Here is a 72,089-nt window from a genome sequence, read left to right on the forward strand (position 1 = left end):
TGGTCTCTGACCTATAGATGAATGTTTTGTATCACATTTTCCAATTTTACAGTGATATTTGTCAAACATGATCCGATACCAAATGTTTTTCAAAGTTTCCATCAGAAATGTTCAGATTTTAAGAAAGATATGGACAGTTTACTGAGGTCACCCCTGTCGATTTATATGCCCAGATTCAGTCCCTGTCGTCGTTGATTGCAATTTTTTCGTGAAGATTTAAGTTATCTGCACTTGATTTGACTTGGAAGCTGAAATATGATTCATTCCGTAAAAAATAGAAATAAAGTCTATTAATTTTGATCATTCTCTGACATTACAGAGATAAAAATGATTCTTTTTGGCCCTACAGCTCAGATAAAAATGAGCACATTTGTCCAAAAAAGAGGCCAAAATTAAAAAATATTCAAATTTCACGCTTATTTTAGCACGAAAACGTCTTTCTACATCATTTACAACAGATTTGTGGCCATTAACATTACCTGTGATGTCTTCCGACGAAAGTCATGTTTTAGCTCTATATAGGGTAGAGACCACCAATTGTTTTCCCATAGACTTACATTATAACATTATGGCGTGTACGGCTTCCATACATCGAAACATGTATATCTAACTACATATTTTTCAAGAACTATCTTAGTTCTACCAAAATATCGGACGAAAAACATATGAATAGTGATACTTTATTTAAGTAATTTTCGTGTGAATGAGATGACCCCCTGTTTACATCGTTGGCATGGCGGGAGAATTCGTTTGATAAAACTTTTTTTCAATACACTAAAATGTAGCAAATTTTGTCAAATTGTATAATAAAATACTGTAAATGCAGTGAAAAAATATCAATTTTGAAAAAATAATCACTTCCTGGGTTTGTTTACATGACTGACCAATCAGAACGCACAGACGTTACCTTATTCCCAGGTATACACTTACCTCATTCCCAGTAAGTTCCCTGTACTTTTTTGAATTGGTGGTCTCTGACCTTCAAGCATTTATTCATTTATTTTACACAATAATTACTCTTACCTAGGAATCCTTAGTTTTATAAACACCATAAATTACCAGTTGAATATAAAGGCCTTTAAAGTACATGTATCTGTTTTATTTAGAAAACGTACCCCGTGCCAAATGCGAAACTGTCCCCTGCCACTTAACAAACCAATTACAAGCGTACAGATTTCTTAGACTTCTTAAATCAAGTTTGTAAGACAAGGGAAGTAACATAGACTAACAGATTTCTGTATCGTATCAATACCATGATCCACCGCACGAATGCTTATCTAAAAATAGCCAGACTTTCCCTAAGAGAAATGTAGCGCAATATAAATCTCGGTATTAAATGCTCATAGAAAATTGTCTTAATCCTCAAAAGCAAAGAACTTGACTTGCGTATCGTCAATTTCCAGCGGAAGCGTCTACTTCCATTTGATTAATCGATTTAGCATTGTCCCATACAGTTCACGCGTAATTCGCTGAAGGTCACTTTTGCGTAGAAAGGCATTTTTTTTTAATTCTGTAATTACAATATTTTAACAGCGAACTTCTCTTGGGTGATTTCTATTGTATAAGTAATATCACTTCAAATCCATGTTCCAGCTGATATCGCAAATCTTACCACTGCTTTCTTTTTGTTAACAAAGGACTACTTTCTTCATGCGAATTTGGCGGTTCAAATCTAAACGCTTTCATCGAGTGTCTCCGGATTTAGCCTAACTAAAACAAGTGTCTCTGACGAGACCCTTGCTTAAAACAATAACGGTTGTGCGTCCCACCTGATATCAAGGTTTCATCAAAAAAGTGTGTTTGTTTCAGTAAATATAGCTCTAGTCAGTAGAATTTCATTGGAAATCCTAAGGGTACATTAAAACCGAATGTGTGCCTGGATCCGGAAATTATATCCTAAAGAATATGAAATTCGGTTTATGTCTGTAACAAACAGATAATGCATGTGATAACTTTTATTCTGGTAATATCCGTCATCCTAAATCGTTCTAATTTCAATGTAAAGGGCGGTAATTTACCGACTTATTACCTTTCAGGAGGGATTGCAGATACTATGATGTGTTATGATTTTATCAAGATTTTATTCTTTTAAGTAGTTTCTTATCATTTATTTGACTAGAAAAAAAATAATGTATATATTTGACAAAAAGCTGTTTGATATAAATATGCAAGTGGTGTGACATTTAACGGTACCGCAGTGTTGTCAAATAGTATGTCGACGTGACGCCAATGTAAAATAATCTTAGATTAAAATCTTAACCTCCGTTATATATCATGTAAATTTTTGTATGCTTATATCTTTCAATGTCATAACTTATCTAATGTACTCATACAACTTTGTAGTTTAATATTCGACCTACCTAGGATACGATAAGAACATTTTATTTGACATTTTACACAGGCAAGTCATCAATTGAATGCTATTCAAATGCAGAGTCAAGCACTTTCATACTCATTCAGTGAGAAACTTTTAGGGGTACATGTTGATAACCATCTAAACTGGAAGTATCAGGTTGAACAAACCATGAAAAAATGCAATACATATTTATATCTTCTCTTACGAATAAAATCTTTCCCAAACTTACACTCCCGGAAGCTATTTTTCAATGCCTAAATATTTTGCCACATCTTGATTATTGCTGCACAATATGGGGAAACTGCAATGACGAGCTTTTAGAGACTGTTTTGAAATTCCAAAAACGTGCTGCAAGAAATATTCTTGACAAAAACTTTGATGCCCCATCTGCTGAATTATTTACACAATTGAAATGGATGACTTTTTCTGACCGAATTAAATACAAAAAAAGCAATCCTAGTTTATAAATCGATTCATGATCAATGTCCAAATTACCTTACTTCAAAATTTACTCAGAAGCAAACATCTGATGGTGAACTTAGATCTAGAGAAAATGATGAACTAGTAGTACCTATGCCAAAAAAGGAATTTTTTCGCAAAACTTTGCATTATCTGGAATAATATACCTAAACACATACGTTCTTCAGACACCCTGGGGAAATTTAAAAGATCATACCTTCAGTGGCAATACTCTGACAGTACAAGTCATATTTGCAAATAAATGTCAGGAAATACTGTCTCCACCAGAACAGAACAGAACAGAACAGAACATGACTTTATTAACTCAAGTTACCTATGCAACACGTGAGTATACAGACAAAAGTAAATTATTACAAATTTTCACATGACATGGTGTTTCTATAAAAGTAAGCATGCTAACATTATTTCTGTTTCATTAAAACATTATAAAGAGTGACTATAAGAACAGAGAGAAGAGTTGATGATTGTACTTCAATAGATAGTGGGACAGGAGGTGCCCATCTCTCTCCATTTTCATTGTTAATAGTTACTCCAATTATTAAATATAGTGTCCTTTATTGTATATAATCTTGCCTTCTCATATTATTTTTCTGATAACATATAACTTCATGTGTTTTATTTTGTCATAATTTTATTTATGTTTGTATATAGCCATGTATATGTGGACCATATTGTAAATTGGCTTAGCAAATATGTTATCCACTATAAATAAAGTCGTTATTATTATTATTTTATTTATTTTACCGAGCTTAACAGCCTAGTTAATATAAATCAGTTAACATCAATAGATAATCATATTTGTCTACTAATGGTGAAGCAAGTTTTTTGTTTACAGAAGAAAATATTAGAAGTTTCAGAAATTTATTTATTATAAATTATTATTATAATGAATTTCGGCAAAACATGTTGTTGTTGTTTGTTTATTTGCTTTTTTGTTGTTGTTTTTTTAATTTGTTAACTAATGCAGTTCGATATAAATATATGAAGCAAAACAAAACTGGTATATTCATAGCTTCATGACATCTCTTATCAGTTATAATCAATAATTCAGCCTTGTCAAATTTCCTTTTCATTTATTTTGAATATAAGGTTTCTGACTTTGAACACAACAAATGAACAATATACATGACTAATCGACGATATTTTTACACACAATTGTGCATGTAAAAAGGCTATAAATAAATTATTATGATTGATAAATATATGCATACTTCAACTGCGAAATTAAGATTTTCAGTATCACTAAAACGAAAGAGGATTAAAACGAAAGAGGAAGAAAATTAAACCCTCCGCACAGATAAAGTAGACTTACATTTACCAACCTCGAAACAAATTTGGACAAACGGAATGTAAACACAATGGTTAGTAGTGTTTCCATTTTATTATGAAATTATTTTGCTTTGCAAAGGGTTCTACTTAGATTCTATAATTCTGACCTGAAACAAGTTAGAGAATAAATAACTATTTTAAAACCGAAAGCGAAAGTAGACTTTTGTATTATGAAGTCGGAGATAATTACAAAAACTTAATAAATCTTTCATTATAGCAAATTTACTGCATAATATGTAAGTAACATTGGTAAGATGTATTACAGATATACGTGTGTAATTTCAGAAAAAAAGCGTCATATCTTAAGTGTGTAAGGCCATTAATACATGTATACGTTTGTATTTCATCATTAATACCTTAATCGGATTGTTAAAATTGTGAATTAATATACACTAAATGTGGTGGGGTGTTAGCGTTGTCGTTGTAATATTTATATATATATATATTGATACACTGCTGTTCTTAATTTTATCATTTTGCAACATGAAACTTGAGTTTTCAAATGATTAATAGGATCATTGACTGATAAGATATTTTGTTGGGGTTAACGTCACACTGACAACATTTAGGTCATATATATGACAACTTTCCAGCTACTGATGGTTAGGAAGATCCCCAAGTGTCCCTCTGGGCATTTTTTCAGACATGGTAGACACCTTGAAAGAACAACTGACCTTCCGCAGCAAACTAGTGTTAAAAATCTACACTTGAAGGCAAGTGATTTAAGTCAACTACCTTAACTACTCGGTCACGGAGGCATCCAAGTGCCCCCGAAGATAATAAGACAGGTTAAAATTCCGTCAATAAATGTATGTCAGAGACACATGTTGTGATCATTGTAATATCAGGTCATATCTGCGAGAAAATGTTTACCTCCCGTCCAACTAAAGTGAAAGCGGATACTATGTTTGGCTTCTTATTAAGCAAAACCTTCTTTCTTGGAAGATCCTGTATGGGTAGGAGACACTTTAGAGCATAATTACCATAAATCTTCAGTGCCTGGCCATGGACCGGGATTCAAGCCCGGAACCGCAGGATTGACAATTAAGCTTGTTACCGCTAGACTGCCAGTCACTGATGTTCATGTTTCTATTACAAAGCTTCGGATTTTCCCTTTCATGGCAGGGCTTTTACAGTCAACTGTTATTGTTTGACTGTTGACTATGTCTTTTCAATATCAACGGCGAAATTAGATCGGGATAGAATGAGTGATTGTCGTAAGTATAAAATTAGATTTGAACTTGCAGCTTGTTGGATGGTGGGTGAAAAAAAGTGTTTTAAGTGCCTTGCAAATTTGGCATAATCAATGTATGACATAAATAACTTATATTTTCTGATCAACAATATTTCAAATAATGACATCAATAGTGTGTGAAAAAAAAAAAGTCTTCTCATTTCTTTTATTGAATCTACCGTTGGTTCCGAACGTTGAGAGCAACCAGTTTGATTGTTCACGTCTACAACAGAGATATTTGACAGTTTCTGCTTCACTTTTCCAGATTTTATTATGAAATTTTACGTCGGTTTAATAAAAATTAAATACCTTTATAGCAGCACTCTGTTTTTAAAGTATATTTCTCGCTTAAAGATATTTTTAAAAGTTACACTACAGATGATGAAACTAAACCGGAATTCGCCATTGTTTATCATACAAACCACTCGACGGCTTTGATTATAAGCACGGTTCAGAGTTCATATGCGCAGGAATAATACCACGGTGTTAGCCTCAGTGGTTCTAAATATCTGAATGATGAACCGTGGTAAGTTAGACGTCAAACCACAAGAAAGCCTTTTCTGTATTAATTCTGAAATGCTCATTGAAATTTTTTGATAAAATTATGCTGGACTTCATTTATCCGAGTAGTAATGAACCGGACACCATTTGGCATCATAATGCTCCTCTTGCGGTCAGCGTGTCAACCGTACCTTATCGCAGAATATACATAGCTTGACCTTTTTCTTTTTTAACTAGAAATCAAATCAAGCCATGCTAAAATATTTGACTTTAAATGTCCAGACGTAATTTCTGTTTATTCCCTCCGCCATGATTTAAGATTTAAAAATGGCTGAAAAGACGTATTTAACACCTGAAGTGCACATTAGCTGTCAATATTAGGTCCGTAGGCTCGTGCTGACAAATAAAAATAAGAAACTGAAGGCTCTTTAAAGCTTGCCTTTCAATTTTTGTCTTACATTCGCCTTTAAGATAACTTCGTCATCTAATATAATTCTTATATATAGCTATAGTATAACGTCAAATCTATAAAAAATAACAAATAAGTGGAATCATTTTCGTAAACGTGATGTTTGTTGATTAGTTCAAAAACAAAAAAGTTCCTATTATCACCCTTTTAGATTTTTATTATTATATACAATATCAAAATTTTCATCAAGTATCGAAGAAAATTGAGGAAAACCTTTTTTTACAGAAAGGAGGTTCAAACAGTAGGTCATTTCATTAAACCAGCAGGCTTCACAAATATGCTCAGCATTGTTTTCACTATACCGCCATTAACGTGAAATTGATTAAATTAAGACACCTGAAATGACGGACAAATTTACCTTTTTACGCTTTAATATGGCTTAAATTTAATTGATATACCATAGATATAGCAAGATATGAAACTTTTATACTTACAGGCAGCGTCTTTCGCATTACTGGTTGCGGCGATTGATTTTGGGACTACATATTCTGGTTGGGGATTTTCGTTCAGACATGAGTTTGAAAGTGAACCTACAAAGGTGTTTACGAAGAACTGGATTGGTAGTCAGCTGTCCCAAAAAGGTTATCCATTCAAAATTCTTCTCGTTGTTATTTTAACTTTTATCTCCCTTTTGTACAGACATTTATATCCTGGTGCAGTTACTAGTATCTGGATAAGTTCATTGCAGTCGAAAATGGACAACATTCCCTAACAAACAACAATGGATATACAACAGGCACGTTTATGTATGAGTTTATGTCTAACGCGGTCCGTAAGTAAGACTGGAATTGCATGTTAAGCTGGTACAATGTAATTAAGTTTCTATCGCAATCCGCGAGCAACCAGACATTGCATATGTATGCAAGGTCATTTATATTTCAGTTTCTAACGCGGTTCGCAGGTATGCCGGATTCTGTATGTTAAGCTGGTGCGTTTGTTTGCTATATTTCTAACGCGATCTGCAAGAAAATAGGATACTTTTCTAACATGAACATTATATTTCATGTCTGACGCTGTTGCCAGTAAGCCATACATTTTATGTTAAGCTGGTCCATTTTAATTGAATTTGAAACGGGGTCCACAGGTAGGCTTGGCTACATATCAAGCGGGTTTCTTTGTAATCATGTTTGTGATGCGATCCGCAACTTAGCCAGACCTGCTTGTGAAGCTGGTCTATTCGTAATAAAGTTTGAAAACGCGGTGCGCACGTAGGCTGGAAACTTCAAGTCAAGCCGGTCCATTCGTAATAAATTTCTAACGCGGTCCGCACGTAAGCCAGACACTGGATATCGATCTGGTCCATCGTAATCAGTTTGTAACGCGGTCCACAAGTAAGCCGGATACCGCACGTTAATCTAGTCAATTCGTAATTAAGTTTCTTATGCGGTCCGCATGTAAGCTGGATACTAAATATTAAGATGTTCCATTCGTTATTAAGTTTCTAATATGGTCCGCAAGTAAGCTGGACCCTGCATTAGTAGTAAAGTAATTGTTTGTGCGAAGTCAATCTAACCCCATTTGACCTTTTAAACCCTTGGTCCAACCGACCAATGCCGGCCAATTTAAAATCCACAGGTTTAAACCCAATTAAAGTTTTTAAAGTTAAATTTAAATACATATGGATATAGATGAGTTTACAGAATAAAATATATTGTTTGAAAGAAAGAAGATTACTGATAATATAAACCCCCTTTATGTTATAACAAAAAATGGGAGAAAAATGATAAAAGTTTACCTGTTCATCTTGTGGAAAGGATAAAATCAAAGTTTGTTAAAAGAAACAGGGGGTAATTTAGATATTCCAAAGCATGTTACCTTTTTTAAACCTAAGAAAGGTTTAACACTTCCAGGATATAATATTGTGGGCCAGGAAATCCCCTAGATAATGGACCCCCTGTCATGAACTGGATGCAGTATGTATGGACCATGATTTATGCTATGACAGTGATGTAAAAAAGGGTACATGTGATAAGCAATGCTTTCCAATTTAAATAAAACTAAATCAAAAACATTTGGAAAAAAGATTGAAAAACTTTAGTTGTGAAACCTATAATTAAAACGAAATACACACTTGGTCTCGGACAAAAACAAAGTCAAAAAACGGGAAAAGGGGTAAGTATACCCCCGGAATCACTGGAGCGATGAATTAGCAGAAGAATTACCCCAAACCAATTAAAAGAAATTTAGGAACGAAGAGTGATAGTTAATGATATTGATGATACTTGGTCAAACTGATTTAGTCGACATGCAAGCTTTTCAAAATATAATAAAGGAGTAAAGTACTTGTTAACCGTTATTGATATATTTTGTAAATATGCTTGGTTATTCCATTAAGAATAAAACTGGAGAATCTGTTACTGAAGCTTTGAAAAATAATTTTAGAAGGGCGATTTCCAGTAAATTTTTGGGTAGATGAAGGAAAGAATTTTATAATAAAAAGTTTGAATCATTTTTGAATAAAAATAAAATTAATATGTTATCATACATTTAATGAAGGAAAGGCGTAGTAATAGAAAAATTTAATAGAAGTTTAAAAAGAATAATGTGGAAATATTTTACAGCAAAATACTTATACTTTTTTAGATAATTTGCAGGATATGGTCGATAAATATAACAAAACAAAATATTCTAGTATAAAAATGACACCAACCGAAAACCATAAAAAACTAAAATAAAGGTACTGTTTACTTAATTTATATGGTGAAATTTTAAAAATATCAAAGAGCAAGCAACAATTTAAAATTGGGGATCGAGTTCGTTTAAGCAAACTTAAAAGACATTTTGAAAAAGGATATACACCAATTGGACAGAGGAAATATTTATAATTTATAAATTAATAATACAAATCCCAGAACATACACTATTAAAGATTTAAAAGATGAAATAATTCAAGGTTCATTTTATGAACAAGAAATTTTCCTACTACACAAGAAGTTTTAGAATAGAAAAAGTTATTAGACGAGACTTAAGAAAAAACAAGCTTTAGTAAAATGGAAAGGGATATAGTGAAAAATTTAATAGTTGGGTACCATTTAGCGATCTTGAAAAAATTTAATTTAGAAATAAAAAGTTTAATTATATAAAAGAGCAATAAAAATCTAATTTCTAATAATAAGGAAAAAAACAATAGATCAATTAATTATTCACTTAACTAAACTAGCTGCTGCTTACAGAAAAAGTTTATAAATTTGTGGGAGAGTAAGTACTGGGTTATTATTACAGCAGTGTCTTTGGTTGCTCAGCTGCATTAGCACTTGTTCCAGCTATTCCTGTATTTTTAGTAGTTGCTGTGTGTTCCATCAGTAATTTCCATATTTACTAACAGACTAAAACTTGACATAAAAAATTTATTTTAAAAACACATCATCACAAAATAAAACAACTTTTAACAAAGCACGGATTGGAAAAGTAAAAAAAGAAGATCCAAATAAAGTTATTCAGGATATTTTTACAATACTATAAAAATGCAGAAAGAAAAAATTATTCAACACCCTTGAAATGCACATGAAGGAATTTAAACTTAACGGGTATAAAGTAAAAAGAAGAAGAGTTGTATTAACTTTTAATTAAAGATTTTTTCTATAAGTATTTTATATAAAAAGAAAAAATTATTTTAAAAATTTTTGCATAAAAAAAAAAGTACTTTTTTAGAAATTTTTAAAGAAAATTTCCCTTTAATTTTAAAATAATTCCAAAACCAATTCACGAATGCAAAATGTTATGGACCACGGCAACCGGGGGGTTTCCAGCTTCGCAATTTAAAATTTCAAAAACCCCTTTTTTGAATTTTGCTCCCAAAGGGAACCTTCCAAATTTTTAAATTTCCTTTTAAATTAACAACTTTAAACACCCATAAAAAATTTATCTTCTGCTAAACAGTTTGATGGTTTTTCTGTTTTTGGGAACTTTGTTTTTTAAAACAAACAAAAACTTTTTTTTTACAAAAAAAAACATCAAAAAGGGGGTTATAAATGACCCCGAGGGGGCAGTATACAATCTTTTCTTAACTGTTTCATATTAAAAAACCTAGGGGAAAAAACCCCCAAAAATTAAAGGGATTTGTTTATTTTAAAACCGACCCAGAAATTTTTTTTTTAAAAGACTTAAAAAAAGAAACAGAAGGGAAAAAAACAAATTTGGTTTTAGTTTAAATTTAAAAACCTACACAAAACATGAAAAGGGTTTAAACAAATTTTTCAAAAAGGGGTTTTAAAAATTTTTTAACAGGGGGATAAAAAATTTTAAAAAAAAAGATTTTAAAATCTTATTCAAAAATATAGAAAATATAAAAAAATTTTCCCCAAATCAAAATAATTTCTTTGGGTTTTTTTTAAAAAGTTTTTTTTTCTATAAGTATATTTATAAAATTTGGTTAATAAAAGGTTAATAAAATGATTATCCCAAAAAAAAATTACACTTTGGGAAAAATTTAATAACCAAATAAAATTAAAAAGAAAGGGTTTTAAAAGAAGAAATTTATTAATCAAAATTTGATCAAATATTACGATAATATAAAAATCAGGGTTATTATAAATTAAAAAATGTTATAGATCCCTTATCTTCGTAAAAAATTTTAAATTTAAATGGGCGTGGTTGCCCTTTAACGGAAAGAAGAAAATGAAAAGTTTTAAGGATTGCCCCAAACCAAAAAATTTATCGAAACAATCCAAAAAAAATTATTGAAACCCGACTGTGATACAATAAGAAAAAATAATAAAACACTTACAAAGCTTTCTAAAAAATTTGGAATTAATGCGGGGGGTTTAAATTTAAAAAATGTTGTGAAGGGAAAAAACCGGGGAAAATTTTGGAAACCCAAAATTAAGGGAAAAAAGTTAAAAATTTTAAATTTTTTATTTCTTTTTAAAGATAAAAAAAAATTTTTATTTTTTTTTAAAATTTTTTTTTAATTATTTTTTTAATTATTTTTTTAATCCTTTTTTGCTTGAGTTTTTTTTCTAAATAAAATATATGTTTTAAAGGGGAAAAGATCTACAAAACAATATTTTAAAAAATTTGGGAAATTTAAAATTCATATAACAAGATCCAAAAAATAAAAATTTTTTAACAAAAAAGACCCCTATGAAATTTTTAAATTCTAAATTAAAAAATTTTTTAAAAGGGTATTTTTTTTAAAGGTTTTTTTAAAAAAACTTTTAAAAAAAAATTTGGAAAAAAAACTGATAAATAAAAAATTAATTTATTTTCAATCAAAGGCTTTAAAAAATTTTTAACAAAAACGAAAAAAAATTTAAACAACTTTTGATAAATAAAAAATTAAATTTGGGTTTAATTGGTTTTCTAAGGGAAGTGGGGGAAAAAGCCCGGGTTGTTGCTCATTATAAAAAAATTAAGTAATCCATTCTGCTTCAAGTTTTTAAATTTTTAAACCAAAACCTTACAAATTAAAGGAAAGGTTTTAATAAAATAAAATGATGTTTTAAAAATTTTTTTTAGAGGGTGTCATTTAGTTTAAAAAAATTTCCCCTGTAACAAGCTTCTGAAAGATTTTAAAAATTAAAAAAACATTTTAAACGTTCTTGTTTTTCGGGAAATTTAAAAATTTCCTGTTACTTTAAAATAAAAATATAAAATAGAAATTTTTAAAATTTGAAATAAAATTTAATTTATATTTGGATAGAAGAAAAAAAAAGTTTTTACCAGGGGAAACTTTTAAAAAAAAATTTCAATACAAGAACACGGGACATTTTTCAATTCTAAGGATAAAATAAATAAAAAGGAAATGAAAAAAAAAACTTTAAAAACTGAAAGCCTCAAAAAATGTAGTCCAACTTTTAGGGTTTGGATAAAAGACTTTAAATAATTAAGGAATAAAAAACAAAAATACAAACAAAAACATTTTTGATTTTGCCTGCAAAAATTTCCCTAAAGAAAGAAATTAAATAAACATACCAAATTGTTTAGCTATTTTTGGTATCCAAGGTTTTAAAAAGCCAAAAAAAGGGAAGAAAAGGGTAAATTAAAAAACAAAAAGGGTTTAAGCTTTAATTTTTGGTTTTTATGTTGGATTTTAAAATTTTTTTTCTAAAAAAGTTTTTTTGGTTTTTTCCATCAACTAAAATCTTCATTTAAAAACCCAAAACAAAATCTATGTTTGGGGTTCCGGTTATGGTTTTTTTTGGGTTATGCGATAAATAAAAAAACCAAACCCAGTTTAAAAGGGTCCTAATGCAGTTTATAATTTATTAAAAAAAGGGCTAGGAAGGGGAAATTTTTGTAAAGAAAAAATTTAAAAAGAATTTAACAAAGATTTAGAAGTTAAAAAAATAAAAGTGAATTTAAAAAAAAAAATTTTTGTAAATTCTGTAAAAAATATTTAAAGGTAAAAGTGCCCGGACTGATCATTTGCCCAAAAACCCAGGAAAATTTAAAGGGAAGTGCTCACTCAGAATGAAATTATTTTTTTTAAAAACTAACACATAAAATTCCTTTTTATTTTTATTTTAAAAGGGGTTTAATAAGGTCATTTTTTTAGGGCAAAAAATTAAAAATTTAAAAAAGAAATTTAATTTTATTCCTAAAAATTAAAAAAGGGAAATATGGCATTCAAAATTTCTGACGGGGCCCTTTATTGATTCATTCCAGTTGATTTTCCTAAATCAGGGGATAACCTAGTACAAAATTTTCCAAAATTTTAAATATTTATCTCAAGAATTTGTTTGGGTAAAACATTAATGATTAAAAAAAAAAAAGGGTTTTACCAAGATTACGGGATTCATTTAAAAATTAAAAGAAAAAAAATTTTCCCTCTAAAAAAATTTTTTATTAAATTTTAAATAAACTAATTTTTCTGTTTTTTTAATTAAAACTTGCTAAAAATGTTTGGAAAAAATTTTAAAATAAAACAATGGGAAATATGGGGGTTTTAAAATTTTTTTTAAAAACTGAGGGATTACTTTTACGTGAAATTCGAAAATTTTAAAAAAACCATGTTAAAGACTAAAAATTAGACCCTTTTTTTTATTTTAGTATTCCGGGTTTATTTTGGGAGGCAATGTTAAAAATACTAAATTTAATTTTAGATTTTTTAAACATATGAAATTACTTTTTTTAAAAAAGGGACTGAGAAAAAGGAAAATTAAAATTCAAACAGAACGGGGAAAAGCAAACAATAAATATATAAAATTAAAAATTAAAAGAAAAAGCAAATACATTTTTAAACCCGGGACCCAAATAACCTTTAAACTTGGGGTTTAAGTGTCCCCTTTTACCCTCGGGAAACTTTAAAAATTTTATCCAAAAAACTTTTTAAAAATTATTCAAAAGGAAAAACTAATTTTAATTTTTTTTAAAATTTTAAACTGAATAAAAAAAAATTTTACATAAAACCCCAATAAATTTTTCCTTTAGCCCCTAAAAAATTTAAAAAATCCCAGAATTTTTTATTTTCCATTAAAAAAAAAATTTTAAAACAAAATTTAAAAATTAGGAAAAAAAATTTAAAGAATTTGGGGTTTCCCAAAATTTAATGAAAAAACAAAATTTATGTATTTCATTTTAAAAATCTTTGAACTAAAATACCAATTAGGTTTAAAAGAAACAAAAATACAAAAAATTTTTAAAACTTTAAACAAAGTCCTTTTTAAAAAAATTTATTAAATTTAATACCCCAAAAAAGATCTAAAGCAAAAAATTCTTTTAAAAAAATTTTTTTTAATTAAGGAACTTTCGTATTGGGTAAAAAGATGGAAATTTACGAAAGAATTAAAAAAAAATTTAAAACCATTTAAACCTTTTTTTAAAATATATAGCAAAACCTTCATTGTTAGTTCAACGATGTTTAACAAAATTTGTTTGGAAATTCAAAAAAAAAAAAGTTTTTTTATTAAACGACCTTTTTAAATTTTGGGAATGTGCTTTTTTAGATTTATAAAAAAATTTTTAAAAGTATATTTTCATTATAATTACTTTGGGAAAAGTACGGGGGAAATTTGAAAAATTATTATTCACTAAAACGTTTCATTAGGGTTTTATAAAATTAAAACCAAAGTTTCTAGGAGTGTTTATAAGGACAAAGTTTTATTTGATAATAGTGATTATAAATTTTAATTAAAAATTTTTTGGTTTCGACAATAAAAAAAAAGAAATTTGGAAAATTAAAGATAAAAGCTCCCCCTTCCCAGGGGTTGAATTTGTCGGTTTAAAAAGGGGTAAAATTATTCAATTTATTAAAAACGAAGAAAATTATTATAAAAGGGAAAGGGAATTTAAAAAAAACTTGTTTTAAGAAAAAATAGTTCTTAAAATTTTTACAAAGATCTTTTTTTTAATTAAACCCCCAAAACCTAATCACACCTTTAAATTTTATTCGTTCTGATAACATAACCCTTTCCCAGTTATGTTAAATTTAAAACATTTTTTATCATGTTAACGATAAAAAAATTTTTTCCCGGGTTAATTTATTGATACATTAGCTTACTCAAAATTTATAAAAACCAAAAATTTTGGTTAACGGAATATTCGAAAATTTTAAAAATTTAAAATTTAAAAACACACCCATTTTAAATTCATTTGCAGAATTAATAAAATGGGTTTCTTTTTTTTCTTTTATTTTTTACTTGATAACTTGAAAAATTTACCTTTCTTTTTTTTTTAAATTTGTTTTTTTTAGCTTCCCCTTTATCAATTTTAAATTGGGCACAACAAAAATTTTTTAAAGTGCTTTTTTGTTTTATTCCCACAAAAATTCCCAAACCCTAACCAAACCGGGACTGGCTTTTTACATTTTTCCCTTATTAAAATTCCACCATCAGTACGGGGTAAACTTTTTAAAAACAATGGGGTTTTTTTAGAAATTTTCCCTTTTTTCAAAAAAAATTTTTTTTTTCTTTTTTTTTATTTTTTCTTTTATTTTTTTGAATTTTCCCCATTAATTTAATTTTCCATTTTAAATTTCATTTAAAATAAATGCCCTTTTTTTTTTAAAATAATTTAATTTTTTTGTTCATTTTCTCTTTGATTAAATTTTTAGTATTTTTTTCAAAAAAACAACAACGGTATTTTTAATTTTTTAAACTTTTTAATGAAAAATAAAAAATTAATATCCCCCAAAGCATACTTGTTTTGTTTTGATATTGAACATTTTGTTTTACTTTTGGTATTACTTTTTACTTCTTTTGGTGGGGGAAAAAGCCCAAAAAGGGATAAAAGGGTAAATTATTTAAGTAAAAAACCCCAAAGGGTTTCCAGGACCAACAGATTTTTTTCCAAATTTAAAATTTCCCAACAAAAAACCCTTTTTTTTTTTAAATTTTTAAATAAATTATTTCACTAAATACACCCCAAATTTTTTTTTTTTTAAATTTGGGTTTTTACCCTTTGGGTTCAATTTCAATTTTAATATTGGTTTTTTTAAAATTTTTTTTTTTTTTACTATGGGAATTTTCGTCTGGGGGTCCCTTTGAGAATCAATCTGTACCCTTTTCCCCCAATTAAAAAAAGATTTTAATAAAAGGGAATCCTAATACCCGCCAACATACCAAAAACCCCACCGTCTTGTTTTTTTTTGTTGTTAATTTAATCACTCCAGATCCTCCCTTATTTGCTTTCTTGTTTGGGTTTTAAATATGGTGATATAAATTTTTCTCTTATCATTACTACTGAAATCAAAACCATTTCCAATTTTTTTACTAACACCAAACTCCCTAGCCCTGAAAAAGCCCAAATCCCTAAAGGCAATTTTTTGGAGCTTTTTTTGGGGAAAAGGAAAAATTTGGGGTTTTCCTAAAAACCACTAAGCCCCTAAAACCCAAACCATTTTGACCTTTGGACGGGACATTTGTTTTTTGAAATTGTAATTTCTAATCCCTTCTTATTGCAAAAATTTTTTTTAATTAAAATTAATTTGGTTTTTTTTTAAAAGTAAAGGAAGTTTCCATGAATTTTCTTTTTTTAAATTCTAAAATATGGGGAAAATTTCTTTTATTATAACTTGTGCAAAATTTTTTTCTTTTGCCCCATCGAAAGGGGTTAAATTTTTATTTTCAAAAAAATTTTAAATGTCTTAAATTTTAAATTTATTTTTAAATTTTAAATTAAAAACAAAAACAATTTCATTCCAATATATTTATTTCAACTTTTTTTCCTCTTATAAAAAATTTGCGTAAACACGAATATTACCTGCTGGTGGAATTTTTAAATTTTACTTTTAAAGGGAATTTTTTTTAGGGTAAATCTGTATTCCCTTCCTTTTTATAACCAATTTTTAAATTTGAATAAATAAAAAATTTTCAAAAAAATTTTGGGATCTTTTTAAAGAACTTCCAGTATTTTGGGTTTTTTTTTTATAAAAAATTTTAAATTTCACACATATATTCTTGTATATTTGGTGTATTCTTTTTCGGGATAAAAACCCCTTTAACCAACTTAAAGACGACAGGAGCTCAAATGAAATTTTTTCTTTTGCGGCATTAACTTTAAATGAACAAATAAATGGGGGTTATTTTGTTGTAATTTACTTTTGTCAGGTTTTTTAAAAATAAACAAATACATTTTTGTTTTTTTGGTTACACCGGGTTTTAATTCAAAAGGGTTATATTTTTTTGTTTTGTACCCCACTTGATTCCTCATCTTTTCCCAAAGGGAATGACCATCTTGTTTTTTTTAAATCTTTAAAGTATAATTAAAAAACCCCAAAATTTCCTTTGGGAAAATTAAACGGGAACCCAAAAATTTAAATTTTTTTTTAAAATTTCCCTCAACCCCCATAAAGTAGCATTACTCAAAAAATTAATTAAACACATCTGCCAGCTGCAGTTTTTTAAATTTGATTTGGGAGGTAAAATATTAGTTTCAAAACCCTAAAAAAAAAAAAGGGAATAATTATTTAATGGAACTTAGCATTTACCTCTTATTATTTTGGGGATTAATGCCCTTTCTAATAGCGAAACCACAATTAAATCCAGTTTGGGCCTTTCCCAAATTTCCCACCCCAGCAGTAGTATCAAATAAATAAACTCATTTGTTCCGTTTTTTTTTTGCATAACCCTCAGTTAGTTCAACCAAACTTTTTACATTTATTACTTTGAAAAAATTTAAATTACAATCATAAAAAATTTTTTTTCCTTTGTTTAACCACTAACGATCAAAATTTAAAGAAGCTGCATTATTAATTTAAAACATTTGATTACTCTCCAACCCACCATAATTATTTCCATTCCCAAATTTATTTTTCTTTTAAAAATTTCTTCAAAAAAAGCCCTTTAAACCCAAACAAAAAATTTTAACTTCAAACATTAATTGTAAAGTTTATATCCTTTTTTTTTGTTTTAACATTATTTCCCAGGGCAATATTAAAGCTTTTAAACAATTAATTGGATTTAAATTTATATTTTTTCCCCAATATTCCCCTTTTTTTCTAAACATGTATATTTTTTAAATTATTTTTTTTTTATTCTATTTTTAATTTTTGTTTTATTTTTAAAAAATTAATTGTTAAACGTTTTTTTTTTGAACTGAAATTCCAGCACGAGCTAAAGTCCCAATCCCGACAATATTTTATTTTTTCCAAAAAATATCCTCCCCATTTTTATTTTTATTTTTTATTCTTTTCCTTTTTTTTCCTTGGGAATTAAAATTAAACCCAAATTTCTGGGGCAGGGTTTTTTTAATTTTTCAACAATTTAACTGCAGTTAATTTCCAACTTCCCGTTCCAACCTTTTTTTTTTTCCCCTTTCCCGCTGTTTCCCCAAAACTTTTTTTTCCCCTGTGGGTAATTGGGAAAATGGGAACTTCCGCTTGAAAGCAATTTCGTTAAAGTGTCAAAGATACCTGTTCCGGGATGATTTCTTCTCCTTGAGCCTTTAACAAAAAAAAATATTCCTTTATTTTTTTTATAAACTTTTTTGTACATTATATTAAAAATAAATTTTAATAAAAATTTTAAAAAATAAAGTTTTAATTAAAATTTTTTTTAAAATTAGTGTAAAAAATTTTTCAACCCTTTAAATTTAAAAATTTAAATTTTTCTACCAAAAAACATCGTAACATATTTCTAAATTTAAATTTTTAAATATTTATTAATTTTTAGAATACCAACCTTTGTGGTTCCTTTTTTTAAAGGATAAGCTCTTGGTTTAAATTTTGCCGTACTTAAACAAAGATAAATCACGGGAAATTTCCACCAAAAATGAATTAACAATAAGATCACAAAGAATGTAAAAAATTTTAACCACAGAGTTAGTTTTAAAATTTTGGTTTTAGTTCCCCATTCAGTTTTGTCAAATTTTTTTTTTTCAAATCCAAGCAATGTATGAAAATTTGGGTAATTTTCCAAAACCAACTTAAAAAATTTTCTGTAATTGAAATCAAAAACTTAAAACTACTTAAATCAAATTCCCAAAATTTTTGGGGCAATTTTTGTTTATCAAATCCCCTAAAAACACCATTATTTATTAAATTTTCCCCCAATTAATTATTAATATCTTGTGTAACTTTTAAGAACCTTTTTTTTAAAAAATGAAAAATTTTTTCCCTTCTTTCCATTATGTAACGAATTTTTTTATTGTCATATTCAACACAAATATTATGCCAAGAGTAGGTTCCCTAGGTTAAAAAAATCCAAACCAACAACAAATTTTTTTTTTATCTAAAATTTAAAAAACGACTAAATCTATTGTAAAATCACCCCGGGTTTTTTTTTTTTTACTTTAAAATGTTTTAGAATTAATTTCTATTTTTGTTCCCCTTTAATTAAATTTTCAAAAAATCTTTTTAAATTTAAAAAATAAATTCAAGAAAAATAATTTTTAAAATAACTTTCAGTTGTTCCCCGGTAAAGAGAATTTATTTTTTTAAAAGTTTTTTCAATTATTCAAAAAACCTTCATTTTTTTTTCTTCATTTTATTTCCAGCATTAAATTTAACCACAAAATTTAAATCCAAGTCATTAACCAATTCTTTTTGGGTTACATGGACAAACGTCATAAAAAATTGTCCCCCAATTTTTTTTAATTTTTATAGATCTTTTTTTTGATAGGTTTTTTTCCGACTTTTCTGTTAATTTTTTTTAAATATTTTTATTTAAAAGAATTGAAAAGCTTTTTCTTATTGTTATATCTTTTTTTTAAAACAAATCAATTTAAAACATTTATTTTTACCCTTTGTTTAATTACTTCTTTTCCAGGGATTCTAAACCTTTTGCAAATTTAAATTTTTTTGGGGCCCAAAAAATTTTTTTTAAGTTTAAAAATTTAAAAAACCCTAATTTTCCATTTTGGGGAAAAATTTATATGGGGTTTTGAGGTTTTTTTTTCCTTTTCCCCTAAATTAGGGCAAATTAAAAGTAAATTTTTCAAACCTTTTTAGTAAATTTTAAACCCGGTTTTGTTTTGGGTTTTTGTTTTTAAATTTTTTTGGTTTTTTCCCCGTTTATATGAAACTTTTTCCCTTTAAAATTTTCTAGCTATTTAACCGTTTAGCTTCACAATATTTGTAGTAAAAATTACCTATTGTATTTTGGACTGGGGCTTCATATATTTTTTTTTAGGATTAAAATTTATCTGCAAAAAAAAAACAAACATTTTAAAACGGTTTTGGAAAATCCCCCTTTTTTTTAAAACATCAGTATCCAAAAACCCGCCCTTCAAATCTTTTTTCATGTATTTTTTTTCCCCCCATTTTTTTAAAAATTCCCCCAAAAGGTCTTCACTTCAGGGACTCTGAATTGGTAATTTTTTCTTGGGAAAAGCTGGAAAAAAAAAACCCCGGGATGTTTTTATGTCTTTCATTTCAATCACCTAATAACGCTAATTTTTGTTTTTATTCCAGGGAATGCTTTTAACTGACTTTATAATTTTTTTTTTTTTTGACCCTTTTTAATTTTTTTTTTGTAATTTTGGGGTTTTTTAAATTTCCCGATTAAAATATCCCATTTGTACTTTTCTTTTTTTTTCCTCATTTTTTCTTCTCTAAGATTTCTCACTTTTTCCCAACTAATTTTTTTTCTTATTATCCCCTTTTTTTTTTAATTTTTTTATTGCATTTTAAAATAATTTTTAAGGGAAAAAGTAAATAATTTAAAATAATGTAAGAAATGTAAGATATTGTAAAATAATGTAAAATAATATAAATGGAAAAATTTAAAAAAATGATACAAAAAATGATAAATCCAAAACTTTTTAAAAAATTTTTTTCCTTTTTAAAAGCCCAATTTTAGGTTTTTGAATGTTTAAAATTTTGGAAACGCAGGGTCTGGAAAAAAAAAAAAACCTTATTTCATAAACTTCAAAAAAACCCTTATAATTTTGAAAATTATACTTTTTTCCCAAAAACCTAAAAACAATCAAAAAAACAAGTTTTAAATTTAAAAACCCTTTTAAAACCAAATTTCAAAAAAGTTTTAAAATTTAAACCAAATGAAAAACTTGAATATTCACTGATCCCCACCAAATTGAACCTGGGGGAACCCTTTAATCAAAAAACAAAAAAGATAAAAATTTATGATTTTTGGGGGAGGGAAATAAAAAGGTTTAAAAGAAATAAGAAATACCTTTTTTCAGACGGGCCCCAAAAAACTGTTGTGTTATTTATTTAAAATCAGTCTTAATAAAACCCAAAGGATATTCCGGGTTAACTGTTCACATTATAATTTTTTTTTTTAAAATCCGGGTTTAAAAGGGAAAAAAATAGGGTTTGGGTGAAAAAAAATATAGATCGTGATACTTTTGGGTAAAAGCAAAAAAATCAAAAATGGAAATTTTTATATAGGGGCAAACCAAGGAATTTTTTTTAAAAAAAAAAATTTAAAATGGAAATTTTTAATAATATATTGGGGTTTTTAAAACGTAAAAACAAAATTTTTGAACCCCCGACCAAATATAAATTAAAAAGGGTTAAAATTTTATATTTGATTTAAGGGGATTTTGCCCACAAAAAAACAATTCAAAAAAAAAACTTTTTTAAAAAAAAAAGGAAAAATCGTATCTTCACAGAAAAAAGGGGGAAATTTATAACACAATGAATAGAGCATTAGAAAATGGGGGGTAATGAAATAATCCCCCCTAGGGGAAAACCAAAAAACCCCCCATGCAGTTCCAAGACGGTTTTTGTAAAAAAAATTTAAAGGGAATAGATGAATATAAACTTGAAGAATCAAAAAAAATAAAACAAACACTAAAAAGAAAAAGTAAAGAAAATTTTTAAAATTAACAAAAGATTTTAAAAAGAAATTTATTATTAATAATCCCAAATTTCAAGGTAAAAATTTAAAAAAGAAAGAAAACTAAGGTTTTATTCTATTAAAAACTTGAAGAAAATCTGTTTTTTAAAAGATGACAACCAAAAAAAAAGTTTTTTGAGTTAAATTTTAAAAATTTTCACCCCAATTTAAAAATTAAAAAATAGTAGTTAAACTTTAAAAAAAATAAAAGCCAGATTGGTAAGAAAAAAGTTACAAAAAAGGGAAACTTTTGAAATCAGAAAAGAAAAAAATAAACTAAATACGGAAAAATGAAAAAAGCAAAAATTTTATTGAAAATTTAATTTTAAATAAAAAATTTTCCCGAATATTTAAAAAAGTTTTTGGGAAAAACAGCTTCAAAAAGAGGGGATGAAACAGACCGCTTAAGAAAACCCAAAAAGAAATTAATTTTAAAAAATAGGACTTTTTAAAAAACTTTTTGTTGGTTAGGAGGGGTTTAAAACCGTTTAATTTTTTAAAAATGCAACTTAAATTTATACAAAATTTTCAAATTTATATTTAAAAATTTAAATTTTAAAGTTGAAAAACAAAAAATGAACGACTTTTTTTGGGGAAAATTTTTGTTTCCCGGGTTTAATTAAGGGTTTTTTAGAAACAAATTTTTCAAATTTTTTTAATTTACTTGAAAATTTAGAAACAAATTTTTTAAAAGTTTTAAAAATTGATCAAAATCCAAAATTTAAAAAACAAGATTTTGTAAACTTTTAAAGGGGGTTTTTAAAAAAAGATTTTTTAAAAAAATTTAAAATAAATTTTTAATTTAAAGTTAAAATTTAAAAAAATTTTTTTTTTTGGATCCGGTTGGGAAAAATCATAAACAAGGGAAAATCACTGCTAAAAACAATAATTTTTGTAAAAAAAAGAAAAGCTAATGCGGGAAAATTTTTCCCCAATCCCCAAAAATTAAAAGTTAAAAAATTTTTCTTAAAAAAAGAAACAAAAATTAAAACAAAAAATTTTTCGGGGTTCTTTCTTTGGGGGAAGGTTGGGGCCCCCAAAAAAGACTTGGTGTTCTGAAATTTAATTTTTCCCAATTTTTTTAAAAAAAAAATGGGAAATTTTTTTTTGAAACTTTGAAGGAATTGGGCGAAGGGTTTCACTTTTAAAAATTTTTTAAAACTTATGTTAGGGAAAAAGGTTTTAAGTTGTGGTTGGGGGATATATTAACAAGAAAAAAAAACCCTCGGTTTTTTAAAAGGGTTTAAAATTAAACCGAATTTTGGGGAGATAAATTAAAATTTTATTAAAACAAACCCGTTTTTTAAAAATTTTTTCACAATTTTGATTTTTGGGGTGGGGGGTTTTTTTAAAATTTAAAAAATGGTGTTTTGTTTAAGAATTTTTTTAGGGGCCAGGCCCCTAGGGAAAATATAAAAGGATTAAAAAGTATAATTTTTTTTAAAAATTGGGTTTGGTTTTTTAAATTTTGGTTATTGGGGGGTTTTGGGAAAAAGAAAATTTTAAAGTAGGTTTGAGAATGTTTTATAATTTATTTTTAAGAAAAAATTAAAAATTTTTTAAAACAAAGGGGGCAGGATTTGTTTTTTCCCCAAGGGGGATTGGATTGATTAAAGTTTGTTTTAAAATTTAGGGGTTTTTTATTAATGGTGAAAAAAGGAATTTTTTTTTTTTTTTTATTGGGGGGGGTTGGGGGTTAAAAATTTTTGGGAAAAAAAATTGGGGGTTTTAAAGGGGTTTTTTTTATTTTGTTTTTAAAAAGGGTTAAAATTTATTTTTATTGATTTAAAAGAAGTAAAAAGGGGTTTTAATTAAAGTTGTATTTTTTAAATTGGGGGGAAATTTCGGTTTGATTAAAATTTTTTGGGGGTTTTAGGGTTTTAAAAAAAAAAAAGCCGGGGTTTTTACCTTTTTTTAAAAAACCCGACGGCCCCGGTTTAAATTTTTTACGGGGCCCCCGACGCCGGGGGGAACCCTTTGTCTTTTCCCAAAAGCCTCATCTTTTAAACGGGGGGGGGGGGGGGGGGCCATACAGCCGTTTTTTTCCCAAATCATCAAACCCGCCCCGGTTTTCAGCCCGTTTTTCCCTTTAAAACCCCCTTGTTTTTGCTCCCAAACCTTCAAACTAAGACAAAAAAAATAAGGGAATTTAGTGCATTAAAAACATTTAAAAGAAAAATCTTTAGTGCACACCTTTAATGTCAAAAAACAGCAGGCCCGAACCCCTTAACAGACAAGGGGGATCCATTCACAAACCCCTACTCAAACACCTTTAAAAAACAAAAACGTTTTGACTTTTCCCGGAAATAAGCATAAAAAAACTCGGCCCAATGAATAAAAGTTGAAACCGGGGTTTTATAAGTGTTTATTTTTTATTATAAAGTGGTTTGGGTTTTTAAATTTTTCTTTAATTTTTTTTTTATGGTTTTTTAATTTTTTTCAATACCCCTTTTTTTTTTTAAAAATAACAAATCCCAAAGAATTTTATTTTTCCAAAATTTAAATTTAAAAAAATTTGATGAATTCAATTTCAAAGGGGGAAAATTACTTGTTTTTTTAATAAAAAGGGGATAATTTGTAAATAACCAAACCCTTTTTATTTTTTTATATTTTCATTTGGGGTTTTCCCGGGCCCGTTTATTTTTTGTTTTTTAAATTTTCCCTTTTTTCAAAATAATTTTTAATTTTAAATTTATTTATTTAATTTTGTGTCATTTTTTAATTCTTTAAAATTTTTTTTTATCTATGTAAAGGAAATTAAAAAAAACAAGGGAATTAAAAAAAATTATTTTAAACATAAAATAATTTTGGGCTAAATTCACCACATTAAAAAATTTTAAATTCCTTATGTTATATTTGGGGCCCAAAATTATTCCCCAAAATTTTTTATTTTGGTAGTTTTTTAAAATTTTTAAAAGGAAACTATTTTTTTAAATTTTAAAAACCTATGTTTTTCCCTTTTAAATCATTTTTTAATTTTAAAACATCTTTTTTAAATCAAGGTTTTTTTTGGGTTAAAACCCTTGGGTTTTTAAAATTTTCCGGGATTGGTCGTTGGACCAAGGGGTTAAAAAGGGCAAAAAGGGGTTTTTTTTACTTTTGCACAAACAAATTTCTTTTCTACGCATTTTACAGCGGGTCCCTTTTTTATTTCATTTCAATTGGGCCCCATTCCGAACCCCGCTGTTTAAGCTTGGGCCCTTTTTTTTTAAAAAAACTTTTATCAAAAAAAGCTAGACACTACATGTCTCAAACGAGATCAGAACGTACTCAACAAGATTTCGATGTTTACAATGTCCGTTATCTTTTCACCTTAGATTTATTATTTAAATGTAATTAAATACCTAATAAAACTATTTATATATCTGCACTTTTCATCTAATTTCCTTTTAGGGCCAACGAGCATTTTGATAGAACCTGATGGTCGGACACTTAATAGTTTCGGATTTGAAGCGGAAAATAAATACGCTGACTAGCGGCAAACCAGGAACACGAGGACTGGTATTTCTTCGAACGGTTTAAAATGAAGCTGTACGAAAACCAGGTACATACATGTAGATGAATGTTTATTTTCTTTGAACTTTTGACTGTTGTCAGTTAAATAAACACATCATATTTTCACCCTTAAAGGCACTGATCTCCAGATTTTCAATAGAAATGATCTGTCTTTAAAATTGAAGTTTGTCATATTGTGAAAATAAGAACTTGGGCTTTTGTTTCTAAACTACCTTAAAAATGCTGAATCAAGAAATAAAAACATGCACGAGTCCGGAATCTAACCCGGGCCGCCGCGGCAATAAAATTTTTCCTGCGTTCTTGACCGATACTCCAAGTACGTTGTTAACGGTCGTTAAATATTTTTTTTTAAAAAAGCTTTATAATAAAGGCAGTTTACCACCGGCGCCCTGTTAGAAATTTTGAATGGAAAATTAAAAAAAAAAATTTCTTATGTCTTTCTATAACATGTAATATGTCTTTAACTAAGTTTCAAATCCTTATTAAACATATAGCAACAATTACCTGATATTTAAAAAACATTTTTTGCTGTACGATCTGGAGGTCAGTGCTCTTAAGTGGGGTGGGGGTGAGGGGAGAGAATAAATGTCGTTGATAAAATCTGTAAGAAGATCATTAAGTTTTGAAGCATAGAACACCACCCAAGGCAACCTAATAGCAGATTTGATTTGCTGGAGTCTGTTCGTGAAAGGTAATAAAATCTACAACATCCCTCACGCCGCAAGCACCAGTTAAAGGTGAACTCTGTCATTTGGAAACATTCAATAGATTCCATTTTCCGGTACCAGATGAGTCCAAACAGTCAAATTAAACATGAATTTATGATACTTAAATTTAGAGACTTGGGAGAGGCATGATGTTGGAAGATATAAGTGGAAAGAAAAGTCTGCCAGCTAAAACAGTGTTCTCGCTGTCCATAAAGTACATGAAGGATGATGTTATGAAGACTGTACAAGATAAAACTTTGGTTGTGGCACCAAGGAAGACGAAATACATTGGGTCATTACTGTACCAGCTATCTGGAATGATGCCGCGAAGCAATTCATGAGGGAAGCTGCACAAGAGGTAAGCAAATAATCAACCATTGATTTCTTTTTTAGTGACATTGTTATGAAGAAAATATTAAAAATCATAACAATTAAGTTTTCAGTTTAACAAAAATACACAAGTGCAGGAATAAATTTTTCCTCTTTTAGACATTAACCAAAAGTAACTGTTTGTTTATGATGTAGGCTGTTTGCACAGGTCATAATATGGGGACCAAAGGGTCTTCTGTCTATGTAGTTAATGTATAAGTAAAACCTATATACCGTTTGACTGATGAATATTTTCTACTTAAGCAACGTTTGTTGCTGTTGAGGTTGCTGAAATCACATGGCAAATCTATGCTTGACACGTAGGTAGCATTTTCATAATGAAATAATAACATGACAGAATGTGTCATAGATACTCAGGTCATACACCGCCACTACAATTTGGGGGCTCATTTTTGTTCGTGACGTCACTAACGGCACAGACACTGTACTTCGCAGAGGAGCGCAGGTATCATTCGATTGACCAATAAGATTGATTACATTTATCTGAGACTGTCTTTCATTTGATTGGTAAATTGATAAAAGTATTTTACACATACATTTTTGAAAGGAAATGGAATACAGATGCCATTGTTTTTGGAAACCGGGTGCAAAATTTTTTGTTGACACATATAAAAAAAATGGCGGAAAGGACTCCTTTTACGCAGCAAGCTCTACAATGAGCATTTCCGCGGAAAATACCAAAGCATCCTACATGATCGGGGTTTCCCATCGGACAAGCAGGGCATAATTTCTGATTAGTTATAGCTAAATGCTCATGCTATGATTGTATGTGTTACTGTGCATACTGATACGGGACGTCACATTTATTGAAAACGCCGGACCATTCCACTGCGCACGCATGCTTTTCAGGCAAACAGCCGCAGTCACAAGCACAAAAACACACCTGCTAAGTTATCATCACTCCACACATTCCTTTTGCAGATTTCATTAGATGACTTACAGGGCTGAATTATTCTAAACCGTATTTGACATGAATTATCAATTCTTATATCTAAATAGGAGCAAGCATAAAATATCAAGTTTTGCTTGTGACTGATGCAGTTCTGGTCTTTAAACACACGTTTATTGTAAAAGGGAATATTACAAGAAGTGGTGGACGTAAAATCGAAAGGAAAACCGGCGAGTAAAAACTTGTTTCCCTTTTTCAAATGATCATCATTTCGCCGGCGCCGGTATATGCTGAAAATATGAGAAATTTGGCTCTGTACTGAAATTTTTTAAACAGACCTGCACGTTATTGAAACAAAGTCAATACATAGCGTTCCATGGGCATCTAATCAGGAGCGCCTGTCGTCTCGTAATAGTCGCCCACAGGAGAGTCTAAATCCGTTATACTAAAAGTGCTATAAATGGACATTTCCACGGAAAATACCAAACATATCATATATGATTGGTGTTTCCCGTCACAGATAGTGCCTAATTGCATACGTTTAACATAATTATGTGTTCGTGTAATTTAATTTGTCAATTAAGCTTTAAAGTTCTATCAATGTATTTTTATTTAAGGCTGGTATATTAAAGCATAAGTTGACTATAGCTTTGGAACCGAAGCAGCTAGTTTATACTGTCGCCATCTACCGGTCGTAAAACTCAGCAATGATAAAACTACGTTGTCTACGTTTGCAGTCGGAAAACGATACCTTTTTTTGGATGCAGGAGGCAAGTTTATTATGTCTCCCACCACACAGTGGTGTGGGAGACATACTGATTTACTCCAGTCTGTGTGTCTGTCTGTCTGTCACAAAGCTTGTCTACACTCTAAATCGAACATTTCTCATCCGATCTTCACCAAACTTCAACAAAATGTGTCTGCCAATAAGTGCTCGGCCAAGTTCGATAACTAGCTAAATCGGCCTAGGCACTTCGGAATTATGGCCCTTGATTTACCAAAAGCACTCAGATTTCTTGCGCAGTTTTACCCATAAATCGGCGCCTATACTACTAGTAGTATAGGCGTCCTTTTGGTGTCAAGAAAGCACATGCACATGTGGATTAAGTAAACCGTATATAAAGACTGACTTACTATTTAGATGATTAGGCAGTTGTGGGAGACATGTGCTTTTCCCAAACTCTAGTTTTTTATGTTATTGTTGAAACATTTAATTGTTGAAATAAATCATGTACGAAATAATGTGACTCCTTTTTAAGATCATTATGAAACATATGCCGCACGCTTAACACAGATGTTACAAAGCAAAACTTTCGAACGTGTTATCATATTGCATTACATTTTAACTGGTATAGAACAGGTTTTTATCCGAAGTAAAAATATTTATTACTTTTTTTTTTTAACTCATCTTAAATTAGGAATTACAATAAACATTGTTCTTTTTAAAACATTTGAATAATATACAAATTAGGATTAAACTAAGACTGAATTAAATGACAGACAGTGAAATAATTAATGTTCCCTTCAGATCGCAACCCCATAGCAGTGTATGTAAGAAAAGGTATACGGAAAACATATACTCAAAAATACATTCCAGCACAAAATGGCTGTTCTTGTCACTTTTCGGGGGTGTTTTAACAGGAAATAAAACGTGTGGTAACAGAGATATTCTCGCACTCACGTGCTGTTAAAATACCTTTTTCTATATTCGCGTTCCGTGGCAAAACGTAAACGCGTTACGGCCCAGAAACGGATATTTAAAAAAGTAATGACGTCAACGTGAAAAAAACAGCGAAGGCAATACCGCGCGTTTCGTGAAATTTAATGACGTTGAGGGATAATTTATTCGTTTTTTATTTTGTATGCGTTTTATGCTAGAAAAGCGTTAACGCATGTTCATTCAGTGTTACTTCTTCAGAATCCCTCGGGAAACGTTGGTAACATCGCCCTGCCGGGCTCGGGCACCAACCAATCCCTCGGGATTCAACAGATGTTATAACAGGAAAACACATGCGTTATCCCTACACAGACGAAGTATAACATACACCGAGGTCAAAACTAGAAAATAAAGGTACACAGTACAATTCTCGTGACCATGCTGTAACCTCTTAAACTGGTTTGACATGTGACTTAAATAGTGTAATTATTTTCTATTTAAATCATTAAACATTGAACTAATCTGTCCGCCCGCTTAACTCAATAGGAAAAGAGCAGACAGATGAGAGTTCGATCTCCGGGTGAGGTGTATGTTCTCCGTGGTGATTAAAAAAGCACATTGTTTTTGGAGACATTCGTCCTCCAGCCCTTATTCATGTGGGGAAGTTTGCACTTGCGTTCTGAGAACAGATTTAATCCTAGTTCAGAATCAAGAAACTACTATAGGTTAACTGCCCGCCGTTATGTTACTGAAATACTTTTGAAAAATGGCGCTTCCCCAAAGCAATCAGATTCTCTTAGTCACTCGTTTTTTTTAACTCACTTAGACTTTTAAAAGTATTATTGTATAAAAGTAAAATTATTACATATTATTGTTATAAAATTATTTACTTGTATTCATATTCATAGGTAGCAACTTTTAGAAGATATCGTCTTAATGAGATTTCAGGTTTTGATTAATGTCTTGTGTTGGAAGGTTTTGTTTGTTTTGGGTTTAACGCCGTTTCAGTCATGTAACGGCGGGCAGTTAACCTAACCGGTGTTCCTGGATTCTGTACCAGTACAAACCTGTTCTCCACAAGTAACTGCCAACTTCCCCACATGAATCAGAGGTGGAGGACTAATGATTTCAGACACAATGTCGTTGATCAAGATGTAGAGCGTGAAAGTGACAGTTTTTATTAGTCCGTTCCAAATATTTTTAGCTCACCTGTCACGAAGTGACAAGGTGAGCTTTTGTGATCGCGCAGCGTCCGTCGTCCGTCGTCCGTGCGTCCGTGTGTAAACTTTTCCTTGTGACCTCTCTAGAGGTCACATTTTTTGTGGGATCTTTATGAAAGTTGGTCAGAATGTTCATCTTGATGATATCTAGGTCAAGTTTGAAACTGGGTCACGTGCCCTCAAAAACTAGGTCAGTAGGTCTAAAAATAGACAAACCTTGTGACCTCTCTAGAGGCCATATATTTCAAAAGATCTTCATGAAAATTGGTCAGAATGTTCATCTTGATGATATCTAGATCAAGTTCGAAACTGGGTCACGTGCCGTCAAAAACTAGGTCAGTATGTCTAAAAATAGAAAAACATTGTGACCTCTCTAGAGGCCATATATTTCGCAAGATCTTCATGAAAATTGGTCAGAATGTTCATCTCGATGATATCTAGGTCAAGTTCGAAACTGGGTCACGTGCGGTCAAAAACTAGGTCAGTAGGTCTAAAAACAGAAAAACCTTGTGACCTCTCTAGAGGCCATATTATATATTTCATGCGATCTTCATGAAAATTGGTCAGAATGTTCACCTTGATGATATCTAGGTCAAGTTCGAAAGTGGGTCACGTGTATTCAAAAAATAGGTCAGTAGGTCAAATAATAGAAAAACCTTGTGACCTCTCTAGAGGCCACATTTTTCATGGGATCTGTATGAAAGTTGGTCTGAATGTTTATCTTGATGATGTATAGGTAAAGTTTGAAACTGGATCAACTGCAATCAAAAACTAGGTCAGAGGGTCTTGAAATAGAAAAACATTGTGACCTCTCTAGAGGCCATACCCTTGAATGGTTCTTCATGAAAATTGGTCAGAATGTTCACCTTGATGATATCTGGGTCAAATTTGAAACTGGGTAACGTGCCATAAAAAACTAGGTCAGTAGATCAAATAATAAAAAAAACCTTGTGACCTCTCTAGAGGCCATACTTTTCATGGGATCTGTATGAAAGTTGGTCTGAATGTTCATCTTGATGATATCTAGGTCAAGTTTGAAACTGGGTCAACTGCGGTCAAAAACTAGGTCAGTAGGTCTAAAATTATTAAAATCTTTTGACCTCTCTAGAGGCCATATTTTTCAATGGATCTTCATGAAAATTGATCTGAATGTTTACCTTGGAGATATCTAGGTCTGTTTCGAAACTGAGTCACGTGCAGTCAAAAACTAGGCCAGTAGGTATAAAAATAGAAAAACCTTGTGACCTCTCTAGAGGCCATATTTTTCATGAGATCTTCATAAAAATTAGTGAGAGTGTTCACCTTGATGATATCTACATACAATTCAAAACAGGGTCACGTATCTTCGAAAACTAGGTCAATAGGTCAAATAATAGAAAAACCTTGTGACCTCTCTAGAGACCATATTTTTCAATGGATCTTCATGAAAATTGGTCAAAATTTTTATCTTGATAATATCTAGGTCAAGTTCAAAACTGGGTCACATGAGCTCAAAAACTAGGTCAATATGTCAAATAATAGAAAAAAAACGACGTCATACTCAAAACTGGGTCATGTGGGAAGAGGTGAGCGATTCAGGACCATCATGGTCCTCTTGTTATAAAATAGAAAAGAGCAATTCTATTCTACAAGCACGTTTCAAAATAGTAGCTTTTATTGCAATATTTTCTTGAATTGTTTGGAAGAAACTATGTAATTAGTTACTGGTGAATTTTAATACGTGGAACAAAAATAAACTTAAAGTTGTGTTAACTCTCTTCTCAGTGACATCTGAAACGTGTTAGAAACCCTTCTAACTACTGTTGTTAATTGAAAACTGTCTGTCTCTTGTGATAATATCATTACATCTAGAACTCACAGGCAAACAACAGTCATTCATTAACTATACCTGAACAATATTCGGAGAACATGAAGCAAAGAATGTATATGACAAGTTATTCTTTGTCGGGGTTAACAACAACGTCACAATAATTTCGTATTCAATACTCATAGACATAAGGATGTTTCAGGTATATTTGATTGTTTTAAAAAGAAAATAGAATAAGAATAAACAGATAAAAGTGTACAATGGAAGGCTGACTTTCCTTTTGTTACAGGTGGCACTGTGGATATCACAGTGCATGAAGTTCTAAGTGGCGGAAAGCTTAAAGAACTGTACAAGGCTAGTGGTGGTAACTGGGGAGGTACTAGAGTTGATCAGGCTTTCATCGACTTTCTGTCCGACGTTACAGGTGAATATTATATATCTTACTGTACTTGAAATTTAGATGCATTCAAATAAGGTAATATACCTGAATTGAATTCACTAAATGTAGTAATAAATGCCAGTGCATACGGGACACATTGATTCAATGTTTTCACGTCGGGAAAACTTTGCCAGGTCCACAAGTAATATGATTCAGTATTATGATTAAGTATAAAATATTGACTCCCTTATCTATCCTTCAAGTGTGAACAGTGACGATTGTCACCTTAAATTGTTCTGCTACAGTCTTTTTTTTTTAATTTTCGCGAAGCCGGATAAAAAGTAGCCGTAAGAAGCAAAACGCAAAGGGTAGGACCATTTATATCTTAAATATCTTTTTATCAATATCATTTTAAGGTCCGGATGTAATGTCGAAATTCAAAGAAAACCATATAGAAGACTACATTGACCTGTTGAGACATTTTGAAGTTAAAAAGAGAGTTATACACCCCAGCAGTGACTCTATAGTAACATTCAGTATACCACAAACGCTTGCTGACTTAGTGAAAGAACTCAAAGAAGAAACATTACAGAAAATATTTGATAAGACAGTTTTCTCAAATCAGGTACATGTACAGTGTGTTTGTATCTTTTCTCTTTGTGCCAAATCGCGTATTTTAGTTGTGATATACTTTGCTTTGTCATTCACGTCAAAAATCCAAAAACCTTTCAGGTGAAAGTTAAAATTGCTTGTTTTCTCAATATAAACGCCTGATCCGCAGAAGTAGAAAAGATGGACATGCAGGTCTGAACAAAGTAAACATATTTACAATCACCAAGTAACAATCAATGAAATAAAGCACCAGTTTGGTTAAATACTTCTAAACAATGTCTCTTTCAAAGACCTCAACAATGCTAAATGCTTACAGAAGCAACTCATCAACTTTCTTTTGTCCAATAATGGCGTAATCAAGTATTAGTGGTAGCGTGCTAAATGACAAATCCATCAAAACTAAACAACGAAGTTTAGTAGTGGTTCACCCTGTAAGGAACGAAAGGAAGTGGGCTAGAAGCATGACACCCTTTCCGTTTAACATTTGGCTTGTTTTTCCTGCTTGCTGTTGTCTTGTTTATCATATTTGTGTCTCCCAAGAATCTAAAGGATATACACTATTCAACTTTCGTACTCAGTCACTTAGACTTTCAATATGTTATTAAAATAAAATGAATATAATTATAAACGTCATGAACAGTTATACCATTACTTGATTTTTGTCTTAGCATTACTTTAATCTTAGCGACAATTTGTAAAAATTTCATTTCATTCAGTTTAATGATCACAGAATAATAACAAATTAGCAGCAACACCCACTTCGGTCAAATTCACAATAGCCTAACATCTATTTATATCATTTGTTCCCGCCGTCCACATTGATTACCTTGAAACAACAGTGTAGAATTGAACCAAAGTACCTTTAAATGACTGCTGAGTGTTTGCAATGTCATGTTCTATGTAATGTAAGATGAGCGGGTACGACAGGTGTCGTTCTCGTCGTTTCAATAAGTCCCGCAACTTAACTGATGAAGAAAATAAAGTTACTTGGTTTAAGCCGCAGAAAGTACTGTTCCCTAAGTTTAGAGGATATTACATTGTGTGTCTTTTCATATTGAATTTATTAAACGAGTTGAATAAAATAATAAAATGCGAAGCTCTGCCGAGCATCTTATAATTTTATTCAACGAGTTTAATGAATTCAATGTGGAAAAGTCACAAATGTAATATTCTTTTTATCACATGTTAGCTTCTCCTACCGAAACATAAAAAGTTCTACTTTCTTTAACTATTATAAACAAGTCAATGTGACCGACGACTCTATACTATAAACGACGTCGACGTTAAGGCTTTATTACACTATAGTTTATTATCAATTTTATGTAATTGACGCGACGTCAGATATGTGATAAAATAATATAAGATTCTTTCACCGGTTGTAGGTGCAGATGGGAATTTCCGGCCTCGAGAGTTACCCGAGAGCCGGAAATTCCCATCTGCACCTACAACTAGTGACAGAATCTTTTTCTTGTATACCATATTAAAGAAATGAAAATAGAAATAAAATCAATCGAACGGCTTTCTTTTTAGAACTATTTCTTCTAGCAGCGTGTTTAAACAAAGCGCGGGAAACCAACGTCCGTAAACAGGAAAGACGTCATGACGTTTCAAAGACAAATAACAATGTTTAGTTCCGGTTTTGTTTTATCGGTTGCAGCGTAACGTTATGAATTTTTGATAAATAACGTTTTTTGCATCGAGAAATATACTATCAGGAAACAAGAGGAACTGTCAAGGTATCGGATTTTTACTCCGTTCTATGAAATAAAATGTAAATTGCTACATATATGTAGTTCGTAATACGTCATTTACAGCACGAGAGTCATCTTACACCCCGGGGTGTAAGATGGATTTTTCGAGCACCGATGAAAATACCGGAAATCCCCGTCTGGTATGCAAGAAAGTAACTTTTTTTCAAGCTAGGTATGATGGGTTTAACGTGCATTTATTTCGACTTTACTGAGTTCACATTATGTTTTTACCCACTTCAGACTGAAAAAAGTGGCCGAACGTAAGTTGGAAATGTAGTTTTGCAGTTTTGAACGGCTAATTTACGAAGTCTTGAAACTGATACAAACACCACTATGTGCTTGAAACCTCCCTTAGGTTGAAAGAGGCGGTGGACTTCTTTCATGTGAGGAAGCCAGCCAGCTGGTTCACAGAGCGCCGCTGGTTCCACTCAGGTGCCCTCTCATGCCTTAGCTAGTGCTTGGAGGTGCACCTGATATCTTCCTCTACTACAAAACTAAAGCTAGAAAATGCAAAATGAGAGTGGTCTACATCGTCTCTCAACACAATCAGCAACCACCCTTAATAAGAATGTTAACTGTCACATCATACGAGTATATAAATCAAAATATAGTCACTTTATGCCTCGTGTAAATAGTCATATAAACCTGCAAAGGTCAGTAAAAAAGGGAAATCTCACGTAATTGACGGAAAAGGGATATCTACATAACAGACATATACGTGAATCCTTCACATTCAAAGTATTCCGTTTTTAGTGTCAAACAGGTGATACATTCGATTGCGCGTTTTAGTTGTGCCTGAGTGGTATTGTTACTGTTACGATACATCGAGAGAATGGCAATTCTTCAGGGGAGGGCCCCCGATAATGTTGTTATAACTTCTGGCCCAACCCTTTTGTATATTTACATCGATGTATTTATGTATGCTTGTTGTATGTGTGTGTATTGAATATGTATATATATATATATATATAAATAATTTTAAAAATATGATTAAAGTAATGGCGATAAAGCATCTGTCAAAAATGGTATTTCTGTAACTTTGATTTTTTACTTTCAAATATATGTTCAATTTACATGTAATATCTGTAATAACTCATAAGGGTCTCATAAAAAGAGACATGACATTTAAGTATTTTTGTATTTTATCACTACAATTATGTTTTTACAGGTTAAACTAGTAGGGGTTAAACTACGAGTAGAAGCACGTGTTGCTAAACACTTCTTCGAGACTCCAATCAGAAAGATCGTCAGCCACGTTAAAGACTTGCTGCAAGAACCAGTAAACCAAGGAGTTGCTGCCATTCTCATGGTTGGTGGATTTTCTGAGTCGCAAATGTTACAAGAAGCCATAAGAAACAATTTTCCCAGTCTAGGAGTTATCGTCCCTAATGAAGCTGGTTTGGTTGTCCTAAAAGGTGCGGTGATCTTTGGCCATGACACATCGACCTTTACAGAAAGAGTAAGCAAATACACATATGGCGTGCGTATTAATAATAATTTCGATCCTAATAAACATCCAATAGAAAAGAAAATAACAATTGAAGATAAATTGTATTGTAAGGATATCTTTTCTGTCCATGTACATGCTGGTCAAACGCTAGTTGTCGGACAGGCACAAACGAAAAAATCTTACGTCACGATAGATAGTGAGGCGAATAGTGTGCCAATTGAAATTTATGCCACCTTGAATTTACAGCCGAAATACACAGACGATGCTGGGTGTGAGAAGATTGGCATTGTGACAGTTCCTGTGTCCGGACGTGGTATTGGTAGAGAAGTAACAGTAAAAATGATATTCGGCGGTACTGAAATAGACATTGAATGCATGGAAGTAGCTACTGGAAAGATTACGCATGGAATAGTGGACTTCCTCACATGATGCCTTACACTATAAAAATGCTTTTTCTTTTATTTTCAGTGATAAAATGATGAAATACGAAATTCTTAAACATGAACAGGAAGCATGTTAGGCAGTCAGGAGTTATTTTTATCAGCTTTATTGCATTTTGATTTTAAAATAAGTAAATATAATATTGAACTAAAACATTATAATGAACGCTAGGCGAACCAATATGTGAGAAATGTTTTTATCATCAGCATCATCATTATCATTATTATTATTATTATTATTATTATTATAAAGCACTCTTTTCACTTGTAAACACGTTCAAAGGAAGCAGACATATACTTATATTAAACGAACCTTGTACTGGTGTTGTTGAATAATGAGGAAATTTTAAAACGTCTCATTCAGTCAGTGGAAGAATTTGTTACAGGCACTTTTTTCTAATATGTTTATTTATCATATATGCACAATGAAATAAGGTTATCAATCATTATACTTCTACGCTACCTGAAACATTACTACCCATTTCGCAACTCGTATTCGGATTAGTTATATTCCGATATATGGGTACTTAATTGGCCTTCGGTAAGTAATACCAAATATCTTTCAAAGTCGATACACTTTTAGAATATACTAGTAGATAAAAAACCCGGATATCCAATAATAAAGGTATAATTTGAATTCAACGTAGGATAACACTTTCGTATGTGACTTTGGCCTAATGAAAAACCTTGAGGAGATGCGCTATATTACAGTCTGTCCGGTATACGTTCGGTGACTCTCCGGGACTGAGAACAGCTGAATAGTGTCTGTGACATAATAACCTTTCAACAAAGACTTTTTCTATTACACGTTCATTTAATAAGAATGTAAGTCGATAATGAGTTTACAAACATACATGTACGCGAGACCGGGTTTTAGAATATTGTTTCCTGAAATTGTTATCGACCTAAACATGTAACAGCATTTAAGTCCAAAGGATCGTCTCACATATTTTATTGTAAATACCAAAGGCACTCGGTGGCAGTGACGATAGTTTTTCGTAAACTGGTGTACTGAATGTTGCTGCTTTATGTCTATGTTCAAATTGAAAAGTGAAATATTGTCAAGAATCACCTTTTGAACTATACTAAAGGAACCAGCGCGATTGTTGAATAATGGCTAAAGGGGTTATTGAACATTACCTTTTTACCTGATCTGACCACAGAGATCTAAATTAAGGTAAAATTTAGTAACATCGATCTATTGGAAAATCGATAAATTTGCCTATATAAACAAAGAAGGAAAAAAATACTTAAACTTAAATAGAAAAAGTTCTATTTGGAAATCAAAAATTCGATACCCCACAAATTAAAGTTTAATTTATTCCGGATATTATGAATATTTTTTTTTTAAATATTTTAATATTTGGTTGGTCCTTTTTGACTTTAAATAGACCCACCTCAGTTCATATAGACTCTGAAGGAAACGGGTAAAAAAACTGACTTTTTCAAATATAACAGATAAAATGAGATATTTCCCGCAAAAAATCAAAAATTCGATACCCCTAAAAATGTAGAAAAATTATTAAATTTTCGTTATGTGTAATTTGTTTTAAATTTTAGAATGGTTTGTTTGGTCCTTTTTGCATTTTAGTGTGTACAGTGAACATTTCTTAAAAAATTCCGGCTTTTTCCGCCGTCATCCGTAAGTACTCGGAAACTGTTACGGAAAATATTGTCGTCTGCTAGTCTGACTTTGTCGGTACAAATTGTTATAGCTCAAAGCCTATAAATTGTAGGCAACTTCACATTGACAAAAAAAAAAACAACAACAAAAAAAAACCAAAACAAAAAAAAAACAGATTGTAATTAGACAATTTAAAACAAATTAATTGTTGAACTCAGAAACGCCGAAACCTAGATTCGCTGTCGTTTAAAATAACTCTATGGAGGATTTAGTGTTCAATTCGCGTTAAATATACAAATGCTTTTAATTTTCATCGCAAAATATACTTAATGCAACTAATTCTCATGTGTTTTCGTAAAGTGTAGCCTGTCAGTAATTGAGTTTCAAAGCATTCTTAAGAAATATAACGATGATTAATTTATTTATTTCCAGATACCTATATTACGATCTGGAGACTTTTTTTATTGCGGTAGCGGTCCGGGTCCGATCTCCGACGCGGTCATCTTTTTTTCTTCATATGGGATTTTTTAATAATTTTTAAACAAAAAAAATCATTTTCTATTATTCATAATATGACCAAACTTTAATTTGAAAGATAGCCTTGATGAACTGATAATTCTGCTTCTTTCCGAACCTCCTTTGTATATATTATTCTGTATTCTTAAATTAATGCATGTTTTTGGTAAATTCTTTAATCATTCGTTTTAAAAAATTGCGATATCTATTATTTGATTTAATTGTAACAAATATCTTAAAATTACCCTTTGACTTTTATTGTGTATTACAATATTGCCTAGGGGTAAACAATATCCGGTCAGTGTTGTTTCAAGGCGGGTCATAAAAAATATGTTACCCCATTTACTATAAGTGATAGGTATTTTTATGGTTTTATGGTTTTTGCGTTGTAATATGTCTTTCACTTTCTTCTGTCTTTATATAGTATTTTCCCTTTCTTTCATGAAATTAGTTTTTACGATTTTTACCCTTATTTAATGAATCGTATGACTGTAGAAAGAATCAGTACAAATTTAGAATTCACATCGTTAACAGTGTTGTTCCGTAAATATCTACTGAGTAAAGATCCTGGCCCAAATTTCACGAAAAATCTTAAGTTATTACTTAGTTAAGTCTGCTATTCTAAAATTGAGATATTGATGAAGTTATTGTTATTTAATGTTGTTGTTTTTTCCTGTAACAATATATTTATAGTTAAAGTATACTATGGTAGAAGTATTTGTCAGCAGTACTGATTCAAGTCACGCAAATATGATATTTCTATTAAGGCACGATATAAGAAACTTAATCCTTAGTTTCTTACCATACTAAATTACAATAATGAACATGTCTATCTTTCAATTTGGACAGTACTATTAATTATGAAAAGGGTGCATACCAAAAAGTTACTGGCTGAATAGCAGACAGTGCAGATCATGATCAGTCTGCACGGATGTGCAGGCTGATCATGATCTACACTGATTGCAAAGGAAGAACCAATCGTGTCCAGCATGGTAAGGGTTAAGTATTTCCTTTTAAAAGTATAAGTCTTATTTCTATACTTCTTTTTCTTTAAAGCGACCGGCCTCCAGATCGTTCGACAACAAAAATACTTTTTAGATATCTTGAAAAAAAAAAATGCTATATTTCTTATGAAGGCTTCAAAACTTAATTATTGACAAGCTTTATGTTGTGGAAATACATGAGAATTTGCTGTTTTTACTACCTTTTACGATGAAAATCGAAAAACGTTAGTCGTTTAGAATTTTGAAAATATTTTAGAATCAAAAGCTCATATCCTAATGTCCATAATATGTGAAAGAAAGCGCGTATAGAGGAAGTATATACGCTTTCTAAATATTTTAGATAACATATTCATATTCTTGAATATTTATTTTATTTACAGACAGTTTCTTGTGCGTAAATATTTCTTTTCTGTACATAGATATACGTTAGCATGATGTTTCATGTATTAAAAAAAAAGTAAATCTATGTATTCGATGTATAAAATGTAACGATTTCTAAATATTTTAGATAACATATTCTTAAATGTTACTTTTATTTGACAATTAATAAAGTATTATATAAATTTTCGACTTGTTCCGATTTTAACTTTAATAATTATAAAAACTTCATTCAATTCAAGTATATCGTTTAGCAAACCGCCCGCCTGTAAATGCATCAGATAATGACCAAAGATGTTAATTATCGATTTTCCCCCGTGTTACTACAACAACAACAATTAACACGGAAATCAACGAATCCGTCCGGTAGCGATGATATTGGATTATTGGTTTTATTGATTTTTATGATAGGTAATCTGTCCCGCTTTATCGGTTTCGAGATGTTACTAAAAGTTGGTAATGGATTATGCATGTTTTACTAGATTACGTTGTTCGAATTTTATAATGATTTTTAGTTTGACAAGTAGCATTCACTTACCATGGTCGCAACCCACTTATACTAGTAATTACATGTCGTAGTCTGCTTTCTCACCAAATGTATGTACTATAGCGATGTTCTTTTAATTATGAGATAACTAAGCAAATTCTGCATGAAATTATGTGACGACATATCTAAGTTCTGTACACACACGCGTCTTTATTTTATTTTGCTTTTTTCTTTCCAACATCTTTTCCCTAAATGATAAATACATATACAAACCTTTTAATTAAAGCCACATATCCCTTAATACGTGACAATAAGTAGCAACACACCGTGTTTGCATAATTATGCTTCAAATAGGTTGGGGATTAATTCAATACTATTTTTAGCGAGTTGTGCTATTTATAGCGTGTATACACCTTAATGGAAATACCCAGAGGTTAGAGTACTAAGCGTTCCGCATTTACACTAACTGAATAATATTGTTTCATATTTACATTTAAATCTAGATCTAGTTTTTTATCGTTTTTTTCTTAATCATCTTGTTTTAGTAATACTTCACTCTTGCGTATAATAGAACTTTGTTTACAAAATTACATATGCAAAATCTAATACCCAGTTTATTTTTGCTTCTAGGTTCAGTCTTATACATGTATGAACGTCAATGATCGATACGATATTCCAGCGAAATTTTATTGTTGATTTATAATTCAAATTAACCTGTATACATTTACGAAACTTAACAGCTTTTTTATGTAAGGTACATTTAAAAGACTGCCTAATAACAAGTTTTGTTAACCTCTATTTATATATAACGTTTGTTAAATTAGCACGTAGATCTATTGACTCTGTTTTTCAGCTAAATCCACATCCAGTCCTGACGAGTCATGTATATAAGCTGGTTCATACATTCTGAATAATGTCATTCTTATCATATGTTCTACTTGTAACTGAAGTATTCTATGAGAATGTATATATAAGCTGGTTCATGTATTCTGAATAATGTCATTTATCATAAATTCTACTTGCAACTGAATAGTTTTACGAAAACTTTACATATAAGCTGGTTCATACATTCTGAATAATGTTATTGTTATCATAAATTCTAATTGTAACTGAAGTATTCTACGTAAATGTATTTATAAGCTGATTCATACATTCTGAATAATGACATTGAATTAGCGTGTTTTCGAAAGACTGTGTATGTGGATGTAAAATGCTCATATACTTTGTGTGGAACTATATTTGTGTGTCATGTATGTTATTTATAATTTGTTAAGTGACAAGTCCATGTAGAATTCTCTTCATACTAAGCGAAGTGCAGTCAGATTCACATCATCTTATTTTTTTTTTTAACAATAGCATTGTCACTAAATAATTAAGTATGTGAACAAAATTGTCCTTACCTTTTACTCAATAGACTAATAACGATGGCCCGCTTTTAATACTAGAGTTTTCCCTCAACGATAACACCTTCCTCCTAAATATGCTTCTTCCTCTTCTATTTTTCTGTATACATTGTCTTATTTGTCTTATGTATATAACTCCTGTCCCATGTTTTCTTACTTCTTATGTCTCATTCGGGGTTGTAAACTATAAAAGTTATCCTGATTTTAACCACATTTCAATGACGGCTTTTCTTGAATTCATACTATCCACCCTTTCAATCACATGACCATGAAATCATTGCAAAAACACGCCGTCATGTACACGTATCGATATCACGGGTTCCTACCAATTTTATCACACTTTCTTCTATTCTTAAGTATTTATAGTTGTCCGGACTACGTCTTGTCACTGCACAACTCTTTATTAGAGAATACTCTTATCTGTAATAAAATAAGATATCCTCGGAGAATCATCCAGCAGAATAACGATCGACTGTGTGATAATCGCCTGTTCATTTTGCGTCTTTTGAGTTCTTTATTTGTTGTCACATTCTCATTATGGCTTGCATGCCTCTTACTTAATGCTGGAGATGTTCACAAAAATCCAGGTCCAGAATCAACTAGAGCTACTTCTTCTATATCTTCTCAGACAACCACATCACAGTATGCAGAAGCGATCTCAAACCATCTTTCCTTTGTTCATCTAAACGTTCAGAGTATACAACACAAACTCGATATTTTGTACGCAGAACTTTCAGAATTTGATATTTTGGCCTTTTCTGAAACATGGTTAAATCGCTCAATTACTTCTGAAGACTTAGTGTTGCATTCATATTACAAACCCGAACGAAAAGATCGCTTTGGGGATTCTCACGGAGGAGTTATTATGTATGTTAGAGATAATATACATTACTTGCGCAGATCAGACCTTGAGATTAATCGTCTTGAATGTCTATGGGTGGAAATAGTTCTTCATAACAACAAACATATTCTATTTGGAGTCTTCTATCGACCTCCTAGTTCGGACAACATATACAATAACCTAATTGAGGACTCTATTGGTCTTGCAATTGACACAAACATCTCGGACATAATTATCACTGGAGATTTCAACTACAATGCTCTATGTCCAACTCCACATAGAAACATTCTTTCCATCACACAACAATTTAATCTAGAACAGCTTATCGGAGAACCAACTCATTTCACAGAACATTCAACATCCACATTAGATCTCATTTTCGTCTCAAATAGAAATAACATTCTTCTTTCTGGTGTTGGGGAACACTTCCTTGAACAAGATCAACGTTACCACATTCCTATTTTTGGGCTTCTCAAATTTAGTAAATTGAAACAAAAATGCTTTGACAGACTGGTATGGGAATACGACAGAGGAGATTATGACAGCCTAAGGGCTGAAATTGTCAATTTCAACTGGAATAGCTGTATTGATCCAGATATCAATATATATGCTTCCAATATAACCAGTCAAATTATAGAAATTTCAAAACATAATATTCCTAATAAAAATGTCACAATTAGACCCTCAGACGTTCCTTGGATGAATAGTAATATAAGGAAGAACATACGGAAGCGTAAACGTATTTACAGAAAGGCTAAGAGAACAAACTCTCCCCAACAATGGCAAAAATTCCGACAAGTACGAAATGAAACTGTCTTGCTCATTCGTGAAGCCAAATCACAATACTTCATCAAACTTTCAGACAAACTTAAAAACGGATCATTCTCTTCCAAAGACTGGTGGACTACTTTAAAATCCTTCATCTCTAAAACGAATAACAATGTTATTCCTCCACTATATAATTCTAATACTCGTCAAACAACATCTTCTGATTTTGAAAAGGCTAACCTTTTGAATGATTACTTCCAAGAGCAGACTTACATTGATGATGAAAATATAGAAATACCCAATCTTGGCCAAACGAATGCTACCACTCTTTTAAATGAAATTCATCTATCTCCAGCAGAGACTGAAGATGTCTTAAAGTCTCTACCAGTTCACAAGGCCGCGGGTCCTGATGGCATAAGCAACAGAATTCTACTTGAGGCTTCTCATGAACTATCTTTTCCTCTTTGTGACCTTTTCAATGTTTCACTTCAACATTCTACTGTGCCATCCACATGGAAGGAAGCCAATGTTAGTGCAATCTTCAAGAAAGATGATGCCACTCTCCCGAAAAACTATCGTCCAATATCTCTCTTAAACACTATTGAAAAGGTTCTTGAACGCCTCATTTTCAAGCATGTTTTTAACCATCTTCACGATTCCCGCTTTTTAACTCCTGTACAGTCTGGTTTCATTCCGGGTGACTCTACGGTAAATCAACTTGTCTTCATATACGATACTCTCTGTAAAGCGCTCGACAACGGTCTAGAAGTTCGTGCGGTCTTGTTCGACATAAGCAAGGCCTTTGTCTGGCACAAAGGTTTACTACGTAATCTAGAATATGCAGGAATCACAGGTTCTCTTCACATGTGGTTTCAAGATTATCTCTCACACAGACGTCAACGTGTTGTACTGCCAGGAGTCAAATCTAACTGGGCTTTTCTCAAAGCTGGAGTTCCACAGGGCTCGATTCTCGGGCCTCTTCTTTTTCTTATCTTTATCAATGATATCGTGGATGAAATCAGATCATGCATCAACTTGTTTGCTGATGATACAAGTCTATATATAATAGTTCAGCAACCGGATATTGCGGCAAATCTTCTCCAATCTGATATCCAAACAATATCATCCTGGGCAGAAAAATGGCTTGTTACATTCAATCCCTCCAAATCAGAAGCCCTTTTAATTTCAAGAAAACGAAACTTTCATCAACATCCTCCTCTTCGAATGTTTAACCAGATTATTCCCGAGGTACTTGAACATAAACATCTTGGTGTTTTCCTGTCAAACGATTGTTGCTGGCATTCTCACATCAACTACATTGTAGAAAAGGCATTGAAAAGGGTATATATAATGCGGAAATTGAAATTTTCACTTGACCGTCGCTCCCTTGAAACCAATATATTTCGTTTATAAGGCCAATACTCGAATATGCAGACGTAGTGTGGGGCAATTGTACTAAGTATGAATTGGATCAACTTGACAAAATTCAAAATGAATGTGCTCGCATTGTCTCTGGAGCTACAAAACTTGTTTCCTTGGAAAACCTAAAAAGAGAAGTACCCTGGGAGTCACTTTCCGACAGACGTTACAAACATCGACTTATCATGTTTTTCAAAATGAAATCTAATCTGACACCAGCATATCTATCCTCTCTAGTTCCTGATTCTGGTGATAACCGCTACAACCTAAGAAACTCTGAAAATATACATGGTGTACCCGCTAGAACAACATTATATTTCAATTCTTTTTTGCCTTCTGTTGTACGTGATTGGAACCTACTGAGACCAGATATCCGTAATTCTGAAACACTTTCATCATTTAAAAGTAACTTAAATAAAAACAAGCAGCGCACTCCGGCCTATTATTACACCGGAAACAGGAAACTCCAGGTGCTCCATACACGACTACGAACAAAATGCAGTGCACTGAATCAACATCTTTACCTAAAAAATATTTCTCCCACACCATTGTGCCAGTGTGGACAGATTGAAACTAATTTCCACTTCTTTTTTGAGTGCAGAATTTTTAATCGTTGTCGATACGATCTTCTTGATAATCTGAGGAATTTTGTAATTGACTTGGATACTGTTCTATTTGGAAACCAGGACCTTTCTGATCAGGATAACATGACTATATTCACTCATGTACAGACATATATATCCGAAAGTAAAAGATTCTCTTAGCAACCCTGAGACATGCCAATACCTTGCCTCTTTCTCGTTTCTCTTCTACGTTTGACTTATTCTATCATTCAAAATTCACTTCCACTTTTATGTAAATATTTCTCTTCACTATGCATTGTCCTCCCACCTTTTTTTTCTTTTCATCAATAATGATTCATATTTTTTTTTCTTACATATTTTAAGACTATATTCCTAGCCCCGTTACATATTTTAGTTCGATACGCTCATACAGTTATATTTTGTCCGCTAAGGAGAAGAATTCTATAAGACTTGTCTTTCATTCTTATCCTTTCCTGTTTTGCTTTCATCACAGTATGACATTTGTATCAATATATGCACTTCTTTTTGGGAATAAATATATTTAAACTAAACTAAATTAAGGCTAGTTTCTGTTTCAATTTCATTATGGATGTAATTTGACATTTTGTTTGCAGAAATGAGAGATAAGAAGTAAAACTCAGTTTGAGTGTGAATAATAATACAATGTCACAGCAGTGTGATTTTGATTTTGATTTGTAGTAAGAAAATGTGCCAGGAAAAATCCTTCTTAGAAGATGTATAGCCCCTACTTTTCTCTTCGATATGTTTGTTTTAGGATAATTCTTCAAAAGAGGTAAGGATTTATACTCTAAATGGCCATAGTTATGTTTTGCTGCTCTGAGAATATTTTCCATTTTTATAAAAAGTAACATAGAGAATAATATTTAGGCGCATTAGATCTTCCTTGGCTACGGCCAATTGGAGCAACGAAGATATTCGACAAGAATTTATCTCCGAGACTACTATTACAAGCATAAAGACTTTGAAAATTTCAAGAAAACTAGAAATAAGTTATCTTCAATGATACGGAAAAGTAAGAAAACTTTTTATAACAACGCTGTAAAAGATAATAAATCCCCTAAACATCTGTGGAAAAATCTAAAGAATATTACCAATAATGACAAAGAAAACCAACAACTTAATATTCCTAATAAACTCATAATTGACGATAATGTCGTAACTGATGAGTTGGAAATATTAAATGCCCTTAATTACCATTTTGTAAATGTATCCCATATAATTACAAAAATACCTTTAGTTGATACAAATTTCACAAAACTTCAAAAATACTTAGATGCGAAATTGCGCCATGTACAGTTTAATATTGAATACATAACTCCATTAGATGTAAAAAATATCATTGACAAACTTGACTTATCAAAATCTACTGGTCTTGACGGTATCGGACCAAGATTGTTGAGATATTGTGGAGATCATATTACTTCTGCAATTGCATCTATTATAAATAATAGTATATACAATGGTACTTTTCCTGATAAATTAAAAGAAGCAAGGGTTATTCCTAAATTCAAGTCAGGTAACAAACAAGACCCAGGAAACTATAGACCTATTTCCGTACTTAATACAATATCTAAATATTTGAACGTCACATTGCTACACAGTTACAGGACTTCTTTAAACGAACAGATATAATACACAAAAATCAATCAGGATTCAGACCTAACCACTCCTGTCAGACTGCTTTAACATATCTAATAGAAACGTGGCTAAAAGACATTGACAATGGGAAGTATATAGGGGCTATCTTTCTTGACTTAAGGAAAGCTTTTGATATGGTGGATCACGAAATACTGATTTATAAACTGAAACTTTACCATTTTACAGACAGAACATTGGATATATTTAAATCTTATTTAGCTAATCGAACACAGACTCTAGAAGTAAAGAAGCTGCATTCCAAAAGAATGACAGTACAATCAGGTGTCCAGCAAGGATCCATACTAGGTCCCCTTCTTTTCCTGATATATATCAATGACATGGCGTTAATTTCAAATACTACCAACATTGATCTATATGCCGATGACTCCACCCTACATAAATCCGCCGACAGTATTACAAAAATTCAGTCTGAACTTCAGTATAGCCTAAATAGTGTCCATAATTGGTGTAAAATAAATAACATGTCACTTCATCCTTCAAAAACAAAATGTATGGTATTGAGCACTAGAGTCAAAATAAAACATACTAAAAAACTTGAGTTAATTTTAGACGGTTCGGTCATTGAAAATGTGAAGTGTCAGAAAGTTCTAGGTGTATATATCGATGAAACTCTGTCTTGGCAATCACACGTTAGTACCATGGCCAATAAACTAAACTCAAAAATTGCTCTACTTTGAAGAATTGCATTTTTCTTAACAGATGAGATGAAACTATTGTATTACAATGCATATATTATGTCAACCATGGAGTATTGTTGCAATGTCTGGGGACTTTGTCACAAATCGGACACTGTTAAAATTACATCTTTGCAGAGACGCGCTATAAAAATAATTACAAAATCAAAGTGTAGCAACTTTGATGAAATATTAAGAAATTCAAAACTTCTATCTTTTGAGAACAGGTGCAAATACCATATTTCATTATTAGTGTACAAAAGTAAAAGAGGAGATTGTCCTATATACATTTCAGATTTACTACATTTTGTTTATAATGATCATTACAGTCTGCGCTCAATCGAAAACATGGATCTTTCTATTGTTAAACCTAAAACGAATTACCTGAAACAAACATTTAGCTACAAAGCTGCACACATATGGAATTCACTTCCTTCTTACATTAAACTTCATAATAATAATATAACTACTTTCAAGCATAATTTAAAGAATTTTCTCTTGTTAAAATAGTTTTAAGCAATTAATTACTTGTAATTACAAGAATTTTGTTGAATTGATGTTACTGTATTCTATTCCAATAATAATAATATTCATACTATCTTATTATTCAAATCTGGAACTATTTATTATCTTACGGGACAGACTTTCTTTTTTGTATGTATCTTAATTGTCATGTATAATCTTTGTGACGCATGGTAATTCTTTTAAAACATAGTTATTGTTACATTACGTTTATTTAAGACTTCTTTAATTTGAGACGTGTTTGTCGAGAAAATTTAAGTTATTCTGATGTGTGTATTTTTGTTTAAATGTTAAATTATAAATTGACTGTATGATTGTGTGTATGTGTGAATGTATATCAGTTGAAGGCCATACTGGAAATAAATTGTAAAATATCTGTATTTGTACTCTTAGTATGTCACCTTCAGAAAATAAAGTTATTATTATTATTATTATTATTATTATTAACGGATGTGAAACGGGCTTCTTTTCGCAGAATTGTTTTTGTCTATGATATGGAGTTAATCTAACTACCTGTCTGTCTGTTCTTCCGCGCCCTTCTTTCGAATGTTATGGAAAGGATTACGTGCTGTGATTAGTGAGTGGAAATATTAAAATAGCACTGGAAAAGTTCCCAAATGAAAATGAGCTTTCAAACGCTTCAGAGTCACAATACGAAACAGGTGCGTGTCACTTAAAGTTAAAATGCCACTAGAATGTAATTTTTATTTATGCTGTTCTAATACATTTCGTGGAAAGCGGATGAATTAATAGAACGTCATACAGAAATGATCTATATAATAGATAAATTTTGGTCGTCAAAAGTATGCCGTGCTTTTTGTGCGGATTTTGTGTTTCGTTGGTAATCATTAATACAGTAATGCATATCTTACCTAATTTGATATGCATCGGGTTGTTAATTACACGAGTCGAAGGTCTTGTGACATGAGATAATAAAATGGAAAAGATAAAAATGGGTTTCATGCACTTTTAATGAGGCAACACCGAGATATGTGCATAAAGGCTCAGCGTAAGACTAGGCTATGGCGTCGTTCCAAGGAAGTCTATGACGAAGACGAACACTTGTAAGTAACTCAGCTGCTGTCGTCTTTCACAGTAATATCGTATCAGAGAATGCTTACATTGACATGTGTCGAAACAGATTCACGATTTAGTACATTTAATAAGAGCTCCGCAAAGCGGGACAATCACGAGGATATTTACAAGGACATGTGTCCAACCACATTCACGATTTAGTATATTTAACAAGAGCTCCGCAAAGCGGGGCAATATATGCCCGAAGAGTTTTAGACCAGAGGAGGTAAGTACAATTTAAAGAAAATGTCTTGGGTAGGGGTTCTGGGGTTTTGTGCGATGGTAGTGATGGAATTCCAAACCAGTGTGCGTGCGTGCGTGCGATAGGGGAGAGGGGTGTAATGTGGATTATTGTAATCATCGAATCGTCCCATCTCCAACCTCCTATATTTCAACTTTGGAATCAATACCTTGAATAGTTTTGAAGTTGTGCTCCTTACAAACTACATACGACCGATTTGACAGTTTGCCTCTGTTTAGGACAGTGACCATTGGCTCACTTACCAAGTTCTCGAAGCGCTCGAATAAAATGGTGCAAGAATATGAAAATGATTGAATTGGGTGAGGGTTGGGAAGTAATGTAGATTGTTGTACACCTCAAATAACCTCATTATCACAACTTTAAATCTATACCTTAAATAGTTTTGCAGTCGTTCTCCAGACAAAAATATGAACATGTTCAACATTTATAATAAAACTTAGCATTTTCTGTCTTAAATTTCTGTTTTTGTTTGACAGCTTCAACAGTCTGTTATATCTTGACTTTGCACCAAAGTAGTTCAGTTCCAGATTGTGTACGCCAGACGGCGAGTTCTTTATATATAGTCTTTTAATTGGACAAAGATTGTCCGATAACTTTTTATGTAGATATAGTACTTGCGATCAATCAATGACACGAATAATAATCCTACCTTGCATTTATATATACACCTGTATGGCACAAGTTAAAAGGAACAATGAAGTAACTATATGGTTAAAACTTAGTGAAATGTTACTTCATTGTAATTTTGATTCTCATGGTAAATACTGGTTTTTCTTTGTTTTACATATGATGTGTAATATAGCACAAATAACATTATATCTACATTTCAGCTTAACAAGTTGATCTTAAATTATTTTATTAGGCTTGAATGTATTTGACAACGTTTTTACATTGAGATAATTTCTTCCAGTAATCCAATCCAGTTGTAATTATGGATTAATATTATCAATGGCTTGATATGTGGGACTATCTGTAAAAGCGGCTACATGGACATTAAATAGAAAGTTTTGGAAATCTTAAAAAAAAAACATGTATCAAAATGATTAAATCAAGGCTTAAATAGAATACTTGGTCATAAATGTTATACATATGCAACCAAAGTTGATTTTTTAATTGTATTTTACTATTCAAAATTCCAGGTACTATCTTTACGATAAGTAATATTTTCTTGACACTAATGATTGCTTTGTGATAAAACAGTGTAATGCTGCTCGCAGTTCAAATGCAATTCAAATAGGTTTTCAATCCTTTATTTGTAGTATGTGAACAAGTTATAACGTATATTCATTTCATCTTTCTAATACTGTATAAAATGATTGAGTTTGCAATGTCAGTAATCATGTTTTGTATAGTAGCCTGGCAGAATAATTAACGAGATACGAAATTGAATAGGTTGCCTTTAAAACCTGAGTAACATATGTTTGATTCTTAGATACCCTCATAGAATGCGAAAATACTGTACCAAATCTACATGTAATGATTAATATGTTACTTTTGCTCGAAGCAGAAGTCACAAACAATTGCTTATCTATATTATCTTTAAAGTGATGCTGAAAAAGGCAATATTGTTTTACTGTAGTTTGTCGACATCCGATAATTCAAAATATGGTGAAGTTGTAAAGTCCAAAAATATTATAATGGTCATGCGTGCGTGCTCAGCAAAATATAGTTTATTGCAATTAAAGCATACAAATTCAGTCGTTGGAGTGATTTCAGTGTTTCTTGTTCTTCAAGGTGGAACATTTTAGTGGCGATAGTTATGTATGCTACATTTTTAAGTGACTTTATCGAGTAAAAGTCAAAATTATACAGATCAGCTTACTCTGACATCTACAATAAAAAGAAACTATTGGTATCCCAAATCTTTCTGAAAGAAACGTTAACCTGCTCGATTGATACATTCTCATTCATCAGATTTTCGACATGGTACCCGAGACGAACTAACGGGGAACCATGGTAGAGTTCTGGTATGCGAGAATGGATTGATTGAGAAACAGCATGATATTTAAACATATTACATTTGTACGCACGTTGTCTACAATCTAAACTGATTTCCAATATAATATTTTCTCATGAAAACATATAAAATTATGAATCTTAAAACAATCGTTTGATAGCATCGTATCAAAAATACAGTTATTTTGATAATTTTATAAAAGAGATTAAAACTGGCGAAAATGTAGCTCGGATGGGTGGGTAATTTTATCTGTTATTGCTATTTGGATTTTATCCGACATTGAAATGTTGTCCAACATCACTAATCACATCTTGGGTATTACCACATGATTTAATGAATGCCCTAATTCTAAGATTTTTATATCTTTCACTTGCAATTTCGATAAACATTTTTGTGGTTACATTGTAAAAAATATATGCTATGTGGACCTGTGATAAAGTTTGTGTGGCTATTTCCTTTTCGTTGAATAATATTTATATAAGGTTTGGAAATGCAGTTTTCAGACAAATACTTAGTATTCCCATGGGAACAAACTGTGAACACCTTTTCATAGTTTATTTTTATGTTGTTATGATAAAGAATTTATGCTGAGCTTTTCTCCAGAAATGCAGGCACACTTTTACTGTATTCGATGATACATCATGCTATTTGGATGATATTCTTGATATTTTAATTCGTTTGTTTTATTCAGTTGTTTGATACAACTATTATTCTTTAAAGCTGCTTGTTCACTGCTAACTAGTATACCTTTCTCTAAATGTCATTTTCCAACAAGTTTGGCATACAATGTATATTTGACACTGAAAAGTTATAGAGAAAATAAATCGTTTAGTAAAGAAACATGTAGACTTTCTCTATCATTTAAACATTATAACGATTGATTTCCTCCCTACTGCACAATATTTTTAAAAAATCTTTTTCACCTACCAAAAATTGTGTTTTAATAAGTTTGGTCACTTCCGCAGTAGGCCTACCCACAATCTTTATCAATTCTTTATGAGAGAGAAAATGTCCCCTAAAATCGTGGACGAGAAACTTAAATGGATTGATATTGCTTTGTACAATGTATTAAAAAAGCTGTAACGTTTACAAATTTTACAACATTATTTAAACATAATTTGATATGCACTTAATTGAACAAATGAGCCGCGCCATGAGAAAACCAACATAGTGGCTTTGCAACAAGCATGGATCAAGACCAGCCTGTACATCCACGCAGTCTGGTCAGGATCCATGCTGTTCGCCTTCAAAGCCTATTGCAATTAGAGAAACCGTTAGCAAACAGCATGGATCCTGACCAGACTGCGTGGATGCGCAGGCTGGTCTGGATCCATCCTGGTCGCAAAGCCATTATGTTTGTTTTCTCATGGCGCGGCTCATTAATAACTGCAATATATGGGAGCCTTCTAGCATTTAAGTTACAACTCAGTTTCCATTTCCTCTGTATATACGTAGTAATGTTCAAAGAAATCGTGAAGGAAAGAAAATCTGGGTCGTCGTTGCTCATTTTTCTCCCAACATTTCAGCATCATTTCATAATACGGATCCGGACAATCAATTGATCCAGTCTCTGGTTTTGGCATTCGGTACCCTTCACACACACGACGTAATGCAACCGAATTGCTCATACCTGTTAAATATATATATAAACACTATGTGAGAATACAAATATTACAAAGTAAATCTTAATAAAACTTTTTCATAAAGTTTAACGAAAGAAGCTAAAAGCATGACGTCTGATACAAAAATGTAATTTCTTTTGTCAAGTTCTTAAGATGTGTTGTATAAAACAGTTAACTTTATATAAAAAAGATATATATCGTCAATTAGAATGTATTGTCAACATAGATTGTAAAGAAAGACATTGCTATTCCGGTTCATTCTGTATTTGAATTTCCTCGTAGCGAAGCTTAAAATGTTCTTTTTTCTTAAAGTAGCCTTTCAGCATTTTACAAATGAATGCATATCTAACAATACAGACAGAAAACAAAACACCTATACAGATTTATATTGATTATTGTAACATCAAAGTATCAGATTAATTGTTCAGTTTTTGAAGTGCTATTGAGTGAAACTGGTTTGAAACAGACAGTGAAAAGCAAGTTATCTGTGTCCCTGAGCTCTTTGGGAGAGATCTATATAAGCTCAGAGCACGTAAAGATTCAAGCTTCATTACTTCGGCATAAATCACTATAGGCTGTCCTGACCGTATCTATATAACTTCATCATGTCCATGTAGGCTCAATACAACGATAATATGACCAAGGAGAAGCATTCTAGCTCTTAAAGCTGGTGTATTCTTAGCATGTTGTAATTTGCCCAGTATGTAATACTGCTTAACAATGCACCTAAATACTTTAATCGTGATAATGATTTTTGAATTTGTTTTCAGTTTTTCGGCAAGGCAATTCACAAAGAATTGGTGGAATCGCCGGTCAAGTGCCGTTTCATGTGACATATTCTGTGGAGATGCACATATTCAGATCTGCATATATGATACAAATGATGTGTCCATAAGAAAATTACAACAACACCAACGCACTGCAAAACGACAAGGTGATGTTAACAAAGACAAAAATTACACCAACGCCTTATAAACTGCCACATTTATCCCTAGTAATATCTATTTTGTAACCACAGGTATGAGTAGATCCGGAAACATGCTGATTCCTTCAACATCACTGAATCTTGCAGCATCTAAATATGAAGGCATATCATGATGAAACTTCAGGACTCCTACAATGACACTGTCTTATTCAACCGCTGCATGTCTGGCACAAAAATACAGGTCAGACTTCTACTAAACATGCACAAGTCCACTGTTGGTAATGGTCTATATATCCCAGAAAGCTAAACTGCATATCAATTGATATTTCAATGGTCAAATGACAGTGAATGTAATCGAATTATTTGAACTCGTCCTGACTTGCTGCAAATGGCAATATTATATACGAAAGCAACACCCCGTCCACATTTCCTGGCATGCAAAACTACATGTTTCGTCGAGCAGCTATTAGCGAATCCATGTGTGCGTGCGTGTGTGCGCGCGCGCGCTCGGGTTAGCGTCTTATTCAACTATTTTTCAGTCATATAAACGACGGTGTCAACTTGTAGCAGTGAGCACAATGTCCAACTTTATAGTGCTGTGGCACCCCACCAAGTCACATTATACTGACACTGGACTGGCCAGTCCTACTATTGTCAATGCTGAGCGCCAAGCGAGGAAGTTATTACTAGCATTTTTACATCCTTGGTATGACGCGGCCAGGGGTTGAACCCACGACCTCCCGCACTCTAATGAATTTATATCTGGACCTATACTTTATAGTAATCTGGTAATACGTACCTGAATATGGAGACATTCCAAATGATATGATTTCATATAACAGTATTCCATATGACCAAACGTCAGACTTCGCGCTAAATTTGTTATATATAACAGCTTCTGGGGGCGTCCATTTCACCGGAATCTGTCCGTCTGCAAAGAAATAACATATAAAGAGCGGTATCAATGTACTTTAATTGTTTAAACGCAAACATGTAATCTTGCAAATATATGTCGTCACTAGCAAAACTTTTCGTTTTAGAATCATTTTATAATGCAGTATTGAAAAGCAAAAGTAAGTTTCACTCACCGGAAGCATATATACAGTTATCGTCATACATCCTCTTAGCTAGTTCTAATCCAGAAACTTTGACTTTGTTGCCAGCTCCAATGAGAATATTACATGCTCTCAAATTCCTGTGTACAACTTTCTGTTTTGTTAAGTAGTCCATAGCATCTGATATCTGCAATTATATTGTACATATTAACTTAATTTTCATAGATCAAAACTTTAAGTGGTGTACTTTCTACAAACACCTCACAATACTTTCCCAAGTTATTCATTTGAATAACATCTTGCAACAAAGATGTCAGAATGAAGCAGAAAGAGTAGGAACTCCACACGTCGCCGTTTTTTATTGACACTCGTATAAAAACAATAGTGACATCGTTCCTGAAATCATTTCCTTGAAAAGAGCTTGACTGTCTTTTAATATAGCGCACATAAATGAATCAGATAATTAAATACTAAACTGCGAAATAATGTATGAGTGAGATATTTTTTGTCCAAACATGCACGTGCAAAAAGACAAGGACAAAAGTCCAAACGGTACAAGTTATATTCGAAGAACACAGCTGCCGATGCAACACTCCGTATGGAAATTCGAGTGTTAATCTGTACACGTATACACCGGATGCATACATCAACACAAATGAATGCTATAATAGTAAAGGAATACAAGTAAGAGAAAGACATAAACGTAAAGATGAAGAGGGAATACAGCAGGATACCGCCTTGGATCTTCGGTTGCAAACCTACCACTGGCAAAACATATTTTCAAGACAGCTAAATCCCCCGCCACTGTTATGGATAGTGAAAGGGTAAACCTTTGACCTTGAGCTGTGACCTTGACCTTGAACTGACATGGCTGACTCGTGAATTCTGCACATCGTCTTGATATGGTTATCATTTGACCTAAGTTTCATGAAAATCCTCTAAGGGGTTTAGGATTATACAGAGTTCAAACCTTTGACCTTGAGTTGTAACCTTGACCTTCAGTTGACATGGCTGACTCATAAGTTCTTGATGAGGTGATCATTTGACCCATGTTTGATAAAAATCCCTCAAGGGGTTTAGGAGATACAGAGTGGACTCAAAATGGAAGGCTCAAACCTTTGACCCTAAGTTGTGACCTTGACCTTGAGCTGGCATGGCTGACTCATAAGTTCTGCACATTGTCTTGATGAGGTGATCATTTGACCCAAGTTTTATAAAATTCCTTCAAGGGGTTTAGGAGATATAGAGCGGACACAAAATGGGAGGCTAAAACCTTTGACCTTGAGTTGTGACCTTGACCTTGAGCGGATTTGGCTGACTCATGAGTTTTGCACATCGTCTTGGATAGGTGATCATTTGACCCAGGTTTCATATGAAGCCTTCAAGGGGATTAGGAGATACAGAGCGGACACAAAATGGAAAGCTCAAACCTTTGACCCCGAGTTGTGACCTTGACCTTGAACCAACATGGCTGACTGATAAGTTCTGCACATTGTCTTGATGAGGTGATCATTTGACCCAAGTTTTATAAAATTCCTTCAAGGGTTTTAGGAGATATAGAGCGGACACGAAATGGAAGGCTAAAACATTTGACCTTAAGTTGTGACCTTGACCTTGAGCCGACAAGGCTGATTCATAATTTCAGCACATCGTCTTGATGAGGTGATCATTTGACCCAAGTTTCATGAAAATCCTTCAAGGGATTTAGGAGATATGGAGCGGACACAAAAGTGTTACGGACAGACGTAAGGACGGAAGGACGGAGACCATTTGTTTGGGTGCATTTGTATTAATGTTCCGGTGCAATTCAGCGATTCTGAATTATTCAAATTTTGATTTTATTTTCATATGGGGGCACTTTTTGGAGAATATTTTAAATTCCAGCAGTACGAAACAATTCGAGACCGCACTTGACAGTTAAATTATTGGTAAAGATGTTGCTCATTTACAGCTCATTTTACGATAGATGATCTCCTCTGTTTAATATGACTAACATTCTCTCTTTTAATTATGTTGATGTCATAAAAGTCATTATTTTAATTACATGGCAACATATATTTCATTTAAATGTAATTACAAATGACAAACTGCTAAAAATGCATACGGTTGTCTCAGGCAAAAACTGATTGAATGAAAGAAAACTTACATATTTGTCAATTTAATGCCCCGGACATTGTTGCAAATATGTTTTACAGATAAAAAAAAAAACAATACCGTAAGAAACAGTATGGACTATCCGAATGGTGGCGCCTTCCTGTCATAATTCTCCGGATTCAACGGCACATCGCATCAAAATGACAATTTTGTAGTAGCATAATGAACAGGTTTATTTACTTTTATTTTTTATACAAAATACAACACTCTCTGTGATTTAGTTAAAATTTGCTGAACCGTAATAATGAGACTGAAACAAAACTTGTTGCAACATCCTATACGTAATATATTAAATCGAATCGCGAAGAACAGTGAACAGTATTATGGTACAAACACAAATTGCTAACTTGAAGAGAAAGACAGGTGTAGAATAATGAAACGTAACAAACCATATTGCAGCAATATTAAATTGCTTTGAAAACATTAAGTAATTTGAATTCTTTTCCCTTTCAGTATCCATTTGTGTATGCTGAAGGATGTAAGAAACGCCTCGTCTAATTACTTTCAAATGTACAGCATTTTCAAGCATGCTGCAATGTACACATATGTAAACATGAATGTTACCTAGCACTGTCTAAATACAAAACGGTACTTAACAGCTAAAAAGCCGATGGAATTCTAAGAACGGAATTAACATAAATCAACTGACAAAATTAATACCTGACTAGCGATATGAACAAGAACATTCAGTTGTAGACTTCTTCCCATATCTTCACGCAAACAGGCAAGTAAATCACCGTTTGTCACATCCTCAGTTATCATCCAGAATGGCATTTTGTCTGTACAAAGTGCCAATAACTGAACAAGCCTTTTATGTCTTAAGTCTTTTAAAAGATAGGCTTCGCCAAGCAAATCGTCCACTGGTTTCGCTTTATCTCTCAATGTCTTAATAGCGATACGATCATTTAGAAATGTACCTGTAAAATACTTTACAAGTAGTAGATGGTAGTATATCAATGACTCAGTACTAAAGAATAATCTTGAATACGCTAACTGGGATTGCGGATTATTTTAGAGAACATTTCTAAAACTTATTGAAACAAAACATCATGTCTTTTTTAATCTGGAAACAATATTGTGATTTAACAAATAGAACAACATTTTCGCTTGAAAATAATTCAGATTCTAATTATATTTAAACGGTTCTGAAAAACATCTTTTGAAAATTGAAATGGTACTGATTAACACCTTTCTAAATCAACAAGTTACATTGTTTGTGATTGATATGACAATGCAATTTTACACATAACACTTTATTACAAGAAAAAATACTGAAGTGTGTACACTTATATTAGAGATGATACGGACAAAAATACCATAACATTTGTCTCCAAAGGAAGATACTGGAACTTTATCGCCAATTTTCACCGAACTTCTCGTTACTTCAAGCCACTTAAGCCACTCATATAATCTAATTGGCAATTCTGGTGGATCTTTCGGACATGGCTTTTCCAGCTTACAACATATACCATTAGTCTCACCTACAGGTAAAGAAAGCGGAAAGTAGCGATAGCATGGTTGAGTACAAAAAGATTCTCCTTAACCTAAGGAACCACTTTTGAAACTGATGTAGAAATTTCAATAAACTTTCCGTTGGATAAGAGACATGATCGGTATCTGTTAAAACAAATGTTTCATAAAAAAGTAAAGAAGATCCGTTGAAAGTGTAAATCACGAATCGAGCATATTTAAAGCAGACTGGGTTTGACTGAACCTGTTTGTGAGACGTAACGCGTTGTGCAACATCTCACATACCCTCTAGGATCGATTAAGCGGAAATCTATGAATTGAATGGACCCAGGATCTCTTATTCTTAAAGCTTTAAAGACTGAAGATTTAACAAACCTGTACAGATAAATATTTACGGCCGCTACATGGCATTTAAGGTGTGCTATAGTGATATTAAAATCTGCAAGAGGATAACATTGGACCAGTAACCCGGTTTTTATTCGCTCTGCTTATAAGAAGTAATGAAATGTGCGACACATCTGAATCGGACCGTCGAAATGTTTTCATTGGTACGCTTACACATTAGGCTGACCTAAGTTCTGTGGTTTCTGCAGTCGGATATTATGTTATTAATGCAAGATGTGAAAGAAGTTTGGAGACGTTTTCTTCATATTGTCTTGACAATCACGCCCATGTACAAGGTATGTTTAAGTTTGAGGCAGGCATACCATTAACTGTTTTCACCCATTACATCATTTCCTAGCTACTGGCCCTTTCGTTATAAGACGATGTGTGTGTTGCTTTATGTATGTTATTTTGCGTCACTTTGAGTTATATGATGACAAGTATGGTTTGTTTTAAAATGTCTCTTGTTGATCTATTTTGAGTCGTGTATTTATCAATACACGAAAAAAGAAAATATTTTAAAATGTTATGGTTTGTTTGTAAATTGAATCTTTTTACATTTCTCCCTGGGGCTCTGCACCTTTAATAACAAAATGATTGACAAACATATATTATGAAATTACACAATAACATGCACTTACAACTGTACTGCGAGATGAGTTTAGGAATGTTGTCAAAACATCGGTTTTCGCAAATGTAATAGCCTCTGTCTTTCCAATGTCTTATTTTATAATGGCTTATAAACGGTGTATCTGTTTCCTTGTCAATATCTTTTACAGATAACATGTAGGAATCTTCCCCTTAAAAGTTAAAAAAAAAAACAAAAAAAAAACATTATGCCTTTTATATTGCTGCTTGCAAAATCAATCAAATATCTTTATATAAAATAGCTCAATAAAAACCTTTGTTTGCGAAGAAAATAATAAAAATACCCTACAGTTATTTTTTCTGTTGTTATGACTACATAGCAGATCCGGAAGTTATATCAGGCTGCAAAACACCGACCGTTAATTCTAATAAATATATATACTAAATTACTGGTCAGTTTTAAAGAGAATTCCTATAGTTTTTTTTCTTTCATAGAATTTTTTTAAATTCACACATATGATAGGAAAATGTGTGCTGAAAACGATGAACAAATAAAAACAATAGGTCACCAGGCTTGTTTTTGTGAAAAATTGTTTTGAACACACCCGCTGTTACTGAAACTGCTAGCGATTTTTCAACATTTTCATAATTTTCTGCTTTTTTATAAATACCAACCAAAATATACATCAAGACAGCACAATAAAGTTTTTTCTTTTTACAGATTTTATCATATACTTATTTGATATCATAGTCATATTTGTAATACTCTATCCTTACAATAATGGGTACAAATGAAAAAAAAAATATTGTTTCATATTAACTTTTGTTAACTTTTTTCAGTGAAAAATACCCATAGTGAAGAATATTTTTTTAAATTTTGAAAAAATTCTTTTATAGAATTTTTTCCTATTTTTCTTGTGTATAGATAATTGTATTGTGAGCATAAAAATGGCTAAAAATGTATGGGTCACCAGGCTAAATTTTATGTTAAGACCGCTAGAATACAACACCTGTTCGGACGGAAAATGGCGCGAACCTGGCCAAATTGATTACATGTATGTCTGCTAGAAGTTAAAAAAAAGTTTTAAAAATTCTTAATTCTTTCTATAATTGAATACTAATTAATCTGAAAGGTGATATTGTCTTTTCAGTACTAAGTCAATTATCTTACATTATATGAACAACACTGTCTTTGTACCAAAATGCGATTTGAAAACACAACCACAAAAATAGCAAGATACCTGTCAGGTATGATACTTGTCAATACAACATAAACCAGTATCAACATTTGATTACTGATAAAACTTATCAAAAATGTTATTTCATTCAAGATTCCTCATATTTAAGACTGTCTGTAACATGTTTCAACAAATGTTGACTTCAGTTCAGTTTTCTATAGAAAGTGTCGGCTGCGCAGAAAGATGCGCATAAAAAACTATCGGAATTCCCTTTAAGTGCATATTGGTACCCACGTAGGTACAAATATGCAAGAATAAAAGTAACATGTTTGTATAAACAATACTGTTCAAAGAACTACATAACTCATAATAAATGTATATACTTATATATATATATATATATATATATATATATATATATATATATATATATATATATATATATATATATATATATATATATATATATATATATATATGCAAATATTACGAATATGTACTGCGGCTAAAAACCTAGAAGTATTTCTATTAAACGGTGTTTTAACACATTACATTATCAAATGACAGTTACTTTATATATTTAGCCAAGTGGAGTACATTTCTTTAGAGTTTTATCAATATGCATTTAAATGATAGATGGGCATTTAAATCTTTAAAATTTACCTATAGCTTGCCTGACAAGAAATGTCCCAGACTGGAAGCTAGAATGGCGCAATAGGGTTTCAGCATCAGTTTCATTTCCATTGAACCACCAACTATAAATATAGCGTAAAAGTAAATATTTGATTCAAAGCTTACACTACGATCTGAAACACCCTGTTAGGTTAATTACTGTAAGCACATATCGAAACAGGCTACCGAAACTAAAGGGGTTTATCATGTTACACTGAATGGAATAGCATTTTGTAAATAATTGTACATAAATGATTCGATCATTCAATGCGTAAGCAAATATACAGGATATATGTTTCAAGACTCTTTAAGGTTGAAAAAGGATCGATCCTGAAGAAAATTATTATACCTGGACAAATATTCTGTAGGGTCAAAAGTCGATCTATATTTAGAATCAAAAGTTTAAATAAAAGAAATGTATAGATCTGGACATCAGTGAGCTAACAGCATAGGCTGTAATATCTAACAACATTGGCTCGCTCATATCAATGTGAAGTATGATTTGTTAAAAAATGTTTCTTTTTTAAAGTAATATTTATGTTTAACTCATTGAGCTTTGCAAAGGATTTTAGTTATGAATACGTGAAAAGAAGCAAATCAAACGTACTCACTCTTGAGCTTCCAACGAATTCTCGTCTTTCAAAACAAAACTACTTGGAATGTAGCCTTTCTTTCTACAATCTTGATGAGAAGCATACCACCAAAACGAAGCTTGACTATAAAAGTAATATATGTGCCTTCAGTAATAAAAATAAGACTGTCAAATATCAAAAGTATAATTAATGAAGTTTTAGTTGATAATGATTTAGTTTAAGGAACTTCTACTTCTACTAACAATATTAGGCTACTGTACGACTCGGAAAATGTAAATGTCAAGGCCTCAGTCGAGACCTTTTATTTTTCGTAGACCTGCCTAATTAATCTAAATTTATAATGTCAATAACCTAGAGTTTTATTTATCATACGTTGTATTTAAAACAATTTTTAAATTTAATTTACCCATAACCTAGGTATGTGCCCATCTTAAACAAGCTTAAAAGGTTATACGTAGCTAATCTATATCAACTTTTCAACTTGTACCCTTACAAATATAAGGCAATTTTAACAGCTCTTACAATCCCTAAATATTATAAAATAAAAGACAAACTAAGCCTAACCTTTTGTTTTGTACGTACTGTTAAACATAATGTACTGCCATATGACTTTTCATCCGAACAAGAAAACTTTATGTCTTGGTCAAATTTATACAGACCATAACGGCATTTGATTCAGAGAACAGACAACCATTACCTCGGCTATTTGAATGTTCCAGTCGATATATTCCTTGAGTCAAATGCAGAATGCAAAACTTCTGCAGAAACTCTTTGGATGAGGCAATGCCCGCTTCAATGAGCACTTCCGATAAAAATAATATTTGTAGTAATTGCAGACACATATCTAACGGTCTGATATACCTGATAAAAACTAATTTATGAAAATTATTGCATAAATATGTCTTTTGTAGTTGATTTTTAAAATCGAGATAGCGTCGTTTTGAAAAAGGTAAGCATAGAAGTTCAACAAAATGTAATTTCGTCACTGACCTGATAAAGGAAAATTTATTGTACACCTTGATACTGCCCTTTACTTTGAAGGTAGGATACATTCAGGTATACTTTCAAGTATTAACTTTCTACTCTTCTGATAGTTTCAATAGTTACAAAGTCTCAGTTTCCCCAAGAAATGGCAGAAACCCCATTCAATGGATAGAAGCAAGGGTAATAAACATATGAAGGATGCTACGTACCCGAACAAGTCCTTGTCAATATCTAACTTGTCACCTTGTTTAAAGCTTAATTCGTTCTCAAAAACGGCGTCAAAGTCAAACAAAGCTTTCACTGTCACAAATTCAAATACACCTGTAATTAAATAAATTTACTTCTCACGCGTCAAATTTAGATAAAACATACCTCATACAGTTTCAATAGTTTTACATTACAGTGAACACATAAAAATGAGTTTTAAAGAAACTGTGATCGGGACGGACATCTATAAAATGTAACATATAAAGAAGATACAGCGGAGTTATTGAGTACACTAAGCGCAACTATAGCCACCAATCGCAAACGTGACAACACGTAAAAATGACAACGTGAAGGACGGCGTACGGAGCCATCAAATCATGCATATATTTATACTAGTATATTCATTTTGAAATAAAGCAAATATATCAAAGTGCCTGTAACATCACCAACATACAAAAAAAAAAAAAAAGAAAAAAAAGAAAGAAACTGAGGTTAAGGAATCTTAAAAAGTCTACTCCGTTGAGGTATAAAACGAACATGAATTTATAAAGTGTCAGTTACTGATGCATTAGAAACTCTTGAAATGTCTCTGAATTAAAAAAAAGGAGCAGAACAGAGACAATACAAATTTGTATGAAATTTCAAACATATTAAAGTAGAATCATTAATATTAGTGGAGAGACATTAGTTTCGGGTAAGAATTTGCAAATTACATCTTAATAAAGAAGTAAATTGCCAGTTCCATGCTTCAAATCAACAAAATTCCAGCCAACGAGAATGAAAAGATTTCACAATAAAATCCAAACAAAATTGAAATATAACAAACCTTCTTTCGGTACATATTCTTCCTGTCCCATTTCAAGGAGGTGGTCCGTGTCCGAATTATCTATAGTAACATTTTTAAAGAGCAATAAGACAATTAAGGTTTAGCAGTATATCACAAAACATATGTTTTTCAGAAAACAAACAACATCTTTCAAAATAATATCTGTCCAATACATTTTTAACGTTCTGTCCTGTAGAATTGGATACTTAAAATATTCTAAATAAAAGTAAACAATTTTCAAACGATGTTTAAGCTGTTATGTAAAGTTTAAGCACTGGGGCATTATTGCAAATGCATCAAAACGAAGACATATAACAGCTTTTTAAAAATGGTGAGTTTTTTTAAAGGCGTTGAACTGTCCAGAAGTGTGGTCCCTTCATGCAATCCCTTTCCGGATTTCAATAAATATATGAATAAATTGACAATGGTTTTGTAGAAAAGTATAAATGTTTTATATGCTGTTTAATTTTCATGAAAAACAATTCTTTCTTTCTATGATTTGGTGATGTTCGAACTTTCTTTCTCCAAAACATGGACATAACTCTTAAAGATCATTTACATTATATTTTCAATCTAAGAGAAATAAAATAATACGAACTTCCTTATTATTACAATTACATTTTTGTGTTTGAAAAGTAATACTTTGAAGTATTTTCTTTCTATTTCTTTCTTTCAAGTAATGAAACGAAGATGTCCAGACACACCACAAAGTATGTCAACCATCTTGAATGCATCAATGCCTTAGATATTGACAGGTTATAAACAGTCTTCTAAATGGGTGCAATTGCGTAATAAGTTTCACGCTAGATATTTTAACCCTAGAACCAGAATACTGACACAACAATCATAAGATTTAAATATGTGCATCATATTTTCATATGAAAGAGTTAATATTTATTTGCTGATAATGCCTGTCAAAAAAATGTATATTTTTCATGTCACATGATAAAAACAGTAATGTGCGTATATGCACTTTGTGACCAAAAACCAAGTTATGGATTAACAGGGGACGATTCTTGTATTATTATGACATGTTATAACAATGAAAACCACAATGAGCATAATACCATATATCGTGCTGGATAATCCTTGGCTATTCCTGTGACTATAAAACAGTTTTTTTGTTGATATTGATTTAAACAAATCTAATTATTCCCTCGAGCTTTGCATTATAAATGTATGTATTAAGGCCTATGTTATTCTGAAATTATGAATTAGGTGGGTGGGGTACATGATATTATTTCTGAGAAATTTCGAAGTTATTGTAAAACAAATTTTATTCCAGTGTAACAATACATTAAAACCATGCAGTGCTGAACTCTTACTTTAATTAAAAGACTAAAGTTGGAAAAGTTATCAGTATGTTCGGGTCACAATTTTCGGGGTAAGTATTCTATATCATCAAGCATAAATGTGAAAAAGTATAACATACATAGTAAAGCTGAACTATCCGTGTAAATGAGCTGAGAGCTATTTTTCTATTTCCATTTATTACTTTTCTAAAAAAACACATTAAAATTACCCAGGTGTGGGTAAAATTTGTCATTTTTGTGCACATGCCTTTACACATTAAAGAAGTCCCAACTATAAGTATGGTGTGCGAGAAGGGCCTGAGCGCTTGTACGTAGTGCGCATTTACAGGGAGTGTATTGCTCAAATTAATATATTAAATATATATTTGACTTTATCGTAAGTCCGAAAAGTGCACCAAAAATAGCAGTATTAATTTGTAATAATATTATTTATTTACAAGCGTAGCCTATCTCTGACAAATGACATCGAGAATTCTAATTAGCCTTTTAGAAAGCAGTACCTGGTATTTTCCACTTTGGTTAAAAAGCATTTTTTTACAATACATTTTTGGGTAGATAGTGACTGGCTACAGAAGGAATATCACGAAAAAAAACAACGCCGGACCTACGGAATGCTACAACCTACTAAACTTCAAAGTTTAAATTTTTGCTTTAATAAAAAGTGAAAAATAAACTAGAACTCTATGATAAAAATCAAATAGATCGTTTCGGAAGTGTTAGAGAGTGAGAAAGCAAACATATCCTACGTAGTATTTAGCATGGATGATTTTGCACTGGGGTCATGGGACTCGTCCCGAAAAGGCCGGTCCGTCAGCCGCGAGTTAGTTGAATGAATGGTTACAGACTTCTATCCGCATTGCGCCTGGCAAAGTGGTAGGAGTTGGGAGGTAGTTGGCTAGCACAATAAAAGTGTCTCGTAAGCCAATTTGGCTGGCCCTTTCAATAAGGGTGACACTATAATAAACAAGAGGGCCATGATGGCCCTATATCGCTCACCTGTTATCATTGCACTTAAGGACAAGTCTCCAAGGTCAAAAGATCAAAACAGAAATCAATCAAAAGAATTATGAGAAAATATAGTTGAAATTTTCTTTAAGTAACTTTAAAAACAAGATTTGAAAACTTTTTGTAGAGGTCCACTAGGCTATGCTACATGTCAAATATCTAAGCTCTTCTGGTTTATTTTTAGAAAATTTTGAAGATTTTTCTATGTACAATCAAGTAACCCCATAGGGCAGGGTCAATTTGACCCCAGGGGTCATGATTTGAATAAATTTTGTAAAAGTCTAATAGGCAATGCTACATGTCAAATATCTAAGATCTAGGCCTTCTGGTTTATTTTTAGATTTTTTTTAAAGATTTTCCTATGTAAAATCAAGTGAATCCTAGGGCGGAGTCAATTTTGACCCCGGGGGACAAGGTTTGAACAAATTTTGTAGAGGTCCACTAGGCAATGCTACATGTCAAGTATCTAGTCTCTAGGCCTTCTAGTTTATTTTTAGAAAATTTTTGAAGATTTTCCTATGTAAAATCAAGTGACCCCTGGGGCGGGGTCAATTTTGACCCAGGGGGTCATGATATGAACAAATTTTGTAGAGGTCCACTAGGTAATGCTACATGTGAAATATCTAAGCTCTAGGCCTTCTGGTTTATTTTTAGAAAACTTTTGAAGATTTTCATATGTAAAGTCAAGTGACCCCTAGGGCAGGGTCAATTTTGACCCCGGGTCATAATTTGAACAACTTTAGTACAGGTCCAGTAGGCAATGCTACATGTCAAATATCTAAGCTCTAGGGCTTCTGGTTTTTGAGAAGAAGACTTTTTTAATATTTTCCTATGTAAAATCAAGTGATACCTGGGGCGGGGTCAATTTTGACCCCGGGGCCATGATTTGAACAAACTTTGTAGAGGTCCACTAGGCAATGCTACATGTGAAATATCTAAGCTCTAGGCCTTCTGGTTTATTTTTAGAAATTTTTTGAAGATTTTCCTATGTAAAATCAAGTGACCCCTGGGGCGGGTCAATTTTGACCCTGGGGTCATGATTTGAACAATTTTAGTAGAGGTCCACTAGGCAATGCTACATGTCAAATATCTAAGCTCTAAGGCTTCTGGTTTTTGAGAAGAAGATTTTTTAAGATTTTCTTATGTAAAATCAAGTGACCCCTGGGGCGGGGTCAATTTTGACCCCGGGGTCATGATTTGAACAAACTTGGTAGAGGTCCACTAGGCAATGCTTCACACCAAATATCTAAGCTCTAGGGCTTCTGGTTTTTGAGAAGAAGATTTTTAAAGTTTTTCCTTTCGGTTGCCATGGCAACCAGTGTTCTGCATGGAATTCAATTCTATGAACAATTTTGAAAGGGGGCCATCCAAGGAACATTCCTGTGAAGTTTCATCAAAATTGGCCTGTTGGTTTAGGAGGAGATGTTGTTTAAGATGTTGTGGACGGACGACGGACGGACGGACGGACGGACGCCGGACGGTGAGCGATCACAATACCTCACCCTGAGCACTTTGTGCTCAGGTGAGCTAAAAATAAAAAGAGACCTTTACCTTTATACAGTAGGGATATGTTTGTTTTACATGTAACATCAAAGCTTTAAACCCCCTCGTGAAAATATTAAGCTTTCGGCGTTCACTGTATATGTATAATTATAATATTATACTTTGACGTTACACTGATACAAACAAATACCCTTTTGCATATTCATTTATATAAAAATAAAAACAAGCAAACAAACAAACAACTATGGGGAAAATGTTTTCTTTTTCATTTTGTTGGGTTTAGAGTAATATCAAAACGATACAATTAACTTTTTCCATTTTTTTTTTTTTTTTTTTTTTGGTGGGGAAAACCTCCAGGTGCCCCTCCAAACATTTTTGGGGCTCAGTTGAGTACCTAGATAGAGGCAGAGACCTTCGAAAAGTCAGCTGGTGGCTTCCTTACACCATCCCACGCCGGTGGCAAGGAATTCAAAGTCAGCGACCTTGGCCATCCGGTCATGGAGGCATCTATAGAAGTAATGTTTGAAATATTTACCAATATTCAATTCTCACGCTGATTTTCATTCCTGTGAAGTGAACAATTATGTCTACGTTTTTCTTTTGCAACTATTAAACTTATATATTCAATTAAATCCCGATAATATAAATGATACTGTCAATTATATTTACCGCCTGAAATTACAAATGGTTTGTCGAATACACCATACTTTTAATTACAAAAATTTACACACCACGAGGGTCGGAAAGCACGAAATTTACGTTCTTGAATGTATATATGAAACGTCATGCTTGAAATGTAAATAAAGGAATAAAGGTAATTTTTAAATGTTCGTGGAAAAGATCGAACTGTGATTGTCGATGTTTCCGGTACAGAATATATATGAACGTATATATACGAGCCGTTTCATTTTATGGGACTTACAGGAACATTGTAAGCGATTGTTTATTTATTTTATTTATGTTCTAGTAACCTTTGACACTGATTTCGAGGACAAGCCGTATTTGTGACACATACATGTCTATTGTTGGGCTGTAAAAAGATAGATCCAAAATTTAAACTCAAAGCTATATTGCATAACATCTTCGACATTTCTGTGCATAGAATTCGGTTGCTATTTCGTTAGAATATCAGAAAATTACTGGAAATAAAACATATCTTTGAAAAAGTCCCGATCTTTCATCATTTGTTTGGTTGGCGTATGTTTACAAATTTCATGTTAGTAGGCCGTCATGTCCAAGAAGCCGTGTAAAGTGATAATTTTGATGACACATTGGTTTTATTTTGTAATTGTGAGTGATCGTTAGGTGATCAGAAAGATCGGACAGTGGGATGTTATAAAAAAGTGATACTTTATTTAGATTAGAAAGTGAATCGCACTATACAATAAGGAATTCTAAGGTAAAATACTCCTTTTACTTCGTTCACTGAAGAAAACATGGCGGACATATTTTTGTAAAATATTGGTGCACGTATGATTTGTGTAACCCAGTTTAACGACGTTTTCTTAGAAAACTAACGCTCAGCTCATTTACACTGACATATCCTTGATTGATGAATATATATATTGTATAGATATAAGAGACTTATGGTACCAAATACTTACCCCGAAAATTCCTGTGCATTTTCCTCTTGTGCACTGTTGGAACATGTTTTTGAGTGTCATTGATACTTTATAATTTACTCGGAGATACATTTTTTATTATTATTAGTTTCTCTTTGAACCCCGAGCATTTCTCGCGTTGTTACGACAATCTCAGTTTAACATAGGAATTTTGCACTGTCAAAATAGCATAGTCCTTAAATAGGTTTCCCTAGATAAAACAATTCATGTTAAATTACAGCTTCTAACTAAAAACGGAGCAGTATTTCAAAATACCGGAACTCAATTTAATACCTTCTTGTGGCATGTAATCATGTCCCATTTCAAGACCTTCATCACTATCAGTATGATGTGTGTCAACTACACTACCCAAGGTGCTTTCAGAGTTATCATTTACTGAAACTATGAAATGAACACATCTTTTTTAAAATCAAAATGATCCGTACATGAACCATGCCATAAGAAAACCAACATAGTGGCTTTGCGACCAGCATGAATCCAGACCAGCCTGCGCATCCGCGCAGTCTGGTCTGGATCCATGCTGTTCACTTTTAAAGCCTACTGCAATTAGAGAAACTGTTAGCGAACAGCATGGATCCTGACCAGACTGCGCGGATGCGCAGGCTGGTCTGGATCCATGCTGGTCGCAAAGCCACTATGTTGGTTTTCTCATGGTGCGGCTCAAATGATCCGTACATGTTGCAGAACAAGGTACTAAATGCTTTATCATTCTTTTTAATGAACGAAAATTAACATATCTGAAAGCATAAAAATTCTGTTGTCAGATTCAAAATAAGTATGTTACATTTCTTCAGGTGTACTAAAAGTGTAACACTTGAATGGAAAATGTTGACTATTCACATTCGCTTACACGCTAACGTATAAACAACATTCGTGAAATAACACAGGACTATCGGCAAAACGAAACATAAACAAAACATAGCGTCGTTTGGATAAATCTTTGAAAACTGAACACGGAAATTTAAAAAAAAAAAAAAAAAAAAAAAAAAAAACGAACTTTCAGCTTAAACTAAATCATCTGACGCTAAAGGTCTAAAGTGAATTCACACGTCTAATATGATTTATTTCTGGATTAAGACTATTTTATATAAATTTCAGGAGCTGTATTTTTATCGAAAGGCGAATTATAATTTCACGTGGGTGGGTCTTTCTGACTTTTCTCATTAAAAACTGAAGCATCAATATCCTGACATTCATTTTGATTCCATTAAAATTGTGGAAACAATCCACTAACTTTTGTAGCAACTTAGGTTACTGTATAAATGTAAATATAAGGACTGAACAGTAACGCACAAACAACTGCATTTAAGTCATTAATATCTTATTGACTGTATATATAGCAGATGCTTTTTCACTGGTACATTTGTCAATTGTAATAGGTCGAAATGTTATTGATTTTTACCTCATTGATTCCGTGTTCTGTTTCACTACATTAAAGCAAATCATTTGAACAGCGAATAACAGTTTACCATAAAAATGCACCATAATTTTCTTTATTATTTAACCCTTTCATAAAGCGTATGTTTTTATAGGGTATAATATTAAATAAGATATATGTAAGTTTTACAATTTTGAAATATTTCTTTATAGAACAGCAGATTTCCGTGCAGTCTGATCATGGTCTGCACTATTCGACATTCAGTCAGTAACTTTTTGGTAAGCATCCCTTTTAACAGTTAACGGTACTGTCCAAATTGAAAGATGGACAAGTTCATTATAGAAATTTAGCAGGGTAAGGGTTAAGGCATACAGACACTAAATAGCCTTAGCACCTATGAAAAAATGGTATCGCATAATGGCGGATTCAAATAGTTCTCAGGTTTTTTTTTGCTGTAAGAAGGATTTTCCTTGAAATCATTGCTATATATTGGTTGAAATCATATTGCATGCCTATACTTGACATACTGGTAGCATTTGCATGTTGAAAAAAGACTCCAAACTGATTTAACATGTGAAATTTATTCATACACCCCTACCCTAAATTGTGATTGTCATTTCAGTGTAAAAATTACGGTGTGTCCGTTTGACCAGAAATATTTTTCTTGCATCAAACATGACCCCTACATTTCTATGGATATTTTTACAGTAATATGAATTAAGGCACCGCCTAGCATTGGGGATTTATCTTTTATATATCCGCTTAGAAAGAAATATTCAACGCTCAAGAAAGTGAAACTTTGCTCTAAACTTAGTTTACATTTAGTGTCATCATACCTCTTACAGCGAATATCATACTTTGCAAAATTTACGGAAGCCATGCCGGTGACGTCATTCAGCGTTCTCGCACTAGCTTTTAGAATTTTGTTTTGTTTGTTTGCACTCCACGCAGAAACTTGACGGTCTTTACACTTCCTTACTGTTTTAAAAGTGTTTTTCAGTTGCATGTACAGTTTTCATTACGAAAAAGAAGTAAAATAATCATGTTAGCG

At 31.8% G+C, this 72,089-nt stretch overlaps 2 protein-coding genes and 1 long non-coding RNA gene across 3 annotated transcripts in view; 2 read left to right on the forward strand and 1 right to left on the reverse strand.

Annotated features, from left to right (window-relative positions):
- The first annotated feature begins 4,059 nt into the window (after positions 1-4,059).
- On the forward strand, positions 4,060-27,815 carry LOC128553240 (uncharacterized). Its single transcript, XR_008369295.1, has 5 exons — positions 4,060-4,197; positions 6,806-6,950; positions 24,942-25,092; positions 25,903-26,129; positions 27,668-27,815. It is a non-coding gene; the product is annotated as an uncharacterized LOC128553240 (long non-coding RNA).
- A 1,453-nt stretch (positions 27,816-29,268) lies between these two features.
- On the forward strand, positions 29,269-36,815 carry LOC128553238 (heat shock 70 kDa protein 12B-like). The gene is made up of 4 exons (XM_053534364.1): positions 29,269-29,287; positions 32,024-32,158; positions 32,530-32,738; positions 35,645-36,815. Exons 1-4 carry the CDS (start codon positions 29,269-29,271, stop codon positions 36,353-36,355), a joined length of 1,074 nt encoding a protein of 357 aa, XP_053390339.1. The 3' UTR covers positions 36,356-36,815.
- Positions 36,816-52,880: 16,065 nt separating this feature from the next.
- Positions 52,881-72,089, reverse strand: part of LOC128553239 (tyrosine-protein kinase SRK3-like) — a gene marked incomplete at its 5' end in the record, with an annotated part of 19,597 nt that continues 388 nt past the window's right edge. Inside the window, 11 exon segments of the mRNA XM_053534366.1 lie at positions 52,881-53,189; positions 54,906-55,037; positions 55,195-55,348; positions 57,976-58,232; positions 58,632-58,796; positions 59,811-59,969; positions 61,599-61,690; positions 62,219-62,323; positions 63,394-63,505; positions 64,218-64,277; positions 69,934-70,041. Of these exon segments, the coding sequence (XP_053390341.1) occupies positions 52,978-53,189; positions 54,906-55,037; positions 55,195-55,348; positions 57,976-58,232; positions 58,632-58,796; positions 59,811-59,969; positions 61,599-61,690; positions 62,219-62,323; positions 63,394-63,505; positions 64,218-64,277; positions 69,934-70,041 (1,556 nt within the window).

The sequence above is a fragment of the Mercenaria mercenaria genome, unplaced genomic scaffold, assembly GCF_021730395.1.
Source record: "Mercenaria mercenaria strain notata unplaced genomic scaffold, MADL_Memer_1 contig_3619, whole genome shotgun sequence".
Classification (NCBI taxonomy): domain Eukaryota; kingdom Metazoa; phylum Mollusca; class Bivalvia; order Venerida; family Veneridae; genus Mercenaria; species Mercenaria mercenaria.

What these genes read in the sequence shown, in the direction of transcription:
- LOC128553238 (XM_053534364.1), top strand. An exon ending in CTTTCTGTCCGACGTTACAG is followed by an intron (nt 32,159 to 32,529) that starts GTGAATATTATA and finishes TATCATTTTAAG; the next exon opens with GTCCGGATGTAATGTCGAAA. An exon ending in AGACAGTTTTCTCAAATCAG is followed by an intron (nt 32,739 to 35,644) that starts GTACATGTACAG and finishes ATGTTTTTACAG; the next exon opens with GTTAAACTAGTAGGGGTTAA.